This window comes from Phyllostomus hastatus, unplaced genomic scaffold (genome assembly GCF_019186645.2).
Source record: "Phyllostomus hastatus isolate PE091 unplaced genomic scaffold, TTU_PhHast_1.1 phas_contig_254, whole genome shotgun sequence".
Taxonomy (NCBI): Eukaryota; Metazoa; Chordata; class Mammalia; order Chiroptera; family Phyllostomidae; genus Phyllostomus; species Phyllostomus hastatus.
The window spans coordinates 20,414,243-20,486,331 of record NW_025333810.1 but is presented as its reverse complement, the minus strand read 5'-3'; the positions used below and the strand labels follow the sequence as shown (position 1 = coordinate 20,486,331).

The window sequence follows — 72,089 nt, the reverse complement described above, 5'->3', positions numbered from 1 at the left end:
CCCACAGTTTGTGGCTCATGGGTCCTTTCCTCCTCCAAACCCAGCAATGGGCAATTGAGTCATTCTCATGTCAAGTCAATCCCACTTATTTTCTGCCTCCCTCTTCCACTTTTGAAGATCATTGTAGATGATATTGGCCCACCCAGAGACTCCATCTTAAGGTCAGCAACCCTGAGGCAGCAACCTTGATGAGTAGCAACCTTAATTTCATCTGTAATCTCAACTTCCCTTTACAATGTTACCTAAACATATTTGTAAATTTCAGGGATTAGACCATGGACATCTGTGGGGGCCATTATTTTGCCTATCACAAGGAATATAGATAAGGAAAATAAGCAAATAAAATATAATTGAATGACAGATAACAATAAAAGCAATGGAGAAAAGTAAAGCAGGAGAATGCAGCAGGTATGCCAGATGTATGTATTTTATACAGGTTGATCAGAGAGGGTCTCATGATTAGAGGACATCTTAGTAAAGATTTCTAAGAGGTAAAGGAACTAGCCATACAGTGATCTTTGGGGAAGATTACCAGGAAAAAGGAATACTAAATGTCAAGACCCACAGGTAGGAACATGCAAGGAGTGGCAGAGAACCAGGAAGGAAAACTGTGCAGTGAGGTAGGGAGGGAATGAGAGCAGATGACACGGTCAGGGAGGTCATAGTGAGCATCACCTCTGACTTTGTAAGGAGGGGTTTGTTTCTTCAGTATTTTTAGAAACATTTAAAAATATTTTTATTTTTTAAAGATTTTATTCATTTATTTTTAAAGAGGGGGAGGGAGGTAGAAAGAGAGGGAGAAAAACATGAATGTGTGGTTGTCTCTTGAGCACCCCCCCATGGGGACCTGACCTGCAACCCAAGCATGTGCCCTGACTGGGAATTGAACTGGTGACCCTTTGGTCTGCAGGCCAGCACTGAACCCACTGAGCCACACCAGCCAAGTAAAAATAATTTAGATGTATAGAAGAATTGCAGAGACAATCCAGAAAGTACCCATACTTTTCACCCAGCTTCCCCTAATGTTACATGTTATATACCCAAAGAAACATTTATCAAATCTAAGTAATTAACACTGGTACAGAACTGTTTAGCAAACTGTGGACTTTCTTCATATTTCACCAGTTTTCCCACTCATGTCCTTTGTGTCTCAGGATCCCATGCAGGATTCCATGTCGGACTCAGTCATCATATTTCCTTTGTCTCCTCCAATCTGTGACAGTTTCCTATCCTTGTCTTGCTTTTCACAACCTTGACACTTTTAAAGACTACTGGTCAGGTATTTGAAAAGTGTCCCTTAATTGGGGTTTGTCTGATGTTTCATCGTGATTTAGGCTGGAGTTATGGGTTTTCAGGCAGAAGTCCACAGTGGTGAAGTGCCCTTCTCCTCCCACCACATCGCAGGGTACATTATATCACTGGTTTGCTCCTGGTGATGCTAACTTGATCACAAACACTGCGTTTCTCCACTGTGAAGTTACTGGTTCCTCCTTTCCATGCTGTCTTCAATAGAAATGAACCCACAATCAGGGGAGGAGAAGTAAGTTCCACCTCCCGGTTGAGGAATATTGAAGAATTTGTGGATCTATGTTAAAGCCACCACAGAAATTAATGAGTGTTTGGGAGGAGATACTGTGAAGCTATGAAAATATCCCGCTTCTCCTGAGAGTTCTGTCCACACAAGATGAGCACCCACCCCTGGATCTTGGCAGCAGCAAGCGGTATTCCCATGGCGGTTCCCTATTTCCTGCTGTGTTTCATATTTGAATTGTTCTGTAAGGCAGGTTTGTCCCTTCTTCTCTATTTACTTGCTCATTTATTTATCTGAGTATGGACCCATGGCTAAATATTTTGTTCTTGGGATTGCAATTCAATTCTGCCATGTTTTGTTTCTCCAGTCATTCTGGCCTTAGACATGGGGAGCAGACTGCTGCATGGTGGTTTCTGCACCATTTGGCATGCCCCGTGTTTCATAATTTTTTTTACTTTATTCTATTCTATTTTAGCATACCCTCATTTCCTGGTATGATGAAGTGCTCCAGGCTCATCCCGTATTTTTCCTGTCCCAGCCCTAGAATTGCCCATTTCTCTCAGGATCCCTGGTTCCTTTCACGGTATTAAGACACCACGATTTGGGTGCAGAGGTGTCATTGGAGAGATTCAGGTGGGGAGAGATATACTCTGACTTACAGTTTTTAAAGGATCAATTGTATGGCTGGGTTGAAAACAGCTATATGGGGCGATTGTTGTGATAGTTCAGACTCCTTGACAGTCATTCCAGAAACATGTAGAGTGAAGTATTCCAATCACTGTGAAGCAAGCTGGGTGCCCTTTGGCAAACCCCCACACAAACCACAGTTATCCTTCACTCCTCAAACTTGTACTGGGCCCTGCTGTGTCCAGGTGCTGTGACTCCTGCTGCTGACACAGATGTGCAAGTGAGGTTTCCTTCTCCCTGGGGCATCCGCAGTCTGGTACAACAATTGCAGCATAATGTGATAAGCAGGGGAGTCAAGTTTTGTAAAAGGTGAATTGTTAGTATAAAAGAACAAGTAACCTTTTATGGTGGACAGTCAGGGAAAGGAGAACACAAGGTTAAGAGGATAGTTGTGGAGTCAGATTTCCCAGGTTGGAATCTGGGTTCTACCATTTACTAGCGGATGTCTCCAAATAAATTAAGAGCCTCAGTGCCTTACATGGGGGGTCTGACAGCATCTACTTGTGGAAGAGACTATGCTGCATGCAGTGTTGTCTTCCTCCTGCACTTCCTGGTTTTCCTGCAGCTAGGAGGGGCCATGTGTCCGATTGTGGCCAATAGAATGTGAGGAAGTGATGGGATGCACCCCAGAAGCCTGGCCCCCAAACATCCCTGCAATCCTTGCAGTCCTTCATGCTCTCTCTCTGTTCTCTGCAAAAACTCCACATGTTGAGGCAGTCATGAAGGGGGCTTGTAACCCTGCACTCACTGCTGGAAGGTGAGCTGGCCAGCTGGGAACACGTGCTCCAGGTTCTGTGTAAGATCAATGAACAGTCTTGCAGCGATTCTGGGACTGTTTATTGCAATAATTGGCCTGTTCTTGGTAGCACATCACCCCAAAGGTTGTTGGGACACTGCAGTGAGAGTAAAAGCATGTGACATAGTCTCAGTAACCAATAGCCACGATTACTATTATTATTGTCATGATAGACAGGGCACACTATAGAGCTGGGGGCTTGAGGCAATTTGCTAGGTGGGTGGAAGGTGAGCGGAGTCTAGAGTTGTGAGCAGAGGGTAAAATACGACAAGTAAAGCCCTGGCTGAGTGGTTCAGTTGGTTGGAGTATCGTCGCATAAACCAAAATGTTTCGAGGATCTATCCCTGGTCAGGACACTTACCTCCATTGTGGGTTCAATAGCCAATCAGGGAATTTATGGAAGGAAACTGATCAATGTTTTTCTCTCACATCAATGTTTCTCTCTTTCTCTCTTTTCCTCTCTCCCTCTATCCCTTCCTCCTCTCTCTAAGATCAAAAAACATATCCTCTGGTGAGAATTTAAAAAAAAATAAAAATGACATCTAGACAAGTAAAGAAAGAAAAAGAGAGACGGTGAGACACAATATAAAAAGGGGACAAGGGACAAGAAACGGACGTGGGACAAAGGTGAGCCGTTGTCTGGACTGTGGACGGAGCAGCTGCCCTCAAAACGTCTGCTCGCCACCCAGTGCGGCCTCCGCAGTGCTGGCAGCGTGGCCGAGCCACCACGCCTGCTGACAGCTGCTCGGAGCCGCACTGCTGTTTCTCCCGCAGCCGTTCCAGATCCAGATGGAGAAACTAAAGGCCTGGCTTTTTCATTTGTTTGAGCCCCATGACATGATCCTTCCTGGACACTTGTTTTTACTCTCTGAAATGTGTTTCTTTTACCACCTTCCAGTCACAGGAACAGGGTAAGCAAAGGTGGGATCTGAAAGGAAGCAGAAAGCTCCACAGAGGAGAGGCCAACCAAACAAAGGACAGAGGCATTCTTTGTCTCTCTGGGCTGTGTGGAAACAAAGGGCGAATGTGTAGAACCAGGCTGGAGAGGCTGCAGAGGACGCTTTTCTTTAATGCCCCCTCTGCGCAACAGAGACATTTGTTTCTCCAGGAGCAGGGGCTTGACCTGGGGCCGTGGAACACTCTTTCTCTGTGCAATGCCAGCCGGCCTGGAAACTGAGGCAGCCCTGACCTCTTTAGCACTCTCACCTGACTGACTGGGGGGCCTCCAAACAGAGGAGATTCCTGACGCTTAAAGGGGCACTACCTATTTATCTCTTTGCTGCACTTACTCGAGTGTACTTAGCCCAAAAGCCACTGTCCTGGGGCCCCTGTAAGTGTTCTTGAGCTTCGGGGATGGGTGGTTTAAGTTCTAGGTTTTGCTTATGTGATAAAAAGGAACAACATACATGACTGGAAAATCGACACCTGCTGACCTGACTAAATCAACCTAATTTATTATACAAGTCTCATCCGACAGAAAACCACATGTTGGAAAAAGTATAGCAGTCAATGTTCCCCAGCCAAAGGGCCACCCATTCCTGAAAAACAGGACATAACTAAAACAAAGAAAGCCAGATCCAGAGAAATAAAGTCTGAATGCTTGTGAAACCTTTACAGGGAGATGTTTAGATTCCTATCCCCCAAATTCTTCTTCTGCCCCAGTCTGCCCTGCCACTTCCTTGTCTGGATGCTTTTCCAGAGCCATTCATCTAACAACAAGCATTTGGGGGCGATGCTTCGTGCTGAAGGGCCCACTTTGACCAGGCCCCAGCTACGGCACCACATTCTAAAAGAGCTGCAAGTGTATAAATTCAAGCACATTGGCCACCTTGCCTTTTTCCTGGAGAGAAAGTCATATCTATTTATGTGTATCTGTAAATCAAAACCGACTTGTCTATGCCATACTCACAGAAATTCCAAAACAAAACCCAGGCTGGCTTGGCTTGGATGAGAGCTAAGCACACAAAGAGATCTATTCACGCCTCTAGACTTGAAGAGAATCATATGGTCCAACCAAGGTCAACAAGATGATCTCAGTCTGATTTCAAAGGTTATTTTCTAAAGTTATAGCTAACAACTGCTGCTAAAAATATTTTTTAACCTTTAAAACAAACACCCAGAGATAAGAAACAAGCATTGAGGACAAGTCCCATCTGATTGGTGCTGATATCTCTTTAAGGTATGCATTTGGTGTCATATAGAAAATTGACTGTAAAGTAATTTTTTAAAAAGCCACTTATACCACAGGATTTTGCTCATACCATGCACTGTGGAAAACTCCCTGAAATGTCTTCAAATACCCATAATATTTAAATCCACATATTCCTTCCATATCTCTTGGAGTGGGGAGAATTTTGTTTCTTTTTTCTTTAGCTTCTTCTTTCTTTTCTTTTCTCTCTTTCCCTATTTTTTCTCTCTCCTATGTGCCTTTGTGGTTTTTTTCATCCCTTTTTTATAAAAGAAAGGGAGGTAGAAAGATGCTAACATTTACTGAGTACCTACTTTGATGACAAGTATTTTCCATGAGTTATTATGAACTGTAAGGATTCCCTCCTTTGCCTTGATCTGAAAAATCCTGTCAGGCTTCCAGCAAACTCATTTTTTTATCAAGTGCCGTGTTTTAAGATGTCAAAGTCCTCTGCATGGCTTAAGAGGTTCAATGGTATCTAAAAAACTGCCCCAGCCCTGGCCAGTGTGGTTCGGTTGGGTTGGCGTCATTTGGCAAAGCAAAAGGACATCAGTTCAATTCTCTGTTAGGGTACAAGCCTGGGTCGTGGGTTTGGTCCCCAGTCAGGGCACGCAGGAGAGGCAACCAATGGTTAGCACTGATGTTTCTCTGCCTCTCTTTCTCCCTTTCCCTCTCTCTAAAAAATAAATAAATAACATCTCTAAAAAATAAAAAAGCAGCCCCAACTCAGCAACGTGCATACCATACATTTTGTTTGTGATACAAAATGCACACACACACACACACACACACACACATATATATACCCCCCCACACATATACCCACACATACACACATAGTCCTGAGGAAAAGCAGTGGTCTGCATTCTTTCCCAGAGATTTCGTTCACTCTTCTCCATGTTTCTCATACCAGCCAATTCCTTTCTCTATTGCTTCATCATATTTCCTCCCAAGAAAGAATGAAAAGATTAGGCTGCAAGTATGCTTTGCCCAAATAAATTTTAAAGCAAGGAAAGTTTTACTTTTTACCAAAATGGCTTGTAAGATGCATTTGGGAAAATTAATTTTTTTCCTCGGTGAGTTCAGTGTTCACCAGGTGTTCTCCCTTGACCTTCTAATGACATAATGACTCACATGTATTTGCTCACAAAAATAAAAGAGGGGCTATCTTATCCTTATCTTATGATTAGGAAACCAGGGCACAAGAAGGTTAAGTGAAGTGCAGACCAACCGGTTGAAAATCCACCTTTTCCCAGCCACGCTTCTGCTTGTGCGGAGGGGGCTCTGGAGGGTTGGCCCACCCCCTCGCACACTGCCGCCCTTGTGCGTGCCCACGTGCTGCAGGAGCCTGTTCACAGGTGGGAATCATGGCAGCAATAAGCTCCCTGCTCTTACGGAAACTGCCCTCGCCGGTTTCATGCATATCCACTCATTTCAGGGGTGAGGAGGCTGAGGGAGAGGTTGCATAACTGAGGTATAAGTGGTCTGCACAAACTCTATCCTTGATCAAGAAAGCATCTTCTCTTTTCCAGGTAAGGTCAGGAGTCTCTAAGAGGAAGATACAGCACGTAAAATTTCCTATGTGTGCTTGGCCATGGGGCCTCTTTTTTTGGCTAGAAGCACAGGGTCATTGCTCTGCCAGACTCCTGGGAGATGCTCGTTTGGGCGATATGATGTGAACACAGTTTTTTCAGGGTGTGCATATGAGTTAGTTACCAGGCTTTTTTACCCCCTAGGAAGAAGCAGCAGCTCTGGGGATGTGGTCTGGCAGAGGATGCCTGAAGACTGCCGGCAGGCTTGAGAGGGTCCGGGCAGGTGATGCACTTGGGTGAGTGATGTAACCTCTCCCAGCCTCAGGTTTCTAATCTACAAAATGGGTATGATACCATCTGCCTTGCAGTGTTGTGGGGTCAGAGAGGAGACTAGTGTTTGGTATGGGGGTGTTTGTCAGTGGCAGCTGTTATTTGTTACTTGTTACCTCTTAAAAGGAGCAGTCTCACCTTAGGCATGTTTTTAAAATCAGTGTAGCTCATTCCTTCCTCTCTAAAACAGCAATAATGTTCATCCCCCTGAGACCACTGAGATGATGTAAAACCTCGCCCACTGCCAAGCAGTCAATGGCTTTTCAACATGTGATGTAAACACGTCCCCCAGCAGCCCTGCCCTCACCCTCGGAATGCCCCCTTCTACCCGTTTGCCCAGGTCCCGGAGAAAACGCATAGATTCCAAGGACAAGAAAGTCTCACACTGTTGAAACCTTCTTTTATTTTCTACTTGAGCTAATTCCTTTCTCCTGTGTTTGCTAAGGTTATTCACCTAGCCTCACACAGCCTGGTGAGGAGCCAGTGGTTGAATTTCCATTTTTAGAGCATAGAGCACAAAGCACACTGTGATTGAAGATCCTTCCTGACATTACTCAGACATGCACGACAACTAATGTGCTCGCAGGGCTCATAATGCACTCGCTCCCACAGCCTGAATTTCGTGCCCTCTCACGGGTGCTAATTATAGCTGACCTGACACTGGGGTAGGCAGAGTCCCTGTAATTCTATTCCGTACAGAGTGCCTGTCAGCACTCAACAGAATCAAATAGTTCTGTGGTGAATGGTCACTTTTTTTTTTTCGCCAAAGCACAAGACGATGGGTTAGGAAAAACATCCTAGATGAGAAACAATGAACCCAGTTTTGCTTGTATAAATTCCAGCCAGGTCTTGGCACAGGGAGTCAGCCCCCTGCGGCAAAGCTGATGGAAACTGGACCGCTGGCAGCTTCTCCATGACGTTCTGTTTCTGTGCATTCCCCTGCAGGGTCACAGAAAACAAATGTCTGGGCAGTTTCTCTTTCTAAACCTTCAGCAGAAGGTGTTGTTAACATTAGGTTTTATAGGCACCTATACTGTACAGAGTGGAGTGGTGAATTTTATCTGGGAGTTTTGCTATCCAGGGCAGACATTCAGCCCATACCAGCCATTTTGAGTTGTTGCAGAATCTGGCGTAAAACCATGTGCAAAATTCACAGGAGGTTTTACACATCGGGCACACATGGTAAGTAAGAGCCAGATAAGTGGAAGCAAAGACAATGTAGTCATGTGATTTGGTGGAGGATGTATGTTCTTTTTAACTCCAACTTACTAGTTTTCTGAATTAAAAGAAAATTCTGTCCCTGGCCTGGTGGCTTAGTTGAAGCATGATGCTATACGCCAAAAGGCTGTGGGTCCAAGCCTCCGTTAGGACACCTACGGAAGGCAACCCATCGATGTTTCTCTCTCACATCTCCCTCTTCCTCTCCTTCTCCTATCTCCTTTCCTCTTTCTCTAAAATCAATAAACATATCCTCAAGTGAGCATTGAAAAAAATCCTGAAAACACTATAAAGTCAGAGGTAGAATGTTCCTTTTTCTCAGGTGCAGGAATGGAGTTACTATGAACAGGATAAGGGGTAAGTTACCTTATTACAAGCCATTTCCATGTGACATTTTGCTATATTTGAAGAATGTTTAAGAATGTTGAATCCTGGACATTTTATGTGCAACTGGTGCCCTCTAGTGACAGGGGAAGTCTCTAGCCATGTATTGTTTCATTTTAAAGCTAAAGAATCCCACTCTTTCTCATTTATCCTACTCCAGGTTTACAAGGAAGGAAGAGAAAAAGGAGAAGCTGGAAGGGAAGAAGGGGCTTTGGGGTGCCTTTTTAGTTCACAACACAAGTCCCAAAAGTCATACTTGGGTTTATAAAATATGAGTCTTAAATGCCTACGAGTTTCACGGTTCCCCCAGAGATAGGGACACTTATCTGCCAGGTATTTCTGGGTACCTCCCTAGTGTGGGAAATGAGTTTTTTCCACTTCCAGTAATTTAGATATGGTCAAAAAATGGCACATTTCCTCTTGGCTCTGAGAGACACTAGAATAATAAGGCAGAATTCAAATGTTTCACAATTTCTAGCCAGAATAGATAGAACATGGCCTTCTTGTGAGCTGAAATTCCTTTACCCTAGCAGAGGACCAGAAATCTCCACCTGAGAATCTTATATGTGTATCCACTGTCCAAAACCTTTCTTCTCATGAAAACAGCTCCTGGGCCTGAAGGACCATCTCTGCTGATGGTGCCATCTAGTCTGCAGGACAGAGACCACAGTCATTCTGAGCTGACATCATCACTTAGCTTTGGGACATCTTCCATTCATCTGTCCTGGTCACTGCTGCCTTCACTAATCAGGCCTTGATCATTTCCAATTGAGAATGGTTTCATCTTCCAAGTTGGCTTCTCTCTCCCCTGCTAATCCATCTTGACACTGCTACTAGCTGTTTTTCTAAACACACACACACACACACACACACACACACACACACAACTTTATGATCTGGTGGTCTCATGGAAAACTCCAATAACATAAAATGACCCCAACCTACTTCTTCAGTCTCTTCTCCTATTTCACACACACTCATCTTCCTGGGCCCAAACATGCTTTGTGCTCTATGTGGGACATCACAGAGCCCCAGCCATCCTTCATGACCTGCAAATGTCATCTCCTCCAGGAAGTTTCCCAACAACCTAACTGCTCCCACCCACGAACCCACAGCATGGGTGTCATCAGCAGTGTGAGTTCTAGGAGTCTTGCTACCACTTGCTTATACATTTGTCTCCACCGTGACCTCCACCAGAGCAAAACTCTAGGCTTGTTCTTTAAACTTTTGTTCTTTATTAATGCAATACCATAAAATACTACATACAAAAATACTGTGCACAAAATTTGCTAAAAACGGAGCACTGTAACTGAAGATGTTTTTTAATTTTTTAGTTAGTGTTGACCTATAACATTAGTTTCTGGTGTACAACATAATGATTTGATAGTTGTATTTATTGTGAAATAATCCCCACAACAATTCTAGTTAACATTCATTACTATACATAGTTATTTTTTTTCTTGTGATGAGAACTTTTAAGATCACCCTTCTAGCTACTTTCACATGCCTACAATACAGCATGGTGAACTGCTCACTGTGCTGTATGTACATTACATCTCTGCGACTTACTGATTCGTAACCAAAAGTTTGTGCCTTTGCTCACCTTGCTCATTTCATACACCTTGTGTCCTGCCTCTGGCAACCACCAGTCTGTTCTCTGAATCTCTGAGCTTGGCTTCTAAGGAGTTTTTTTCTTTTTTCTTTTTTTAAGATTCCATGTATAAGTGAGATCATATGTTACTTGTCTTTCTCTGACTCATTTCACTAAGTGTAATCAGGTTTGTTCTTTTCACATGTCCCAGATTTGCCTGGTACATAGCAACACACATACACAGGAAGGGAAAGGATGAAAAGAGGAAAGAAAGAATTTTATACAGTTTGAAGGACAGCTTCATTTTATCTATATCTCAGCAGTCAAGATAAAAGCAGCATAAAACCCAGCACCTGACAGGGCAGGGTTTGAGTCTTCCTGCCACCTCCTACTAGCTGATTACCCTGAGACAAGGAGTTAACCTTTTCGAGCCTCATTTCTTCACTGTAAAGCAGGGATAAAAGTACGTTCTATGCAAAGTGAAGACTAAGGTAGTGTATGTGAAGTGCCTAGGGGTACCTGGCAGTAAGCACTCTGAATGGAGTTTTGTCTATCCATCTGATATGTGATATACATATGGACGTGACTGAGTGGATTTGCTATTCCTGTAGCAACAGTGCAAACTCAGAAAATCAAGTTAATTGTCTCTCCCATCTCATGCTGAATATATACTTTCCACCCTGATTCCATGAACATATTCCTTTGAATCTGGCTTAGAATGATTATTATTTTTTTAACTAATGGAAGCTTCTTCAAGGGGCAATTATTACTTCATGAAAATATTTATCTACCATTCCTTAGTTTCATACTAAGAAGCAAGGAGAAGTGTGTTTTTTACTACGAGGCAATTTAATCATTTCCCCCCTCTCACCTCCTATATATCCGCCACTGGAGCCAAGTCAGCTGAAAAAATAATAAAATCACATAATCAGATCTCGACTTCATCCTCTTGTCTTAAAAACTCATGCTGCCAAATGTATTTCATAGACCCCAAGCGGGGGGGTCCTGAAGGAGACAGATGAACCCCAGCTCCCTCCGACTTACTGCCCTCCCTCCCACAGCCCTGGGTGCACGGAGCACCGCCCAGGTGGCCAGCTGTCTCGCTGTCTTGAGGCTGAGCACAGGGGGTCCAGGGAGGGGACATTGGTTGCCAAGTCCCTGCTGACAAGAATACTTGCCTACACCCTTTGAAAGCATTTAACACAGGCAGAGAAACAGGGGGAAAAGGCCTGGCTTGCCAACAAACCATTAGGCAAATCTGCAAACGGGGTATTAAGTTTTGCTCTGTAAGTGTTCTTTCCATGACAAGCCTGTTAATTGGTGCTTCAGATTCAAAACTACGTCAGGTTTTATGATGCCTAAGAAACTGAGGAATCCAATTACTTCTGTTTTTAGAAACACTTGGAATTTTATTCTCATTTTCTGGTGAAATAAAGTAGTGATAACAATTAAAATTAGAGGAAAACTTTGAAGCTATTGCATCAAGACCTAATATATCAAAAAGTGTTAGAATCTGCCCTGGGTATACCAACTCTGCAAAGGCTTGAGGAGACTGGTCTTTATACTCTTCGGGGGAAAGAGTGGATGAAACAGCCCAATAGGGAACAATAGGTCATCTAAGTGACAGACAGAAAGGGAACAACAGGTCACCTGAGTGCCAGGCACAGTCAGCTGCCCCTGCCCCTGGCCCCAGGGTGGGCCCGCTCCTGCGAGCCCTGCAAGGACCGTTTCTCAGTTTGTTCCCTAGCCTTGCGGGTCTCTCGGACACAAGCCCTGTTGGCTTTCAGGGCCAGATGTTTGGGGAGCTCTCCTCTCATCACGAGTCTTCAAAGTTGGGGGGTCACATGTGGGATTCAAGTTTTTCATTTCTCAGGGAGAAGCTCGAGGTTGTGAGTTCCCTCCTGGGTGTGGGTCGCTGCACAGGGGACAAGATTGAAGGGCAGATTGAAAGGGAGAAGCCTTTCCTACCAGCTTCAGTGGGAGGTGATTTTTTCCACATTTGTCCATGTGTAGGAGCCACTCAGCTAGTTTCCAGGCTTTTCCTCAGAGGAAATTGCTTCATATGTGGCTGCAACTTTGGTGTGTCTGTGGCAAAAGGTCAGTTCAGGACCTATGTCAACATCTTGAACATAAGTTACAGGGGACACACAATATTGTATTAGTTTCAGGTGCACAATACAGTGATTAGACATCTATATAACTTTTGATCACCCAGATAAGCCCAGCACCCACCTGGTACCACACGTAGTTATTACAGTACTGCTGACTATATTCCCTCTGTCGTATTTTCCACTGCGGTGACTGTTCTATAACAGGAAGTCTGTACTTCTTAATCCCTTCAGCTTTTACCTACCCAGCCTCCAATGCCCCTCCCATCTGGCAACCATCAGTTTGTTCTCTTTATCAATAAGTTTGTTTCTGTTATGCTTTTTTATTTCATTTTTCAGATTCTACATATAAGTGAAATCATATGGCATTTGTCTTTCTCTGACTTAGTTAACATAATACCCTCTAAGTCCATCCATGTTGCCACAGATGGCAAGATTTCATTCTCTTATATGGCTGAGAAATAGTTCATTGTATATATGCAAATGCCACTTCTTTATCCACTCATCTATCGATGAACACTTAGGTGGATTCCAATTCTTGGTTACCATATTGCTGCTGTGAGCATAGGGATGCATGTAACTTGTGGAATTATTGTTTGGGATTGCTTTGGTCAAATACGCAGAAGTGGAATTGCTGGGTCATATGGTTGTTATATTTTTAATTTCTTCATACTGTTTTCCATAGTGGCTGCACCAATTTACAATCTCACCAACAATGCTCAGGGGTTCCCTTTTCTCCACATGCTCACCAGTACTTGTTTGTTGATCTATTCATGATGGTCATTCTGACAGATGGGAGGTGATAGCTCATTGTGGTTTTAATTTGCATTTCCCTGATAATTAGTGATGTTGAGCATCTTTTCACATATCTGTTGGCCATCTGTATGTCCTCTTTGGAGAAGTGTCTATTCAGGTGCTCTCTCTATTTTTTAATCATATTTTGTGGGGTTTTGGGGGGTTTTAAGTTGTACAAATTTCTTAAATATTTTAGATTTTAACTCCTTATTAGATGTATCATTGATTAATATCTCCTCCCATTTGGTGGGTTGTAGTTTTGTTTGGTTGATGGTTTTCTTTGCTATGCAGAAACATTTTAGTTTGTAGCAGTTTATTTATTTCTTTTTTATTTTCTTTGCTCTAGGAGACATAACCATATGTGTGTGTGTGTGTGTGTGTGTGTGTGTGTGTGTGTGTGTAATATATTATATTAGTTATATATATATTAGTAATATATATATTACTAAGAGTGATGTCAAAGAGTTTACTGCTTAGGTTTTCTAGGATTTTTGTAGTTTCAAATTACTTTATTTAAGTCTTTGATTCACTTTGAGTTTATTCTTGTATATGGTGTAAGAAAATGATCTGGTTTTATTCTTTTCATATGTCTGTCCAGTTTTGCTAACACCATTTATTGAAGAGACTCTCTTTACTGATGTGGACCCTGGCTCGTGGGGTCCGCGGCATTGTGGATGAGACTAGAGAAATTCACATGGACTACCAAGTCCTGTGGAGGAAAAGGGACAGTACAGCTTCTCTCTCAAGAGGAGAAAAGGCCTCCGAGTGCTTCGACTACTCTATCAAGGGGGGAGCACCCCAACCCTTGCCTTGACAAGGTTTTATTGCTTTTCTGGGCACATTACATGATGGTCCTTATTTACTATGCACAGATTTGCTTTAGGTGGTTACCTTTTACAGAAAACAAAGGATAGGATGCCACTAATCACATCACAGAATAAGGATATTTGCAAATGCAAAGGGAAAAGTGTTTGAACCAGTTACACTCCATACTGGGGAGGTTTAGCACAGACTTTAGGAAGTTACAGTAAGTACTTGATGCTTCAATTCAGAGTGAGGGAGTTTTAGCAAAAAGCAAGTCTCAAAGCTGCCTAGGTACAATGCAGGCCTGATTCCCCACCAGAGAACCTATCCGTGGGCATGGGTCCTGTGCATCTCCAAGTGGGAACTGGGCCCACACCATGCAGAATGGTCTCCTATATTTCCCCCCTTGTTTTTAGTTAGGACTGCTATAGATCCCACGAATCTTGCTGCCTGCTGGTCTCTCACACAACCCTGGGAAAATATTTTGCAAACGCGTCAAAGTACACAGAGCATTATTATAATCAGTAAGCAACCAGTGGTTCCAAAGACTCACATTCCCAGAATAAGCCCATCAATCATTGTGAGACAGTAATGATCAAATAGATAACATCTGAAGAACTCCAAGGGCCTATTTTGAGTCAGGGTCAAATAGCTAAAGGACCATAAAACTTTAAGGAAACAAACTCATTTCAGGCTTGGACCCTTATCATTTAAGTTGAGGGAATTAGCAAAGTAGGTTTCATAGGATTTTATGCATTCTTTCTTAGGACTGATCACCCCAGGGAACCCACTCTTTGCAGCACAGGGCTTCACCCACCTCCGGCATTGTTTCAGGCTTAGGTCGAGCAGGGAAGTAAGGCAGCCAAGAGATTAGGAGACTTCTTGCAGACAGAGTGAGGACACAGGCTATATCAAAGCTGAGGGGTGAAGATTCATCACCCCTTTTTCTATAGCCCCCCAAGTCCTTCCCCAAGGGCCTCCTCGTGATCGTGCCTGTCTTAGATCATCCCTCCCTTGAGGAATCTTACCCATCATTGGCTAACCAATCATGCACTGGGGGCCAGGCAGGGTGAAGTAAAGTGGGCAGAAGCAGTGCTCCTGCCAGGGAGATAAGCTTCGTCTCCTCAGTGGCTTAGGGTCCCAAGGTGTCTCACTCAGCCTTAGCCATGGTGAGGTTACAGACCCTGAAACCAGGCAGGGCATTTCCCAACATTTACCACACTCTACATTCTTGCCTCCTTTGTCATAGATTAATTGATCATATATGCATGGTTTATTTTTTCTGCATTCTCTGTTCTGTTCTATGTATTCTGCTTTTATTCCAGTACTTTGCTTATTATACAGTACTTTTGATTGTTATAGTCTTGTAGTATAGTTTGATATCAGGCAGCATGATGCTTCCATATTTATTCTTCTTTCTCAAGATTGCTTTAGCTATTCAGGGTCTTTTGTGGTTTCATATACATTTCAGGGTTATTCATTACAGTTCTGTGAAAAATGCCATTGATATTTTGATAGGGATCACACTGAACCTGTAGCTTGCTTTGGGTATGGGGAATATTTTAATAATATTAATTTTTCCTAACCATGAGCATGGTATAGTCTTCAATTTATCTGTATCTTGTTCTATTTTTTTTCTTTAGTGTCTTATAGTTTTCTCAGTACATTTAACTTCTTAAATTTATTCCTAGGTAATTTATTTTTTTTGATGCAATTGTAGATGAGATTGGTTTCTTAATTTCTCTTTCCGAGCATTCATCATTGCTGTATAAAAATACAACAAATTTCCAAATATTAATTTTGTATCTTGTCATTTTGCTGAATACATTTATTTTAACAGTTTCTTGATAAAATATTTAGGGCTCTCTCTATGTAGGATCATGTCATCAGCAAATAATGACAGTTTTATTTCTTCCTTTTCAATTTGTATACCTTCTATTTCATTTTCCTGTATGATGGATGTGGCTAGGACTTCCAATACTATGTTGAGTAAAATGGTGAAAGTGGACATCTCTACTTTGTTCCTGATCTTAAGAGAAATGCCCCTTGAGTATAATGTTGGCTGTGTGTCATTTTGGCCTTTATTATGTTAAGATACGTTATCTCTTTTCCCACTTTGCTTTTGATTTTTTATTATAAATGGATGCTGGATTTTGTCAAATGCTTTTTCTGCATCTATTCACATGATTATAGAATTTTTATCCTTCATCTTGTTTGTTACATCATTAATCAATTTGTGGATATTAATCAACCTTCCACCCAGGGAATAAATCCAACTTGATCATTATGTAAGATCTTTTTAATGTCTTGCTGAATTCAGTTTGTTAATATTTTGTTGAGAATTTTGGCATCTATGTCCATTAGGGATATTGGCCTATAATTTTCTTTCTTATAGTGTCTTTGCCTGGTTTTGGTATCAGGGTGATGCTGGCCTTGTGAAATTAATTTGGGTAGTTCTCTCTCCTCTTAATTTTTTTGGAATAGTTTGAGAAGGATAGGTATTAATTAATTTTTCTTTGCATATTTGCTAAAATTCCCCTGTAAGCCTATCTGGTCCAGGAATTGTTTGGGGGGAGTTTTTGAATACTGATTTAATTTCTGTTATCTCTTCAGATTTTTTTTTTGTTTTTTCCTGATTCAGCCTTGTAGGATTATATGTTTCTAGGAATATATCTATTTCTTCCAGGTTGTCTAATTTGTTAGCATTTAATTGTTCATAGTATTTCCATATAAACCTTTTTATTTCTGTGCTGTCAGTTATTATTTATTTCACTTCTTATTTATTGGAGTTGTATCTCCTTTTTTCTTGATTAGTCTGGCTAATGATTTATCAACTTTGTTTATCTTTTCAAAGAACCAGCTCTTGGTTCATTGGTCTTTTGTATTACTTTCTAAAGACTCCATTTAATTTCTTTTCACTTTGTTCTTTATTATTTCCCTTCCCTCTACTCAGTGTGGACCTTGTTCTTTTCTTTTTAGTTCCTTTAAGTGTAACATTAGACTGTTTCTTTGAGATTTTTCTGGTTACTTCAGGTAGGCTTATATTGCTATAAATTTTCCTCTTAAAACTGCTTTGGCTGTGTCTTATGGATTTGGGGTTACTGTATTTTTATTTTCATTTTTCTCAAGGTATCTTGGTGCATTCCTTGATCTTATTGTTAACCCATTTATTGTTTAGTAACATGTTATTTAGCTTCCATGTGTTGGTGGGTTTTCAGTTTTCTTCTTGTAAATGTAATCATGATCTTCCAACATTTGCCTTTTAACTTTTGTACTAGCTTTATAGTTGGTTAATACACTACTGTTTTGCCTCTGTGAGTGAATAATTTTTTCTTTTCTGTATTTTCTTATTCATATTATTGATTTTTTTTACTTAATGAAGTCCCCATAGTATTTCTTGTAATACTGGTTTAGTCATGGTGAACTCCTTTAGCTTTTCATTGTCTGGGAACTCTTTATGTCTCCTTAGATTCTAAGTAATAGCCTTTCTGGGTAGAGTAATCTTGGTTGTTAATCTTTGCTTTTCATCATCTTAAATATTTCATACCAATCTCTTCTGGCCTGCAAAGTTTCTGTTGAGAAATCAGCTGATAGTCTTATGGGAAGGCCCTAGTACATAACTAACTGCTTTTCTCTTGTTACTTTTAAGATTCTATCTTTGTCTTTAATCATTAGCAATTTCATTATGATGTGTCTTGGTGTGGGCCTATTTGGGCTTCTCTTGGTTGGGACTCTGTGCTTCCTGAAACTGTATGTCTATTTCCTTTGCCAGATCAGGGAAATTTTTAGTCATTTTTTTTCAATTGGTTTTAAATCCCTTTTTCTCTTTTCCTTCTGGTACCCCTATAAAGTGAATGTTGGCATCTTGATATTGTCCCAGATATCCCTTAAATGATCTTTATATTTAATATCCTTTGTCTTTTTGCTGTTCCAATTGGGTGTTTTTGCTACCTTGGTTTCCAAACTACCAATTCAACCCTCTGCTTCATCTGTGATGTTGATTCCCTACAATGTATTCTTCATATCGATTATTGTGTTCTTCATTTTCAAATAGTTCCTTTTTATGGTTTCTATCTCTTTGTTGAGGTTCTCACTGAATTCATCTGTTCTCTCCCTAAGTTCATTGAGCATACTTGTAACCAGTATTTTGGACTCTGCATCTGGTAGGTTGCTTGTTTTCATTTAGTTTAATACTTTTCCTGGAGTTGTTCTGTTATTTCACTTGGAATATGTTTCTTTGTGTCCTCATTATGGCTGCCTCCCTGTGTTTGTTTCTATGTGTTAGGTAGATCTGCAACATCTCCAAGTCTTGGCAGAGTGGTCTTATGTAGTAGATGTCCTATGAGGCCAGTGGCACAGTGTCCTGTGTACCTGACCCAGGTGCTCCAGGGGTTTCCCTTGTGGGAGTTGTGTGTGTCCTCCTTTTGTAGGTAAGCCTTGATTGGAGTTGGCACATAAGTAGGTGACGTTGACCCTAAGGCTGATTGACTATAAGGGCTGATTATGACTACAGCAGACAAGCTGTTGTGTAGGAGCTACCCCATGGAATGGGAGTCACTTTCATATGGCTCTGGTACCAGCCAAGTCCATCCTTTGAATGTGTTGTTTGCCGAGCTACTTGGGTGGTGCTCTGGTGTGGGCTGAAGACAGCCACCAGGTGTTAGTTATGGAGCCTTTTAGGAGAGGCTGCACAGCAGGCCAAGGTCAGCCAACATTTGTACCAGGCTTGGGGAACACCTAGTTGGAGCTACTAAGTGATCTGTGGTTGGGTGCCACTTGTGCAGGGCTTAGAGGTACTTGGGAGAGGTTATGCTATGAACCAAGGCTGGCTGCCATTAGTGCCAGGCTTGGGACTCTTTGGTGGGCACCATGATGTGAGCTGAGTTTTTCCACTGCTTGTGCTGGGCTTGTGGCTACTTAATTAAAGCTACATTTCAAGCCAACACTGGATGCAGCTTATGCCAAGTTTGGGGCCACCTGATGGGAGTTAAAATGTAAGTTGAGACTGCTTATATAACTGCTTATTCCAGGCTTGGGGCCACTTAGCAAGAGATATATGGCATGAGGAGGCCAGCCACTGCTTGTTTGGGATTTGGGAACCTCTGGGTGACTTCATGAAGTATGAGCCAAGGCAGGCCACATGTGTGGAAAATCTGCTAGAAGTGGCTCAGGCTGGGCACATGAGTTGGGTGAGGTGGGATCTCAGGGAATCACCAGGGTGGGACAAACAGTGTTATCCTGGTTAATAGACAGCAGACATTTGGCACCCACCCTTGCCTGCCAGCTGGTTTGTGGGGAGGGATCAACAAAGGAACAATGATACCTGACAGTGTTTCCTTCTTGGAGAAAGCTGCCCTGACCCCTGACCTGCCAGCCTTAACCCTGGAGCTAGTCAATTTAGTATTTCCCTGTCTTTCCCTGGTGCTTTTCAAGTAGCTGCCTCCCCACTGGAGCCCAGAGCAAGTGAGTATGTGAGTGTGTGTGTCCCTCAAAAGGAATGAATGCCTGGGATGCCAGCATCCTTCTGTCTCACTTGGACACAACCCTCACTGCTTTTCACAGTTAGAAGTTATGGGGATTCTCCCTCTCTCCTGGTGGTAGAGGGGACCCCCACAACCAAGATAGCCCAATTCTTAATTGCCACACGTGGATTGGGATCTGCCCATTTTGCATCTCTGCCCCTCCCACCAGTCTCATCATGGTTTCTTCTTCTCTGGTATCCTTAGTTACAGGACTTCTGTTCAGCTAGTCTTCAGGCAGTTCTCAATGATGGTTGTTCTCTAAGTTAGTTGTGATTTTGATGTGATCACAGGAAGAGACAAGCAGAGCATTTATCTACTCCACCATTTTGACTGGAAGTCTGGAACCCCATTTTTATTATTTTTTAAATTTTTATTTATTGATTTTAGAGAGAGGAAAGAGAAAAACATCGATTTGTTGTTTTACTTATATATGCATTCATTGGTGGAACCAATTTTTAAAATTAAGATAAAATTTTCTTGTTTTATTTATATATTAAGAATGTAACATGATTTTAAATTGTATTAATTTTGTAGTTGAGGTTTCCATTTGTTTTTTTATGTTTCAAAGTTGCATAGGTTTTTAACGACCTGTTCCATCTTTTCCCATAATTTCTGTTATTCTGGTGCATAAATATGCAGAAATCAAAGGTTTTCAGGAATATATATATGAAATTATAATAGAAATGTCTGTGTAGTCAAATCCATCCTTGTAAAATCCCTTCAGAAAGACCCATGGAGGAGACTGACATGTCTCCTGGTAAGTTCAAAGCCATTCATTCTAACACTTTGGGACAGATACTGGTGTTATCTTTAGTAAGTGGCTAGCTTTTATGGGTTACATTTCATGAAAAAGTTCCCATTTTTAAACATCAGAAACATAGTCATTATGAGAAGATATTCATAATAAATAGGCTCACAGGAATTGAATATGTGTCACTTCATATACTTCTCATAATGGTCTTATGCCTTTGATAATCAGTTTTTATTTTACTGATGAAGAAATTAAGGCTCAAAGATATGAAAAGTTTGCTTGAAATTACCCTACTACCAACTGGTGGACACAAGTTTCAATTCAGTTTCTTTTTCTTTTTTATTGTTGTTCAAGTACAGTTGTCTCCCCACTAGAGAGACAACCCACCCCCATCTCCCATCTCAAACCTACCTCCTTTGGCTTTATCCATGTGTCCTTCATACATGTTCCTTGATGACCCTTCCCCTACTACCCCTCTGCTCCCTCCTCTCTGGTAACTGTCAGTTTGTTCTTTGTTTTGATGTCTCTGGTTGTATTTTGCTTCCTTGTTTTATTGATTAGGTTCCACTTATAGGTGAGATCATGTGGTATTTGTCTTTCACCACCTGGCTTATTTCACTTAGCATAATGCTCTCCAGTTCCACCCATGCTGTCAGGAAGGGTAGGAGGTACTTCTTTCTTTCTGCTGCACCAATCCAAAAGAACCTATGCACCCCAATGCCCATAGAAGCATAATTTACAATACCCAAGTTCTGGAAGCAACCTAAGTGCCCATCAAAATGAGTGGATCAAAAACCTGGTATATTTACTCCCTTCAGAGTGTCTAACCCTGAGATCTTCCATTCCTCAATAGTTCATTTTAACTATTAAATTCTCAGTAGTTCAATTCTAAACTTTCAGTAGCTTCTTTTGGAAGTGATTAACTGCCTTTTTAAAGTCAGACTTATATTTGATATTTTCAAAGTCTTTTCAGTGGGAAGAAAAAATCCATTAAACAATCATGCTGCATGGTACAGAAAATTTGGCATATGAGGCTAGACTTCAGTTCTTTTATTCACAAAATACTTAATTTTTAATTCATGTTTATCATTGTACCAGACACTGAGTTATATGGTATGCATAGCAGCCATGCTTCTATTGCTCAGAGGGACTATGTTCTAGTGGTGTGACCTTTATAAAATATGTGAAATGGAAGTATTATCACTTATTTTTGCAAGGATGCAGTAAGAATTTGGAACTTTTCACCTAGAAAGGCCCAGCACATAAAACCATTTGGTTGTCAATAGTTATTATTAAACTGATAAATAATAATACTAATTGAGCAGAACAAGAGGCAGAATAATGAGCAGTCACCACGTTATGTTCATGAAGTTTACTGTGTACTCTGAAGAGTGGCTGCCCCAGAGCAAATGCCACCATCACCATCTACAATCAAAGCCACTACAAGTACCTTTTCCTTCCCAAATGACAGGTAAAACCTGTAGAGGAGTTCAGGCTTAGGAGGTATGTCCTGACTGTATACAAAACCTAATTCCCTTACAGTTCTATTGTTCTGATACATCATATTGTAAATGAAATTACTTAGAACTTAACACATGGCTACAAAGAACATTGTATTTGAAAAGTTATATTAAATCATAAATTCTTTAGTTTCTCGATCTCTGTGCCCAAATACCCAATATAGCTTTCATTTCAATATCTAGGTACATTTCACTTCTAGCAATAGCAACCTAGGTTTTTAGATCCCACATACCCACTGAGAAAAAATGAAAAAGCCAGGCAAAATATTATATGAAAAATATTTGTTCAAAATAAGCAGGAATCTACCAAAGAAGAAAAGTTGTGGGACCGATATCCAGGAGTAAAGGGAGAACATACATTTCCATGTATGTGGAAAGAGGCACAGCCTGGCACCATTTTACGCTCCAGGAATATTGCGAAGTGTAAAAGCAGTGGCTGAGATGGGAGAGTGAATGGAGCTTTGGACAAACTATCGGGACTAGGGAGACAGAAACAAGAATGCAGGGCCTGCTGGTGGTTCTGGGCACAATTGAAGAGTAAGAGTGAACCAGAAGTAGAGCAGCCCAGGCCTCAGAAGGACTGAACACACCTCAGGCGACTTCCGTGTCAGACTGGGTCAAGCTGATGTGCTCCTAACCTAGTTGCTTGCCAGAAGCAAAAATGTATTCTCTGCGATAGAAAATAATGTTGGAGTTTCAAATTCCCTCAATAGTTTTCATATACAATATTTGGTCCTTAGTAAAAAAAAAAAACAAAAAAAACACTATTACAAGAAGACACGTTTTTGCCAGAAATCAGGAAAAAAGAACTGGTAATAGAAACTCACCCACAGGAGCTTCAAAAATAGAGCTATCAAATATGATCATTAAAATAACCAAAATCAGCATTTTCAAAGAATTAAGACAAAATGGAGAACTTTAGCAAAGAGTGGAAACTATCAAAATAATTAAATGGAAGTTCTAAAACTGAAAAATAGAATATCAAGTCAATAGATGAGTTTAGTAGCTGAGTAGGCACAGGTGAGGAGAGAATTAGTGAAGGAGCAGATAGTTGAAAGAAAATATCTAAGGTTCAGAGTCAATGGAACAGACATAGAGAAGAGATGTAAGGGACACAGTAACAATGTCAGTACACTTATAATTACAGCCCTACAAAAAAGGGGACACTGAATTTGGCAGCAACATATTCTACATATATCACACCACTACTGCTGATATCCAAAAGCAAAAAGAAAATATTGAAAACAGCCAAAGGAATTGCACAGCAAAGGAAATCATCAAAAAAATAAAAACACAACCATTGAATAGGAGAACATATTCACTGATGTATCTGATAAAGGGTTAAAATGCAAAATTTATAAGAAGTTATAAAACTGAACACCAAAACGCAAACAAAAAAAAACCCCTCCAAACAATTTAATTAAAAAATGGGCACAGGACCTGAATAGACACTTCTCCGAACAGGATATACAGATGGCCGACATATGAAAAGATGCTCAATGTCACTAATCATCAAAGAAATGCAAACTAAAAGCACAATGAGCTATCACCTCATACCTGTCAGAATGGATATAATCAATAAATCAGCAAACAACAAGTGCTGGCCAAGAAGGAGACAAAGGGGGAACCCTTGTGCACTCTTGGTGGGAATGCAGACTGGTGCAGCCACTGTGGAAAGCAGTAAGGAGTTACTTCAAAAAATTAAAAATGGAACTGCCTTATGATCCAGTGATTCCACTTCTGGGAATTTATCCAAAGAAACCTGAGACATTAATTTGAAAAAAATATAAGCACCCCTATGTTCACTGCAGCATTATTTATGATGGCTGAGATTTGAAAGCAGCCCAAGTGTCCATCAGTAGGTGAGTGGATAAAACAGCTATGGGACATTTACACAATGGAACACTTACTATTCAGCTGTAAAAAAAGAAAATTCTACCCTTTGTGACAGTGTGGATGGACCTAGAGAACCTTATGCTAAATGAAATAAGCCAGTCAAAGAAAGACAAATAGCATATGATTCACTCATATGTGGAATCTAATGAACAAACTGAACAAGCAAAACAAAGATTCACAGAGAGCAGGCTGACAGCTCTGGGGTGGAGGATGCAGGGGTTGGGCAAAAAAGAACTAGGGCTCATGGGAAGAGACAACAGAGTGGTGATTGCGGGGGTGTAGAGGTGGAAGAGAGTATAAGGGGGATAAATGGTAATGGAAAAAATACAATAAAAAAACTGTAAAAAAGCACCCAGAGGGAAAAGTATTTCATTTGCCTTCAAAGAAACAATAATGCCAATTGGCTTATCAATATAAACAATAGAAGCCAGAGGATGTTGGTATGTTATCTTAAAAGCACTGAAAGAAAATAAATGACAAACTAGAATTCTATATCCATAGACAGTATCCTTCAAAAATAAGTGTGCAATAAAGATATTTAAAAATAACAAAAAGAATGTCACCAGGAAATTCCCAAAAAGCACATTATAAAAGGGTCTTCTTCAAGGTAAAGAATAATAATCACAGAAGGAAGCTCATAAACGCAGAAAGGAATAGAGAACAATAGGACAGGGTAAGTCGTAGGTAAATGGAAATGAATATTGACACTATAAATAAACCAATAATGTACACTGAGATTTTAAATATATGTAGAATTTTAGAAAGGAAAGGAAAACACACATGGCAGAAGGATGCCAATCTAGTTAACGTGGTCCAAACTCAACAAATGTAGGGTGGTCTTTTTTAAACTCTTTACAAAGTGTCAGGAAAACAGGATGGATGGGGGAGGCGAGATGTGATTTTAATACTTCTGTACACCATACGCGCGCGCGCACACACACACACACACACACACACACACACTGATTCCAGGGTTGTCAACATCAGATGTGAAAATTAAACTGTTAACAAATTTAGACTTCAACATAGAATGTGTTTAAGAACTCGGGTAAAGAAAATACTTTTTTATTTTTTAAAAAAGGATACAAATTGTACTAACCATAAAGGAAGAATGTGTCAACCATGTGTTGTGTTACAATTAAAACTTTTCTCCATTGAAAGATACCATTAAGGAAATGAAAAGACAAGTGGGAGATATCTGCAACATGGACTGCTTTTAGAGCATATAAAGAACTTCTAACAATCTGTTAAGAAATAGAGAAAGATCAATGGAAAAGTAGGCAGGAGACTTGGTACCTCTCAAAGGAGGACATCCAAATGGCAAATACAAGAAAAGCTGCTCAATTGTATCTTTCATGTCAGAGAAAAGCAAATTACAACCACAATAAAACTAAAAAGACTTAACATGTGTTGGCAAGGCTGTATAGAACAAGTAAAATATATGTAGGGTCCAGCACAAGTAATGCCCCTTTTTTTATTACAAAATCTTTTATTACAGAATCATAAGCATGTAATTCTGTAACAACAATATCACACTCAGGCACACTATAGACATTTTAGGCGAAATGTTCAAACTAAAACTATAGATTATTACACCCATATTATTATGCTACCAACCACATTCAAGTAGGCGTTTCTTCTGCCGGATCCTGGACATTGACGGTGGGAAGGTATTGTAAATAGGTATGATCACTTGGAACACACTTTGGCAATACCTACTCCAGTTGAACGGTTGCCTACATTACGACCCAGCAATTCCACTCATACGCATATTTCCAACTGAAATGCCCTTAACTATGTGTACCAACATAGTTGTAGTTGTACGAGATGTCCACAGCTGCGTTATTCATTATAAGAAAAAAATCTCACTGGGAACAGCCCAGCAGTTCAGCAACAGAAGAAGAAGGTGCATGAATCATGGTACATGCAGACAACTGCAAGGTAAATGAACAAATACAACTATAAGCTACAACACAAATGATTTATACAAGTATAATGTTGAAAGAAAGGAGTAACTAAAGTACATATTTTATGTTTTTACTTACATAAAATTTAACAACAGGCAAAACTCTCTATGGTGTTAGAATTCAAGATAGCGGTTACCATTGGGAAAAAGGTAAAGGACTATGATTTCAAGGAGGCCTAAGAGCTTATTTGCAGGGCTAGTCTGTTTGTTGGTCAGAGCAGCAGTTATGATAGAAGTATGTCTAGGTTGGGACAACTCACCAATTCATGTGTTATTGTTGTACTTTTCCGTAGTACATGTCAGTAACAATTTTTTAAATGTGATGTGGCAAAATAAACAGATATCCTATTTTCATAGTACACTGAAGAGTTTCTTCACTTTATTTTTTTCCTTTTTAAAGATGATTTTAATTTTTCACAATTAAGAAAATTGTTTTGCAACAGTAAGTAGAGAAATCTTAAAGATTTCTACAGAGTTCAGAAAAACCCGAGGAAAACTATTGATAATGATTAACTGGGCATCGTGGAGTACAGTTACCCCTTACTCAGTGGTTTTTGCTTTCCATGGTTTCAGTTACCAGACACTGACTGCGGTCTGAAAATATTCCAGAAGTAAACAATTTCTAAGTTTTGAATTGCACCTTTTTCTGAGTAGCATGATGAAATCTCATGTCACTTCCCTTTTTCCAGCATTTCCACGCTATACACAATCCCCGACCCACTAGTCACTTAGTGACCATCCCAGTTATCAAATCATTTTACTGTCCCCAAAACACGAGTAGTGATGCTGGCGATGTGGACATGCCAAATACAAGCATTAATACCTCCCTTAAGTGAAGAAGTATGTATATATGTGTAGGAAAAAACACAGTATATGCAGACTTTGGTACTGTCTGTGGTTTCAGGCATCCTGGGGGTTTGGATGTATCCCCCTGCAGATAAGGATGGACTTCTGTATCCCAAACAGATCAAGGTTCAGTGCTGTGTATCTTAAAGAAAGATGTGTTTATTTTCTGTATTGCTTTCACAAAAATTTTCCCTGTGACAGTTGATTTTTGAAGCATCTTTCTAATATTTAAATTTTTGCCTTATGGACTTTCTCTGTTTTGATGTGTAAACTTTATTTACATTTGCCTTTTCTTTATCATACTTGTGGTTTTTCACTTTTTTCCAATCTTTTCATTATTAAAACCTAAAAATAACTTTGTGAGTTTGTTTCACTATAAGCTCATAAGAATACTGTGGTTATCCCAATTATTAGTTAACTGTCAGAGGCTACCTTTTCCTGATAAATATTACCATAATATCTAAAATTATCTTTGTAAGAAAATCAAGTATGTAAGTCTAAGACTATGATCTTTTAGTTTCTGGTTGTTGAAACTCAAAGAATAAAAAAAATTCTCCTTGCATTTTAACAAATCATTTTGAGTAGCATGTAATTTTTTAGTTATAATTCACAGTATATGGAAGAGTAAAAATTTTTTTAGTTTTCCCAAAATTCTACTAACATTGTGCTGTATTTTAGTGGAAGAGTTTCATTTATTCTTTTTTTAAATAACAAGGGTAAGAAGGGGAAGGGCTGTCAAGGAACATGTATAAAGGATCCATGGACAAAGCCAAAAGTGGGGAAGGACTGAGGGTGGGAGGTGGGAGTGGGTGGGGCAGGGAAAAGTGATGGTGGAAAAATGGAGACAACTGTATGTGAATAACAATAGTAAATAAATATCACTTTATGCATTTCCCCAATATTTTCTCTTTATGAAGGTTACTTTATATCTTCAATTTATTTAATCTACTCTTCACATCCCTCCCTTGCTGTCTTCTAGTGTGTCCTCCTAACTCTGTGTCTTGGATTCTAATTTACACATGTGGGGACACAGGGAGCAATCACTATTCCTAAACTAAATTTAACACAACCTTTTTGAGTTATGATCCATTGTAATGGCAAGTGCCTTTCATTTATTAAATTTCCAAAGCCTACAAAAATTTCCAAATTGTCTTGTTTCTATAAAAATGCCATAATGGAATGCCTTGAGAAGTCCTGGTAAATATTCACTGAATCAATGTACCAGTAACGTGAGCACCACTGTGCCGGACTCGGAGGAGCATGCAAAAGGAACCCAAGGCATGGCTCCTGTCTCCCAAGTGGCTGTCATCTACACGTCCGACACCGAACTCATAAACGTGTGTATAGGTACTTACGTTACTGCCTGCAAGTATAATTCCAACTTCTACTAATTGAGAAACATCTTAGGCAGTCAGTCAAGAAACAGTAAATATTATGCACCCTATACTGGGCCTAAATGTGTGCCTATGGAATCCGCTCTAAAGCTAAGGGCTACCTGGGGGTCATGTAACATACATCCGGAGGCTATTTTCTGCAATCCTACTCCTGTCCTTGGGTAGTTAAAAAACTGCCGGCAGAATTGGTGTCAAATGTCATATTAGTGCAGTAGAGTGAGGAGCACCAGGTGAAACAGGCCATTTCTCTCAGCACCACGTGTGTGCACCTGGCCTTGAGTCACACGGAACTGTTTCTGGCAGACCAGGGTGCATTTTCCCAGGCAGCCAGGCTTGGAAATTAGATACGTGCAAGCACGTTGCTGTGAAACCATTTGGAGTTTGTGTTTTTAGCATTAATGATACTTGCCTCTTCCAATTTCCTAAATATTACTCAAATCTTTCATATGTTTTAATTTAAAACATAAGATAAGGGAAAATGACACAATTATGGTAAATAAGTATTTCTACATTGTAAAATTTTAAATTTGCTCTTTGTTTTCTGACAGCATTCAAACTGAGAATTTTCTTTGAGGTGCAGTTATCAGAAAAGAACTTCTACATTGTATCCTGTGGGACACATTAACAAGGACAGTTAGCATGAAAATGTTTTCAATGAGGAGGCAGTAGTTTTAAGCCATGTTAACAGAATCTTAGTGCAACAGGTAGTCTAGTAGTTTTAGTCCATAGGTCTACCAACAAAATCAAATAAACGTCTTTATTAGAAGCATTCAGTCCATCCTGCTTTTAAGTAGTAGTACAAATTTTAAATTAACAAAATACTTTTAAATTTTTCTATAAGGATGCCTACAGGATTGAATTGATTCTAAATATGAAAGTAAATAACCTTTCTGGTATATACTACTTTAGACCAAAACTTTTAAATATACCCAAATTCTTCTGATGAATAAGGTTGTTTTCAGTAATAGTAACATCAAAATTAATGCCAACCACCTACCTAAGTATAAATGTTATCAATCACATATTTAAATGTTAGTGATTCACCGGTTTGAGTTATTTTTAAAAAATTTAATACTGGATTCACATTTAAATATTTGTACTGTCACTCAGTTCCCTTGTTAGCAACAGAAGATACTTACTGAGGGGAACTAACCAGAATCATGGCTGGAGGCCGGCCCATGGCCCATATGGGCACTGAACGCAGCAGTATGGCACTTTGACCACTGGCTCACATTAATCACTTCAGGGCGTTTCTTAGTAGCCTGCTCTCCTGTATGTTAGCAACCACCTTGTGAAAGGTCTATGTTAACAGCCACAAACAATTGTTCCATGTTAATTAACTAATGATAGAAACTCTTTATTAAACACCTGCTATTCCCAACATTTTATTTAAGGAGATAAAATATCCCCCCACTCAGTTTTATTGAGATAAAAATGGACATTTGACATCATATAAATTTAAGGTGCACAGCATGATTTGACTTAAATGTATCATGAAATGTTACCACAATAAGTTAACATCCATCATCTCAATATAGATACTAAAAAAAATACATTTTTTCCTTGTGATGGAACCTCTCAGTAGAACTTACTTTCATAACAACTTTCATGTATATCATAGGGCAGTGTTAATTCTAGTCATCATGTGGTAGACACTTTCTTAGTACTTTATCTTACAGCTGAAAGCTTGTACCTTTGACCACCTCCATCCAATTCCCTCTCCCTGCCTCCTTCCACACCCCACCTCTGGTGACAAGTCTGATCCCTTTTCTATGAATTTGGTGTGTTTATTTTTAGATTTCACATATAAATGAGATCATAGTATTTGTCTTTCTCTCTAACTTCACTTATCACAATGCCCTCAAAGTCCATGTACATTACTGCAAATGTCAGGACTTGCTCCTTTTTATGAGCTGAATAGTATCCCACTGTGTGTATTTACATATATACAACTTTTTTAGTTATTTACTTATTGCTGGATACTTAGATTGTTAGGTCGTTTCTATGTCTTGGCCATGCTGAATAATGCTGCTGTTAACATGAGGGTGCAGATGTCTTCTCCACATAGTGTTTCATTTCCTTTGGGTATATTCTCAGAAGTGGGATTGATGGATCGTATGATAGTTCTCTTTTTAATTGTTTGAGGAACCTCCATACTGTTTCCAGGTGGCTTTACCAATTCACAGTCCCACCAAGAACATACCAGGGTTCCCTTTTCTCTGCAACCACGCCTAGCATTTGTTATGACCTACATGTTTGACACTCGTCATTCCAACGGGTGAGGTGGTCTCTCATCATGGTTTTGATGTGCATTTCACTAGTGATTCCTGCTGTTGAGCATCTTCTTGTGTATTCTTGGCAGAATGTCTAATCAGGTCCTTTGCTCATCTTTAATAGGATGACCTTTTTGGCTATTGAGTAGTATGAATTCTTCATACATTTTGGATATTTACCATTATCAGGTATATGGTTTGTAACTATTTTTTTTCCCAATCAACAGGTTGTCTTTTCATTTTGTTCATTCTTTTGCTATTCAGCTTTTTAGTTTTATACAGTTACCCCTTTTTTTATTTTATTGTTTGTGCTTTCAGTGTCATGTCCAAAAAAATCATTGCCAAGGCCCATGTCAAGGAGTCTTTTTCTTATATTTTCTTCTAGGGGTTTTACAATTTTAGGTTTACATTTAAGTTTTACTTTGATAAATTAATTTTTGTGAGTGGTGTATGATAGGGGTCTACTTTCATTCATTTACATGTGAATATCCAATTTTCTCAGCACCATTTATTAAAGACACTGTCTTTTCTCCATGAAGTATTCTTGGCTCCCTTGTCAAATATTAATTGACTGTACATACCTGGGTCTATTTCTGGGCTTTTGATTTTGTTTCACTGGTCTGTGTGTCCATTTTTATGTCCAGACCACACTGATTTCATTACTATAGCTCTATGATAAAGCTTGAAATCAGAAAATGTGATGCCCCCTGCTTTGTTCTTCCTTTTCAGGATTGTTTTGGATATTTGGGGACTTTTGTGATTCCATACAAATTTTAGGATTGTTTTTTCTACTTGGAATCTTAGTAAGCATTGCATTGAATGTATAGATAGCTTTTGGTAGTATTGATATTTAGACTACATTTATTCTTCCAATTCATGAACATAGGATATCTTACCATTTATTTATGTGTTCTTCAATTTCTTTCATCAGTGTTGTAGCTTTTAGAAAAGACATCTTTAATCTCCTTGGTTAAATTTATTCCTAAGTATTTCATTGTGATTTCTAAGTATTTCATTGTGTTTGATGCTATTGTAAATGAGACTGTTTTCTTTAGTTCTTTTTTCCAGACAATTTGTTGTTAGTGTACAAAACCACTACCGATTTTTGTTTGTTAATTTTGTATCTTGCAGCTGTACTGAATTGTTTGATTAGCTCTAACAGTTTTCTTGGGGGAACCTTTAGAAGTATGTACATATAATCATGTCATTGCAAATAAAGACAATTTCACTTCTTCCTTTTTAATTCTAATGTTTTGGTCTGTTTTTTGTTTGGTTTTGGTTTTTTGCTTGATTGCTCTAAGGCTTCCAGTAATATGTTGAATAACAGTGGTAAGAGTGTGCGCCTTTGTCTTATTTCTGATCTTAGAGAAAAATCTTTTAACTTTTTACTGTTGAATATGATGTTAGTTGTGGGCTTGTCATATATGACCTTTACTATGTTAGGTCACATTCCTTCCATAGCTGTTTTGTTCAGAGTTTTTAACATCATGAATTGATGCTGAATTTTCTCAAATGCTTTTTCTGTGTGTATAGAGAAAATCAAGATTTTTTCTTTCATATTGTGATTTATCACATTGATTTATATAGGTTAACCATTTTTGCATTTCAGTGAGAAATCCCATTTAATTAAAGAAGAATGACTTTTTTCTTTAAGAAGAATCCTTAAAACACTAATTCAAAAGAACCGATGCACCCCAATGTTTGCATGTATTTTATTGAGAATATTTGTGTCTATATTTATCAGGGAAATTGGCATTTCTGGTGGTGTACTTTTCTGGATTTTGGTATCAGGATAATGCTGTTCTTATAGAATTAGTTTGGGAGTGTTTGGGCCTCTTTGAATTTTGGAAAAGTTTGGGAAAATTGGTATTAATTCTTCTTTAAATATTTGGTAGAATTCACCAGTGAAGGCATCTGATGCTGGGCTTTTCTTCACTGGGAGATTTTTGATTACTAAGTCAATCTCTCTACTATATTGGTCTGCCTGTATTTTCTATTTCTTCCTGATTTAGTCTTGGTGGGCTGCATCTAAGAATTTTTCCTTTTCTTCTAGGTTGTCCAGTTTGTTGTTCTATAGTTGTTCACAGTAACTAGTCTCTTAGGATCCTGTGTATATCTGTGGTGTTAGTTGTAATGTCTCCTTTTTTATTTATAATTTTGTTGACTTGGGTCATGTCTCTTCTGCTCTTGGTTAGTCTAGCTCAGTGATCTGCAACTGGTGTGCAAGTGGCACACTGATGTGCTGCAAGAATTTTAAAACATATTAATACCTGACTAGTCAGGCGCTGACTCATTTTTCATTAGGTTGTCAAATAAAAAATGCAACAGCCAATACAATAGCCATTTGGTATGAATTGATCAAAATTATACCTATTTTTAATCAGATCAGCAAAAAGATAGAATATACATTTTAGTGTGCTGTAGAATTTTAGCAATTAGTTTATGTGTACCACAAGAAGACAAAGGTTGACAATCACTGGTCTAGCTAAAGTTGTGCCAATTTTCTCTTTTCAAAGAGCCAACTTTTAGTTTGATTAACCTTTATTGTTTTCTGTTTTGTTATTTTTTTATTGATTCTAGAAAGAGGGAAAAGGAGGAGAAACATGGATGTGAGAAACATCAGTCAGTTGCCTCTTGCAATGCCCTCACTTGAGCCTGAACCTGCAACCAGGCATGTGCCCTGACCAGGAAATGAACTGGCAACCTTTCATTTTCCAGGATGATGCCCAACCAACTGAGCCACACTAGCCAGGGCTGTTTTGCTGTTTTCTATTTCATTTATTTCTGATGTAATCTTTATTACTTCCTTCATCTATTAACTTTAGCCTGAGTAGTTCTTTTTTTTACTTCTTTAAGGCATAAAGTTGGGTTGTTCAAGGTCTGTTTTTTTAACATACACATTAATTACTATGAACTTACCTCTTAGAACTACTTTTGCAGTATCTCGTAAGTTTGGGGATGTGTGTTTCCATTTTTGTTTGTTCCAAGATACATCTTTATTTTCCCCTTTAATTTCCTCTAGCGTTGCTCAGTTCCACTGATTCCTTACTGATACTGTGTGGATGAGCTACCCATTGCTAGTGAAGTACTAAAGTATGCAATTATTATTATATTGATGTTTATTTCTCCTTTCAGCTCTATTACTTTTGCTTTATATTAGGTGCATACTTATATTTGTGATACTTTTCTAATGAATTGACTCTATTACATAGTGTTCTTTTTTATCTCTTATTACAGTTTTTGTTTGAAGTCTATTTTATGTGCTGTAAGCACAGCTATCCTTGCTTTTTTTTGTTACCAATTGCCTGAAATATCATTTTTCATTCCTTTACTTTGTGTGTTTAAGGTTATAGCCTCTTGTAGGCAACATATTATTGGATCTTATTTTAATTTTTTATCCATTCAGCCACTTCATGTCTTAATTGGAGAATTTAAATTTAAAGTAATGATTGATAGGTAAGGGCTTACTATCACCATTTTGTTTATTCTTTTTTGACTGTTTTGTAGATCCATTACTCCTTGTTTCTTATCCTGCTGTCTTTTTAATTTACTTCTTAATGATTTTATTTTTAGAGAGAGGTGAGAGGAGGGAGAGAAGCATAGAAACACTGATGTGCAAGAGACATCGATTGTTGCTTCTCACACACCCCCAGATGGGGACCTGGCCTGCAATCCAGCCATATGCCCTGACTGGGAATCAAGACAGTAACCTTTTGGTTTGCAGGATGGCACTCAATCCACTGAGCCACACCCACCCAGGCCCTGCTGCCTTTTTCATGGTTTGATGTATTTTGGTATCAGTATGCTTTGACTTCTTTATTATGTTCTTTTGTGTACGCACTACATGTCTTTCCCTATTGGTTACCATGAAGCTTACATAAAATATCTCGAAGTTATTAACACCCAATTTTAAACTGATAACAACTTCAACAGCATTTCTAAACTTAAAATTATACTTATTTCACTCACATTCTGTTATTCATGTCACAATATACATATTTTAAATATTTTATAACTAATAAAAGATTATTATAGTTATGGTTATTTTTACATTTTAAGTTTTTTCCTCAAATTGTAATAATTTTTATTTTTCAATCACTCTGTATGGTATTATATTCATTTCAGATGTACAACCTAATGATGAGACATTTATATAACTTACAAAGTGATCACTGTGATAAATCTGTACCCCCCTGGCATCATCCATAGTTATTACAATATTATTGACTATTTCCTATGCTATTAATTTATACCCCCGTGACAATTCTGCTACTACCAATTTGTACTTCTTACTCCTTTCACCTTTTTTACCCATCCAATACACCTCCCAACTGCAACCCTGAGTGTCTTCTCTGTATCTGTAAGTCTGTTTGGTCTGCTTGTCATTTATTTTGTTTTGTAGACTCCACATATAACTGAAATCAAATGGCATTTGTCTTTCTCTGTCTGACTTATTTCACTTGGCATAATCAATGTTGTTGCAGATGGCAATATTTCATTCTTTTGTGACTGAGTCATATTTCATTGTGTATTTGTACCACTTATTTATCTATTTGTCTATTCATGGACACTTAGGTGGCCTCCATATCTGGCTATTGTAAATAATGCTGCAATGAACATATGTATGAATGTCTTTTATTTTATCTTCACCCAAGGATATTTTTTATTTTAGATGGAGAGGGAGGGAAGGGGGGAAAAAGGGGGAACAGAAACATCAATGTGAGAGAGAAACATCAATCAGTTGCCTTTTGTATGCACCCCAACCAGATCGAACCCATGACCCTAGGTATGTGCTCTGACCTGGGATGGAACCTTCATCCTTTTGGTGTGCAGGACAACACTTCAAACAACTGAGCCATCCAGCCAACGTGAATGCGTATGCCTATTTGATGTAGTGTTCTGGGTTTCTTCAGATAACTATGCAGAAGTGGAACTACTGGGCCCTCTGTTATCTCTTGGTATAGCCTTTGTTTTAAAGTTTATTTTATCTGGTATAAGTGTTACTACCCTAGCTTTTTTTTTCATTTCTATTTCCATAAAATAACTTTTTCCATTCCTTTACTTTCAGTCTGAAGTGAGTCTCTTGTATATAGCATATGTAAGGGTCTTGTTATCCATGTAGCCAAAATATGCTTTTGACTGGAACATTTAATCCATTTGCATTTAAAGCAATTTTTGATATACATATATTTATTTGCCATTTTATTATTCATATTTTTTATCTTCTTCAAGAAGACCCTTTAACATTTCTTTTAATATTGGTTTGGTACTGATATTCTTTTATCCTTTTCTTATCTGGGAAGCTCTTTATCTGCCTTTTGATTCTAAATTATAGCTTTGCTGGGTAATCTTGGTTGTAGGTCTCTGCTTTTCATCACTTCGAATATTTCTTGCCAGTCCTTTCTGGCCTGCAAAGTTTCTGTTGGGAAATCAACTGACAAGTCTTATGGGAGCTCCCTTGTAGGTAACTGCTTTTCTCTTAATGCTGTTAAGGTTCTCTCTTTATCTTTAATCTTTGGCATTTTAATTATAATGTTTCTTGATATGAGCCTCTTTGAGTTCACCTTGTTTGGGACTCTATACTTCCTGGACTTGTGTGTCTATTTACATCACTGGGTTAGGAAGTTCTCCATCATTATTTTTTCAAATATGTTTTCAATTCTTTGTCTCGCTCTTCCCCTGCCTCCTCTATGATGCAAATGTTGATACATTTGAAGTTGTCCCACAAGCTCTTTAAACTGTCCTCATTTTGAGTGGGGGATTCTTTTTGCTGTTCTGATTGGGTGTTTTCTGCTTCCTTATCTTCCAAAATGATGGTTTTATCCTTTGCTTCATCAACCCTACTATTGATTCCTTGGAATGTACTCTTCATTTTGGTTATTCTATTCATTTCTTACTGGTTCTTTTTCATGTTTTCAATCTTCATTTTTATGTTTCCTATCTCTTTGTGGAAGTTGTAAGTTCATCTACTTTTCCTCTAAGTTCATTAAGCATCCTTATAACCAGTTTTGTTTTGTTTTTAACTCTGCATCTGGTAAATTCCTTGTCCCCATTTCATTTAGTTCCTTTTCTGGACTTTTGTTCTGTTCTTTCATTTGGGACATACATCTGTGGCTCATTTTGGCTGCCCCCCTGTGTTTGTTTCTATATGTTAGGCAGAGCTGATATGTCACCCAGTCTTGGTAGCGGGTCCTAAAGTGGTGGGCATTCTGTAGGGCCTAGTGGTATAGCCTCCCCAGTCAACTGAGGTGAGAACTCCAGATATGCCTCCCCACATAAGCTGTGTTCACCCTCTTGTTGTAGTTGATCCTTTGTTGTTGGTGGTACATCAATGGGAGGGATTTACATCCAAGACAATCAGCTGAGAAGACTGGTGATGACTACAGTGGAAGAGCTACTATGCAGGGGATGACCCCATGGTGCAGGACTCACTTCAAAAGGGCTCTCATACCTGATCAGTCTGCCCACTGAGTGTGATGCTCATGAAAGTGGTACTCTGGTGTGGTGTGAAGCTGTCCACCAGGGGCTCTGGGGCCTCCAGGGAAATGCAGAGGTCACCCAGGATGAACTACACTGCAATCTTCTGATGGCTGCTACTTGTACTGGGCTTGGAGGTTCCCAGGAGAAGGCAAGCTGTGAACCAAGACTGTCTGCCACTAATGCCAGGCCTGGGGCCTCTTAGCAAGAGATATGGGAAGCACTGAGGCCAGATGTTGCTTGTTTAGGTTTTGTGGACCTTTGAGAGATTTTTGGAAAGGTAATTTATACTGAAAATCCACTGGAAATGGCTTTAGTGGGCCCACAAGTTGGGTGGCAGGAGGTCTTGGAATCACCAGGGTGGGGTGAACAGTGTTAGCCAGGTTCATGGAGACTCAGATACAGTGCTCGTCTGCCAGCTCTAGGAGGGGAAGGCTCAGCAAGGAACTATAGCCTTTCCCGGCACCTCTGCCTGGGAGAAATCTGCCCTGCAGCTCTTGCCCTGTTGCCAGACAATTCAGTTCTCCCTGTTTGTTCCTGGCACCTTTTGAGCTGCTGCCCTAGCAGTGAACTCGGAGTGAGTCTGAGTGTGTCTGTGCACAGGCCTTGGAAAAGGAATACCTGAGACTCCAAAAGCCCTGACTCACTCAGTCAAAATCCCTGCTGATTTTCACAGCCAGAAGTTATGGGGACTTCTCTTCCCAGCACTGGAACCCTGGGCTGGCCCCTCATGCCTCAGTGGGTACTTCTGTGGCTGAGCTATTCCTCCCAATTTGTAACCACTGCATGTGGGTGTTGGTCCAGCCCATCATGTGTCTCTGCCCTTTCTACAAGTCTCAATGTGACAACTTCTTTATATCCTTAGTTATAGGACTTCTATTCAGCTAGACTTCAGGTGCTTCTGAATGATGGTTGTTCTGTAGTTTAGTTGTAAGTCTGATGTGGTTGCGGGAGGATGCCACCACCACACTTATCTACTCTACCATCTTGACTGAGAGCTCCTGTTTTAAATGTTTTAACTGGAGTTGTAAATGCATTATGTAAGGGCACCATTGCCAGTTACAGATTCTAATTTTGACTATGTATTTACTATTATCAGGGAATTTTACACTACTTTGTTTTTATGGTATTATTTAGCATCTTTTTACTTCCACTCAAAAGAATTCCCTTTAGCATTTCTCACAAGTCAGGTCTAGTGGTGATGAACTCCCTCAGCTTTTCTTTGTTCAAGAAAGTCTACCTTTATTTCTTAACCAAGAATTCTATAGCCAGCAAAGCTGCTCTTGAGGGTTTTTTTCTTTCTTTCAATATTTTGAAAGAAAAAAGCCCATTCCATCTGGGCCTGAAATATTTCCAGACTTTATTCTTTTTTCTCTCTTTTTGCTCCTCTGACTGGTAATTTCAAATGTCCTCTCTTTTAAGTGAGATTGTTTCTTCTGCATTATCAAGTCGCTTTTGAAGCTCTCTTTAACTTTTTGCTTCATTGTATTTTTCAGCTCTAGAAATTTTTTTCTTTATTGATAGTTTCTACTTATTACTTAGTTGAACTTGTTTTGTTCATACATTTTCCTAATTCATTTAGTTGTCTGTGTTTTTGTAGTTCACTAAGCATTTAAGAGTATTATTCTAAATTTTTGTCTGACAGTTCATAGATTTCCATTTCTTTTGGGTTAATTGAAGCTTTATTAGTTTCCTCTGGTACTACCATATTACCTGATTTTTCATGATTCTTCATTCCTTACTTTGGTATTTGTGCATCTGAGTAACTTCCTCTTCCAGGATTCATAAATTTTCTTTGACACAGATGGTTCTTCACCTGTAAGCTCAGTTGGGTATTTCCAGATGTGTCTACTAGTAACATCCTTAGGGTGGTAGGGTTTAGGGTCTATTTATGAAGTGAGCTGACTCTGAGCTCTAAGCTAGGGGTACAGAGGAGGGGGTGATGCCATTGTCCTAAAACTCTTGGATAACACTACTGACTTAGTTCTTTGCCCAAGTGAGGTGGTAGGATGGGTTCTACAAGTTGTCTGGGTTCTCTGGTCAGGTGTACTAGGTGTTTGGAATAAGATACCATATTCAGCAGTAGATGGGGCTAAAAATTAGCTTCCCTGCCCTGGTGAGCAGTAGGATGGGGCCCAAGACATGCGCAGCTTGTTGACTGAGGGCTTGAATCAGGTAAGGGTGTACATTAAATTCCCTGGCCAGACAAGGCCACCAGTTTTGCTATGCTGTCTGTTCAAGCTCTACTGTAAGGAGGGCTGTTGGATAGGTTTCACAGTTTCCCATACGCTCTGCTTAAGTTCCCTGGATGGGCAGGCTGAAAGCAGTATTCAGCAATGAATAGAGTTACAAACTAGTTTCCCCATCCAGACAGTGAGAGAACCAGCTCCAAAACTGGTAAGGCTCTTTATGGTCTGGACTCAAGTTCCCTCACTAAACAGGGCCCCTGGCTTTGGTCTGCAGACTGTAAGCTTTTGTCTGCTGAACTCTGCTCAAATGTTGATGGGCTACTTAGCTTTCCAGGTGTCCAGCCAGGCTTTCTGGTTGGACAGGCATGGGGGCTTCACTCCATGGTGTGTGGGGATATTCTCAGCTCCCCTGAGGGAAGGGCCAGCTTCAAGCAGCCTCCCAGGTTTTCCCAATCAGACTTTCTTGCGGAAAGTGGTTGAGAACTACACAGGCTTTCTGGTGGGAAGTGGGCCAGGCTATGAATTAGCTCCCCTGCCTGGGAGAAAGGGAGTAACTCTCCATACCCAGCACTGGCTTTGTTCTGTGCACAATCAGTTGCACATTTTATATTCTCTGAGCATTGCCAGGCTACACAGTTTCCAGGTACTCTTGTCTGCTCTTCCGTTTAGATGGAACCAGGAGCTATATTTAGCAGTGGCTGGACTATGACTCTGCTTCCCTGCCTGGATGGGAGCAGACCAGCCTCCAGGTTGGTAAGGCTATTCATTTGGGGATCCAATTTAGGCATACCTGCACCCTGCCCTGTTCCCTGGTCAGACTGTACCACTAACCTGGTTTTGAAGATACGTAAAGCCACTGGTTTGGATTACTACTTGGGTGCTGCAGGTAGGAGCTTGGTATACCAAGATCTGGGTGCTACAAGCCACTTCTCTGTCACAGATTCCCAGTGGTTAAGCTCTGCAGATTTCTCTGCAATCTCTGTGAAGCAAGACTGAAATGGGGGCTCCTAAATGACCCACAACACTGGGGGAGCTGGATGTCTACCCTGGGCTCTTCCCATTGAAGGAAACTGTAGGCCCAGGTTGTATTTCTTGGCATAGCGCTATGCTAGCCTGGGGGAGGGGCAACATGGTCAACATATTGCCCCTCTTCTTACCCTTGTAATTCGGTTTTGTCTGGGTCTCTGGTGCAGCAAGGTGCTTCAGCCTCACCCCCATGTTCTCAGATTCTCTCAGTAGTATCTTGTAACTGAATAGTTATGAGCTCTTCTTGTGAGGGGGACAAAGTCAGGAACGACTTATGTCACCAGGATGGTGACATCACTCTCTCTAAAATTTCTTAAGATATGCAGGGTGAGTCAGAAGTCGTATTACAGCAGTGGTTGTCAAAGTGTGGTTCCTGAAGCAGCCTCAAATATTTTAAAGGTATGAGGTCAGTACCTTGCTTGAAGACTAGTTTAACAATTAGAACATTTCTGGCTTTAATCCTAAAAACGACTCTCAAAGGTAAACTTATCTTATGGTTTCTCAAATTTGGGAGCAAATATCACAAATATATTCTCATATTAGCAGCAAAGCCCAAACAGCACTTTCAAAAACAAAAAAATAAGAATAGTTTTCTTTAAACATAATATTGTAAAATTAAAATCACACTAGAGCAGTCCTTATGCTATCACATGAATTCAGTTGAGTTCGACAGGCATTTACAAGATTAATCATAACCCATAACTTCCTAAAGTAAATACTTAGGATGTTTTGGAAGAGAATGGTTTAGATTAAGTCACACAATGTTGGACCTCTATCTCTGAAATTCAGTTGTTGTGATGACAGCAGATAAACAGCTTAATATGTTTAGTTACCTAACCTATTCTAATGCCTAAATACTAACAAATGTATTTATTATATAAATATTCCTCTCTTCTTTAAATTTTTGATAATTTATAAGATTTCCTTCATCTGTGAATTTTAAAAATCTCCATTTCAGCCTTGTCAATTTTCTTTCCAAAATTTTTCTCCTCTAGTTAATTCAGCAAAAAAAGTATAAATTTTACAGGGCCCTTCCTGGGCCCTCAGCTGGTGTTCTTCTAGTCTACTGACAATATTATTGTCTTTTGGCAAATAAAACCCCCCCAATCAATTTTTCATTATCTTTTACAAGTACCACTTCTCATGCCAAATCAAAACAGAAATCTCTCCTCTTGGGATTACAGGCTCAGAATAGCAAATATAGTTTGCAACTAAACTGTCTCCCCCTGAAGATATCTGTGGAGATCAGGGGTATATTAAATTCAGCAACCAAGAGGTCTCCTCATGAACATAGGTTTTAATTAACTTCTTCCCTATTGACTATCTCCAGTGCATTAATATCTTCTCCCCTAAATATTCTGAGTCCTTTGACCTTAAAGTTAACAACTGTGGTATATTTGAATGTTATAGTTCCCACTTGAAAGATGGTGCTTGAATTTTTTTTTAATTAAAAAAATTTATTTTTAGAGAAGGGAAGGGAGGGAGGAAGAGGGGGAGAGAAACATCATTGTGTGGTTGCTTCTCACATGCCCCCTGCTGGGGACCTGGTCCGCAACCCAGGCACGTGCCCTAGACTGGGAATTGAACTGGCGACCCTTTGGTTCACAGGCTGGCACTCAATCCACTGAGCCACACCAGCCAGAGCAGTGTTTGAAGTTTTGAAGTGGCTGTTCTTTAAGAATTCTTGGTAGCCAATTGCCAATTTAGACATCAAAGGGAATACAAGTCCTTTTTGTAAAATATTAATATGCATAAGCATTTATAAAATCACTATGCACCTCTGAGAAATAAGTAGAGGTATTATTTATTTATGACATATTTACATACTTACAAAGTTGGTTTTACCCAATATATCATCTTGCATAGTACCTTAAAAATGAACACCATATTCAGGGAGTAAAAATCTACGTTTCTTAATAATTTATGCATAACCCAACACCTTTTAGAACATAGAAAGTCTGGCTTCACAGAATACAGATTCCTGTTAAGAATTTTTTTTCTAGCTGTAAATCCAACAACATATTAAAGTAATTTGGTTGACCCTGAGTATATTACTAATTTGCATAATTTTAATAGAGGTACATAATCGACATTCATCTGTACACTTATCTACTTAGACTTGCTATCATACTACCATTTTATCTATATTCATTCACCTCAATTTCTTACCTCATTGATCCTTGAGAGAGAGAGAGGAATGAAGAATGGGGAAGTAAAAACAGTAAGAGACTCGGAAGAGAAAACTAGTACTGCCGAAAGCTTTACCAACTTCAGAGATCTGTGGCACAGTGTAGGCCCAGGGTTACTGGACAGACGTAGTCACAGGAAAACCTTGCACTGAGCAATCTGGGTACCTCTGTCAACTGATGTTGGTGTTAAATCACTCTTCTTGCATTTCTTCCTGCTCTCTTTCTCACTACTTAATTGAAACAAAGACATGTACAAGCTTATAAAATTCAGTAAGTAGTTCCCTGGAGCTCTTTCCTAAGAAGCTTGAGGGAGAATAAAGCAAATAGCCTCCAGTCCAACTCTAAGAGATGCTAGTGTGGGAGCTGTAAAAGAATGAGCAGAAAAAAAAGAACCAGCTGGATTATGGGTAAAGGGAACCATGGTCTCAGATCGATGGGTCAGCATCTTAGGCCAAAAGACCAACATTAGCAGACCGCCTGGTTAACGTTGCTGTGGCATGTGAGAGATAAGGAATTACTTTTAGGATCTGTGAAATTTCCCAATAACAGAAGTGGAGGAGAAAAAACATTGTAACAAGTATACTTTCCTTTATCCATAACTGTAATTAGTGAGTCATCAGGCCATGACATGAAAAAATACTGTTAGAAAAGAGTAGTTTTTGAAAATAAAGGATAAACACAAATGATAAAGAAAGGCTTCCCTTACTTATGGAAAACGGAAAAAACACAGATGACCTGTTCCATAAACTTCAAATGAAGAGGGAGAAAAAAGCATTCTGTCCCTATAATGCCACAACAACTGGTTTTATCTTTTTCTCATTACTTTTAATGACACACAAGTCTGAATTTCACTGAATAATTATTGTAGTGCTTGAAAACTAATATATACTATAGTTGGAAAATTAATACTTATTCATCTCATCCCCGGGTAATAAAATAAAAACAGAGGAAAAACAAAACAAAGCAAACCTTACATGTAATGACAGTGCAGGATAAGAGCTTCAACACCCTTAGTAAGATTGTGCTAATTCTTTTAAATTGAAGGAACTGCATAGAAGAGTAAATAAAAATTAAATTACATTTTTATATGAAGATAAACTATCCTTGAAAAGTTATTTGAATTTGCATATATAGAGTTCAAAAGTGTTAAGACTATTTAATTTTGATTTATATAAATCCAAAAATGGTAAATATATTTGGGAAAAAAAGAAGCTTTCATTAAGTATCAACATAATGGACTAAATAAACCAAGTTGAATATAGAAGAGTTTCTTTGAAACTTCCATAAAAAGTAAAGGCAGAAGGCCCACAAAGTTAGAAAAGCAGTGTTTAAGGAAAACTTAGTAAGAAGTAATGTTAATTAAAATAAGAGACATATAATCCCATGAACAACAAAGTAATTTCCTTCCCTCTCAAAATTTTTTCTATTACAGTGGGAAAATATGAGTAGGAACAGAAATAATGGCTGTTGTTAGTTTAATAATCCAAATGCTTCCAATTTAAAAAATATTCAAATCATTTGTCATTTAGTTGTCAAATGATTTGACACAGCAATCAAAAAATAAAATGTATTACCCTAATGTTCAGAGTATAAATCTGTAATACCCCAAACTTATTTAAAAAAAAAAGAAAAATGTAGAATTATTTGGACTATGTGTGTTTATGATAACTAAAAAGGAAGTGATCAAATCTGTTATTTTTGCCCATGTTAAAAATACGCATAAAAAATGTGCACCATCTCCCTGGGAGTAGGAATTTTAGTGTAAATTGTTGAGCACACTGCTCAGCATCAGACCTGAGATCATGGGCACACAGAAAAACCCTCAAAGACTGAGAAGAGATTAATCTTGAATTAAAAGAAACAATGCTTTTAAAGAATATTCAATAAACATGTCCTTTAATTAACTGTTTTCTTAAAAAAAATCAAGTACATATCTTTAAATTAAATGTCTTAACACATGAATTTGCACCTTATAAATTTGGTATATCAAATTGGCCTACAAAAATATTTATACCGTGTATTTCTTTTGACAACTATACTCCATGAAACTATGATCATAAAAAGGATCTGTCTCATCTACTAACATAAACCCATGCCTTTCTAAAGGGAAAGTAAAACTGTAGCCTACAGTAAAATAACCAAAACTGCTGGATTATTGAAGGTATCCAATTTAAGAAAGTAAAATCTCTTCTTTACCACCAAGGTCAAAGTGAGGACATCTCAGCATCCTAGGTAAGTCTTCTCTCACACGGTCCTGGGTGGTAGGCGCTGTTTATACATGCCTGCTACTGCTTTGGCTGCACTGTAGATCATCTGTCGACGTGACATACCAGTGAAAGCCACGTGCCAATCAGTCCGGCTGACATTTACTAAACTCTTTTCCAGGACTTCTCCCACTGTCACCAAAAGGCCTGACCACTTTAGATGGTAGTCCTGGGGAGTCAGACTTTGAGCCTATGGAAAAGTGATATTACTATTATTTATAATATATTCAAAATATCATTGAAAATAGCTGTAAGTGACATTTCAAAGTCTCTCAGATCCCTTTTACTGTAACGACAAAGCCTGAGAAACAGAGATAATGCTGCCAACTGTATTAAGTTACAAGGATATGAAAGAATCAACACAATATTGCACACATTTAATTTGTTTAAAATGCCCACATTAAGCTCATTTTGTTGTTTAAATATAATCTGAGTCTTAAATCTATAATCTGGAGTCTTAAATGACTCCATCTAACAGAGCTTGGTGTCAGAACGCTTAAGTTCGCTTCTACATTCAGTGTCACTTCAGGTTCATAGGAGTAGGCTATAACGGAAACATTGTATCTTTTTACAGTCATGACACTTCTACCAGAAAGAGGGAAACTACACGCTAGGCTTCAACCCATTTGGAAAAGGTCAATTAATTTCTAGAGGAGTATCCCCAGAAACTTCATTTTCATGTGAGTAAGTTAATATCTATGAAATAATATCCAGTCCAGGATAGCATCACCCATCATTCATACCTGACCCAACCTCTATCTGCTCCCACTCAAACCTATTTCACCTACACAGGGTTAAGAGTTAAACCCACTGCTTGGTATCTAAGAATGATGTATTTTTGCTGTTTCAGGATATTAGGTCTAGTCCAAAGGGGTATATCTACATGTAGAAATGGGTTTTCTACATAGTGATTCCCAAATACATTCTGTATCATGATCACCTCAGATACTTTTTAATTTTAGAAAATTAGAGATTTTTTATGCCCTAGCTAAAATCACTGAATTGGAACTCTACAGCAGGTTCCAAGAGAAAGTGTACAATACTTATAGTTTCTGAGTAAATTTGTGCAAACAGCCTAGCAACTGGGGGGCCTGCTCTAAGTCCTCTCTTCCACAGTGCACACCACACTATCAGTATTTCACTGATACTGATAAGTATCAGTGAAAAGATACTGAGAAGAGAGGCAGTGGATGAATCACTAAGATCTTCAGAGACTTTATCACAACTGTGCTTCTCAAATGTGATATGCACATAAAGCACCCAATGATCTTGTGAAGCAGCAGACCCTGATGTAGGACCTCTGGGTTAGGGCCCAAGAATCTGCATTTTTAACAAGTTCCCAGGTGATACTTATGATGCTAAGTCTAGACTCACATTTTTGAGAAACAGGGTATCTGACACTATCAGAAAAAATTCTGCATAGATCAGTTTTAAATTGGGGGTGGGGGTTAATGTTTGTTTAATATGCAAAAATTGTATAAAAATTTGCCTAGCTTTTCATTAATATTACATGCTGATTTTAATCCCCTAATGGGCTGATTTCTATTCCCTTAAATAAAAAACTTCAACAAGGAAGCACAGAATTAAACTCTCAAGATGCATAAAAAAGAAACAGGGAGAACTGAACAGCAAGGATAAAAGCAAGGCATCTCAATATGCACACTTTGGTATCTTAATTTTGACCCCCCTAACAACAAAAACAATGACAACAGGGAAGAAAAGGCAAAGTAAAAAGCAATCGACATTCTGACACTCTTTGAATACACTCTTCAGTGTTAACCAATTAACAGTTTGTTGTGTATGTTTACAGGCCTTTTTCTATTCACTTACATACATTTTAAAGTACATATGTGTGTGTATGTATACATACTAGATGCAGTTTGTTTTTACTTACCAATATGTCCTAAGTTTTAATATTAGTATATATAGTTTTTACTTTTTCACTATATGCAAGGGGGGACCCAAAAAGCCCAGAATTTATTTATAAAAAATTGTGTATTTAATCTTACATGTTTAAACTTCAGTCACCTTCAAAGTACTCTCCATTTGATGCAATACACATATGAAGATATTTTTTCCACTGTTCAACAGTTTTTGAACTCAGATTTTGATGCCTTTTACTGCTTCTGCTGTTTTTTGTTCCACCTCTTGCACATTGGAAAAACATTTCCCTTGAGGACTTTTTTCATTCAGTGACACAAAAAGAAGTTGCTCAGGGTGAGATCAGGTGAACAGGGAGAGTGGAGCAAGGGAGTTATGCCATTTTTGGTCAAAAACTGCTCAACACTCAGCACAGTGTGGGCAGGTGCACTTGGAAATCACCCATCGTGAAATGGGCAAATGCGTTGAGTCTTCAAAAAAAAATTCGGAGGCCAAATGCAGCCTCTCACACCACCACCAGCTGGCAAACTGATACAGATGGGTTCCTAGAACACTCACTCAGCTGGAGAAGCTTGTACTACAAGGGGCCCACCCTCCATTAGATAATTCCAGGGTTTTTTGGGGTCCCCCCATACAGTTTTTCAGCTTTGTTCTTTGAGCATTATATTTATTTTTTTCTAATTCTTATTCCTAAAAATAAAATAAAATTGCCCTTTTGTAATGGTCAGACATCTAGCACAGGGGTCAGCAGACTTTTTCTGAAAAGGGCTATACAGTAAATATTTGAGGCTCTGTGGGGCAGACATTCTCTACTCTATCCGATTCTACTCGATAATACAAAAAGAGAAAAAAATATACAGATAAATGGGCAGAAGTGTGTTACAATAAAATTTCTTCACAAAAACAGGCAGGCATGCCATTTGGCTATGGGCCATTTTTTTGCTGACCCCTGATACTTGAGCAGTGGTAAAGAGTGGCAGTGACAGAAGCATCCCAACAAAGTTTCTACTGGTTTATCAATAGAAAGCCTTTTGCCACAATAGTGTATAAAATGGTCAGGGGGTGGAGAAGTGAAGTTTCCTGGGCTCCTTGATACAGGAGTGCCCTTAGTTGTGGTACCAAAGTCCAACGGTAAACCCTGATGAGTGCTAACTAAACTGAAGGAATGTAAATGGAATGGTTGATACAACTACAAAGGTGGAACACTGAAGGTGGAATATGTAAAGAAGGTGTGTCTCCTTTACCTGGATGTTTGCTAGAGAATACTTCCCCTACCTAGTACTATAAAACCAAACCCTGTTGATAAAGTCCTAATGGAGACTACAGTTAGAAACATGACAGTCAATGGAATTACTGTCTGGGGACCAGTAAGGCTGCCTCGGCCCACATGGTATAGGATGGAAGCTAGCATGCTGTAGAGACAAAAATCTCTTTGCCACAACCCCATGTGAAATGGAGGCTGGGGCTTATAGCAAAACCTGTGAATGCCCAGCAATGACTCCTGGGACTCTGGATGAGAGAATTTCCACTTGAGAGGCATTTACTACCTTGTTATCAGATATTAATTATTGACTGAAACTACTCTTGTAACTGAAGGACATAAGCAGACCTTGAAACCTAAAATATACCCATAATATCTAGGGATGACATTGAAGAAATGCTCCAGTGGGGATGGCAATGACCAAAAGAGTATGGAACGGTTTACACAGGATCATGCTGCCTAGGGAATGCAAGTTGGAGACACAAGCAGAGAGTCTCTTTACTTGTAGGACCAATTCTGGAGCCACCTGAGGAGCTCCTGGAATTGACTGCTGCATGAACAGTGCCCTATGAAACAGCTCTCAACTGAAAGAGCACCTTGGTTTATGAATGGCAGTTCCAAGGTGAATGGACAACATCCCATTTGGAAGGCCACCAATCCGACTTAAGGAAACAAATCAGCTGGGTGGGCTGAAGTACATGCTGTTTTCCTAGCAGTGATGAAAGAATCCAACAGTGGTAAAATCCACATTTCGGTTTTTACTGATTTATACGCAGTGACCGCTGGCTTGGCTGTATAATAAGGCAGGAGGGGAACAGGAACCTAGCCTATCAAAAGGATGTCAGTATGGACTTAGGGAAACACACTTACTAGACTCATATTGCTGCCTGCAATCCAGACCAGCACAGTGGCCAAACCTACCATCCTTCCAAAGGTAGAAAAGTCTGGGTATAAATGGAGAGAAGGGAAAATAGCTATGGGTAAAAGAATGAATAAATGGTTTATGCAATGAGGGAAATCTACTATTACACTAACAACTCAAAAAACTCAGTGCAAGAGATGACACTATCTTAAGAGATTATACAGGCATACCTTATTTTACTTTACTTCATTTTTTCCTTCACAGATACTGTTTTGCAAATTGAAGGTTAGTGGCAAGCCTGCTTGGTCAAGCAAGTCTATCAGCACCATTTTCCTAACAGGTTCAGATAACGGTTAACATTTTTAAATTAAGGTATGGGCATTGTTTTTTTAATAGATATAATGCTACTACTGCATACTTAGTAGACTTCACTATTGGGTAAATGTAACTTTTATATGTACTGGGAAACAAGCAAATAATTTGTGACTTGATGGAGATACTGCTTTATTGTGGTGGTCTGGGATCAAACCTGCAGTATCCATGAGGTATTCCTGTTCCAGAGGCCTGAAAGGGTGAAGCCACATATTACTGACACCACTTCTATTTCTGGAACCTGAACAGATTAAATAGAAGCCTAACAGATTAAATAGCAAACCTAAGTGGTCTCAGCCTGGGAGACATTTTCATGTAATATGGTGGACTAGACAATTACTAACAACTGAATGGGATTCTAGTAATGTGCCAGTATCTTCTGACCTTTATAACTGTTTCACTATAAACCACAGGTGGCAAACACAAGACCCATGGGCTGAATTTGGCCCTGCACCTTGTTTTATCTGGCCCAGTACCTTGTTTCTACCCGGTGGCAGCACCGAGCTCCTTGTCCCCAGTTAAGGAGTAGTTACATTTATACAGCCCTAAAATTACATTTGGCCCTTTGAAGACAACTGTGAGGCTGACGTGGGCCCCAGTGAAAATGAGTCTGACACCCCTCCAAAGGATCTGTGTTTGAAGACACATCCTGGTCTGCCTGGTGGATTCTAATATTGCAATTTATAATAAGAAATACATATTGGGTCTTCATCCCTATTTCTGGCAGGGATGCCAGAATAAAACTGTTGTAATTCCCTAAGTGATAAAAGCTATAAAGATGTCTCATGTTAGTAAGATGACTTTTGGAAAGCTTCACTAAGGTGATTAAGGTTGAATCATATGAAACTGCCAATATGTAACTGTTTTTGACTTAAAAGACAGCAATTTCAAATGGTTCAACCTAATACTTATTCCTGAATCACTTGTGGCAATTTATAATTTTCTAGGACATCAACCATTTTGTTTGAATTTTCTAATTTATTGGTATAACAGTATATATAATATTTGTTTATAATATTATAATCACCTTCATACTGAAGTGAGTTTAATGTGAACATCTATAAAAATGCTTGGCTGTACTTCTAAAAAGAAATTATGGTAAAAACTGTGGTATAAGTAAACAGTTCAATAAAACTTCAAAATTTCAAGCATGAATTCTTAGTTCCCATCTAAAGTGAAAAGCTGTAAGATCGCCACAAAGTGCTTTCAGGAATTCTAAGAACACATCAAATGTGTATGTGAGTGAATATGTGTATTTGCTTGGGAGAGAATCCAACAGCTTGATCAGAGCCTCAAATTCCCAAATAACTTTAAGAGAAAGTTCTGAGATGACATTTGGCAATGTACATGAGTACAGATGTGACAGAAATTTTATGAACGGAGAAGTACATTCCACTTTGTTCAAAAAAGAATTCAAGATACAGAAATATAAAATGAATCAACATCATTATACATTTATGCTTATAGTCTAGTAACTATGTGGACAGGTAAAGATATGTACCTTTCACTAAGGTTTCTACTTACTACCGAAGATGAACAAAATAAAAGTCAAGATAAGGGAATGAAGTAATAAGGGAAATATAATTTGAGATAAAGGGTTTGAAACTGAAGGAAAGGTGGGAAAAAAACCAGCAGAAGAGGTAGTCTTTTCCATCATGGTGTAAGGAACACAATCATAAAAACAAAAAAAAATGAGGAAAATAGTGATTAACCATGTAATAATGTATTGCCTTTCCAAAAACAGTTGGAAAACAGAAGTAGAGAGGTACTAAAACAGAAGAAGTTGGAAAGAAAAAGAAAAATGCCAAAAGGCTATTTCCAGTGGAAAAAAAATCTAATCACACTTATTTCAAAGATAGTATCAAAAGTTTCCCTAGAGCATAATGAAGAAAAAAAGGAGAAAACTAACCTGTTGCACAAATTCCAAAGGCACAGGTGTCGCTTGTGTAAATGTTTCTAGATGAATGCCGTGAACAGGATCTTCAACTATCACACAACCGATATCAAACCATCTAGAACACAATACGCATTTCAAGTTATGTGCTAAATAAAAGTTTTAATGTACAGACAAAATGAAAAACAACAAGCAATATCATCCAGATAAAAATATTAGCAGATTACAAAAAGAAAATATTTCAAAAAAGGAATTATTTTTCCATTCATTTTTAACAGAATCCACAAAAACAATATATAAAATTCCTCTCCTGGCTTAATTCCAATAGGAGAAAAAGAATGGGGAACAACACACCAAAAATACAGAAAGTTCCTTTTCTCACTGAGATGGAGAAAGAATGAGACTAGAGGACTCAAGTAATGCCCTGAACGTGTGTTCACTGCAATGCCAGCGACTACACTGTAGAGAACTCCAAGGTGCCCCTGGTTCTCTAAAATACCAGGCTGGCCAAAGAGTTCATTTAGGTTTTTTCATATGAGGCTCTAGCAGTGCTTAGTTGTCCCTAACTTCATTTGAAACAGTTTTGTTAGATGGTATTGTGATAGCTGTCACATCAGTGTGCATTAAAGAAAGAAAAACCTTATCAAAATTGGTGTATTTTGTACAGCCATTTTAATATTGAAGATGGAAAAAGATATACATTTCAGTGTATTATGCTTAATTATTTCAAGAAAAGTAAAATTCAACTGAAATGCAAAAAAAAAAAGATTTGTATAACGTATGGAGAAGGTGCTGTGACTGATCGAATGTGTCAAAAGTGATCTGTTGAGTTCCTTGGTACTGGCTGACATTTTGGTCAAACAATTCTTTGCCGTGGGGTTGTCCTATGCACTGGAAGATGTTTAGCAGCACCCTGGCCTCTACCCACTAGAAACCAACAGGGGGAGACAGCTCACATACTCAAAATATCCAGATCAATAAAGTTATTGGTGAAAATGAAAACTATGTCTTTTATTTCATGGAAAAACATAATAGACTTTCTGGCCAACCCAATACTGTCGTGCTCCTGAACCTGTCAACCTGGATATCATGTTCTCCTCAAGTCTAAAACTGCGATACCTGTCATGCCCACCAAAACTCTTCTGTTTCTTTCACTACTAGTGCGTTGGCTGAGGAAACTTTCGGTTCTCTTCCTTCTTACTTTCAACTTCACCTCACTTCCTACCCAGGGAGAAGGAAGAGAAGCAACCTTCACTAATGAAGTTCAAATAATGCAACAACATACAAATAGTTTGTCATTTGTAGTATTTTTAAAATGTCACCTGAGGAAATAGTCTATTACCATCTCTATCAGTATAGAGCCAACTAGAAAAATTATCAGTAAATTAAAAAATAAGCTCAGAGGAAATAAATCCTTCTTACTACATTTTCTGAACTGTTCACAATGAACCAGTCTCTGAAACTAGCTTCATGAAATCAAAAAACTTTTTCCATTTAAAAGATACTTGTAAATTGACTTAAGTGAAGTCAACTGTACCGCCACCAGCATTTTAACAAGAATCACAAAACTACCAGATGCCCTATCACCATTAATCATCAGGAAAATGTGAACCCAAAGCACATGACATACCACCTCACACCTGTTAGGATGGCTATTATCTAAAAGGCAAGAAATAACAACTGTTGGCAGGAAGAATGTGGAGAAAAGGGGCATTCCTTATGCACTGTTGGTAGGGATATAAATTGGTACAGACACTATGGAAAATAGTATGACAGTGCCTCAAAAAATTAAAACTAGAAATACCCTATCCAGCAACTCTACTTTTGGGCATTTACAAAACACTAACTAAAAGATAGCTGCACCCCCATGCAGCACTCTTTATAAGGGCCAAGACATGGAAGCAACCTAAGTGTCTACTGATGGATGAAGAACATTTTGTGCCTGGAATATTATTCAGCCATAAAAAAGGAGGAAATCTTGCCATTTATGATGATGTGTATGGACCCTGAAGGCATAATACTGAGGAAACTAAGACAGAGCAACACAAACATTGTATGATCTGACTTATATATGGAATCTAAAGAAATTTAAAAATGGAACTCAAGACACACATAGAACAGCCTGGTGATGGTTGGAGGTACATGAAGGGGGTGAAGGGGATCGAAAGGTATGAGCTTCCAGTTGTAACATAAGTGGTGGGAATGTAATGCACAGCACGGTGACTGTAGTTAATAATACTGTATACCAGAAAGTTGCTAAGAAAGATCTTAAGAGTTCTCATTACAAGAAAAATCTATAACTGAAAACAAAAGCGAGCCTCTTACTTGTCAGGTAGCAATTCTGCAATAAAGTTTTCCACTGACACAGCAATCTGTTTCTCATGGATCACTCCAGTTCGACGCAAGGTATCTATCCGCTCCTGGGCTCCCTGAATAGTAACAGTGCAAGTTAGAAACTGTTTCAAGTTATTCATTATTAAGTATACCAATTTATGGTTACACAGGCAATACATGCATATACTTACACAAATACATATATACTCATTATAAACATTCAAGCAATGCAGAAGACAAAAAGTGACAAAGTCCCAACGTGTTCCTCTCAGTATTAACAGTTTAGAGTGTACTTTCCAAATTATTGCATTATACATTATTGTTTTGGCTGATACTATGAAATGGATTATTTTTATTTTCTATGTTCTAAATAGCTGTTGCTAATATAAGGAAACTAGGTGTTTTTTAATTGTACATATTAACTATACCTATATTTATTAAATATAAACTATTTAACAATGGTCATAACTATGATTGGCTTTTCAATAAAATTATTTAGTACTGTTTTTCAGTTGTTTTTTTCCTTCGTGATTTTGCTATTTTAAAATGGCTCCCAAGTACAGGGCTGAAGTGCTGCCTAGTGTTGTTAAGCACAGAAGACCATGATGTATGTTATGGAGAGAGCATAAATGTCAGATAAGCCTCATTTGGGCATGAGTTATAGTGTTGTTAGCTGTGAGAATTTAATGTTAATGAATCAGATATATATACATTAAAGTGGATTTAAATAGAAGTAGACATAAAACAAAGTTATGCACTGACTAGCTGGCAAAAATGCTGTGACTAACTGGGGGGGTGGAAATGGGAGGGAGGAGGGGAGGGCTGGGGGGTGGGCTGGGATGGGAGTAAAAGACAGAAAACTGTACTTGAACAACAATTAAATTAAAAAGAATTTTTAAAAAATGCTGTGACTAGAGGCTCACTGGAACCTAACCATGAAAAAATCCTTAACTTTAAAGCATTTAACTTTAATATAATAGTAGCATTAATAAAAAAACTTACAGGATTCGAGAGTTATTATAGCTTTAGTAATTGATCTGAATGTTAACACTGGGTCAAGAATATTTCTTTTAGGACTAACTACTTACTTTATTTTTGTGTTGTCTGCATGTGTTTCTTCCCCTCCCCCAACAGTCAAACCCACTGTAGGTTTCTTTAAATTAAAACTCCACTATATCTTCATGATATTAGTTATCTAATTAAAACGAAGGTGACCATCTCATTATGTAAAACCAGTTGGCTCTATACAGACCACAGAATTACTGCCAGAATTATGAAGAAATTAACTGCCAGTTTCTGTGCCCCGAAGGTCTTCAATTACTCACTTTCAACCCAGCTGCATAGCCCACTGGTTGTGGGGCAATGTTCGGCTGAACGGCTTCCCCCATGACCACAGCTAAGCCGAAGACCTCCTGGAAGGCGTCCCGCACAGCAGCAACTTTGACTTCTTTATTTGAGGTCACAACAATATCCAGTTCACCTCCAGACTCTACAAAGACCAGAAGAAAATTTCAAAATTCCAAGTTAATGAAATTCTCATAATCACTACCATAAACTAACATTTTATTTGCATAATTATGACTAAGCTCACAGAATGATTAAGATAAAGGCATCTTATTCCAGTAAGAGCTTAGTCAAGAAGTATGCAATTTTCTTTAGTTTTAAAAATAAGAATTTAAGCCCTGGCTGGCGTAGCTCAGTGGATTGAGTGAGGGCTGCAAACCAAAGCATCGCAGGTTTGATTCCCAGTCAGGGCACATGCCTGGGTTGCAGGCCATGGCCCCCAGCAACTGCACATTGATGTTTCTCTCTCTCTTTCTCCCTCCCTTCCCTCTCTAAAAAATAAATAAATAAAATCTTAAAAAAATTAAGAATTTAATGCATTATCTGAGGGAGTCTATTTGCAAGCAGAAGATGGCACACACCTTCTAACATTTCTGATTACTACATATCTGCCTCAAATATGGCACCACAATGTTCTGTATCCTATGAAATACTGTTCCAGAGTATGGTAGTAGCTCTCCCTGCAAACAGTGTGCTGTGGTCAAACAAGCTTGGGAGATGGTGCCCACCATATTTCTGTCTTGGAAATTTACAATGCAAATTAGCATAAAGATTCTGAGAAATCCAACAATTAAAAATCATGACTTTAACCCAGTACTTTCCATATTTCTTCTGTTTACAGAACACATTTTTAGCCTCTAATAACAGCTCCTAATATTGATATAAAAAATTGGCCACTCTGAAAACAGTTTTTCTATAATAGTATTCTATTAATTCAGACCAAGTTTCATTTTCTGATTAGTATAAATTTTAGATAGACAAATTTCTTGCATTTTTAAGGTTGTAAATCAAAATGGTGTTTCTGCTGCTAATTAATAAAGACAGGTATCTGTCATACACAAAATGCTAACACCATAGTGATGCCAGTCCTTCAGCAATCATAGGAATTAAGTGTTCTCACTTGTGAAATACAATTTACACATTTGGGATACTCTGACTCTATTTACAGAGAATGGACATGACTGACTGATACGATGATTTGTCAAAGAATAGCACAGAAGTTCTGTGCTACTCGAGGACTACCGTGAAATGTGCTTTTTATCTAGGAGATAGTTTAAAATGTGGGAGTTAAACTTTTTATATTTTACATCCCCATCACTGAAAGAAAAGGGCATATATCACAAATAAGTGGGTATTTATAAATGACATATCCCATTAGTGTCCTAACACAAATATGCAAGCATATATTAAAAAATGAAATACCAACTTTCATAAAACTTGAAATTTAAAAAGACTAAGAGCAATATGAAATTAAAATATTTTAAACATTTTAATATTTCAATTAATTGCTTAAAAACTGGTATAAAACAGTAATTTGATCAAATATGCTTAATTATTTTTAGAAACTTGACCTAATATTGTTTGTATTATAAAACATGTTGCCCCAAAGCAATGCTTTGTTTTTCCCTAATATCTTGTGGAACAATTGTAAATATTTCCCAAGTATCTGGGTTTTCTATTATGGATACCTTTTATTCCTGATTGACATAGTGTTCCACAGATCCCATCTTTACCAGAATTTCAGAAGTTACTAAAACTAATTAGCTCACATAGAAGAGGAAAAGTACACTGTTCTCGTTTTTTCCTTCCATGTGGGCCATCTTCCTTGACCCTTGCTGAGTACTAACTACTCCACTAAAATTTTGCTTAGTGCTGCCTTTCACAACAAAAGGAGCATTAAAAGAATACAGAAAGTTAAACTGTGTTAAAACCCATTTCTAATAGCTCATGTGCCATTTTGATACATTTAAAAGTAGTAAGTCATTTCTAGAATATTTGATTAAAAATACCATGTTTCCCTTTGAGTTTTATAAGAATGATCTTGCTGCCTGTCAAGAATATGTCAGCTTTTCCATACTCATTATTACCCTTTAAAGCTGACTGACTAGGATTTATGTTGCGATATTATCTAATGATAAAAACCTCACTTTGACCTGGATGGCATAGCTCAGTGGACTGAGTGAGGGCTGCAAACCAAAGTGTCATAGGTTCGATTCCCAGTCAGGGCACATGCCTGGGTTGCAGGCCACGACCCCCAGCAACTACACATTGATGTTTCTCTCTCTCTCTTTCTCCCTCCCTTCCCTTTCTAAAAATAAATAAATAAAATCTTTTAAAAAAAATCAAAACTCTATTTCAGGAAAACAAAAAACACCTCACTTTGTATCTCTCCTCCCCTACCCCCTCTCCTTGGTATTTCTCCCACTTCTTGATGTCATGCAGACTATGAGCTGCATGACATGAGAAACAGTCTTGGATTTGAGTCCTAACTGCCATTTTCTAGCATTGTTATCTTGGGGAAGTCACTGAGATTGTTTCATAGAAAAATTCCTATCCCTTCACAGGGCTTGCTCTAAGAATAAATAATTGCTTTCACAGTCTAATATAGTACCCATTAAAATAGTAAGAGCTCCCAAAATACTTCCTGTCATTCAAAATAGGAGCTGTGGAAAATATACATAATGCATCATTGTCAAACTTGATTATTATGAATATATATAAAATTGATATACTAATAGGGCCTGATTTCTAAATCCTTTAGCAGTTACAAACACCAAGAATAATTCAGCTGATTTAATTCCTGATTCAATTTTCTACTTCAAAGGAAGCAAAGTGGTTAGGTGTAAAAAAAAGGAACATGAGTTCAATCTAGTCCCACCAACCTGTGTGACGCAGGATAACTGAAATCTCTCTGAACCCAAGTTTCTCATCTAAAACTTGAGGAAAACAATACCTACCTTGCAGAGCTCTTGTGAGAATCAGTGCCAGAGCCAAGCATTTAATAAAGGGTACCTGTCATTGTTAGATCTTGTCCCTTGACATTTACTAGATAGTAAAGTGTTATCAAGACTCATTAAGGCTACTGACTTTTTATTGCCACTGAAAATCTGTATTCAGGTACCTGGTACACAGCTTTGGCTTATAAATTATCTTCAACAGAATTACTAATAATTGGTCACTGCTACTGCTACACTATTATATTTTTTCACATACTGGATATATACATTAGAAATTAAAGGGCAAACAGCATGTCTATGTCAACTTTCTGAAGGATTCTTAGTGATGAGGATTCAAAAGTGGTTAAAACAGCTTTTAAAACAAACCTAATCAGATAGTGTTAATCAATAGACTAACTTCCCCTAAAAATATTACAACTAAGTTAAGAATAACCAGACTTATTTAAAACAGATAACTGGAGAAATGTTGAAACCAAATATGAACAAAGCATTACTTCAAACATCAATGACGAATAAAGTAAAAGTCATACAGAGCAACGCTAACCACGTTTACAATTAAAATCGGTAAGGATGTATACTAATAGTTCATATTGTTTTTTACTCCTCCAAAGTTTATTCTGAGTTTTCAAAGTGCATTTAATGGTGACTAAGAAAAAGATGAATTAAAAAATACCAAGACTAAGACTTCATAATCAACCTAATATAAGAATATAAGAGGATTTCCAGTGATCAGTGGAATTACAATTGGTGGCTAACACTGGCACACTTTAAAAAAATATGGCAGATGCTGGTCTATGTTTAGTACATACTGATGTATGGAGCCATGCCAGGGTCCAGCGTTGTAATCACACTTTCTACGGAATGTTTTGTTTTATCAAGCACAGATTTCACCACAGGATTGCCGGCTACACCCTGCATAAAACAAATTAACATATAAATACCCATTCTAAGCAAACAACCTGATAATGAAAGACATTATGTTTTTAGGTTTCCAATGCATCAAGACTGGCACTTTTGTAAAACATAAGAAAAACAAAGTGATGGCAATGTGAAATTCCTATGAAGTTTCAAAATGCTTATCCATCACAGACCCACAACGGTATGCAGAACACACTTTGAGCAGCACTGTTCTGGGAGGTATGCATATTGCATATACACATATATGTGCATGTATATTTATTTATTTCATTTTATGTAATTATTGCATTTCACTTCTATTTATATAAAAGACTAGGCAAAACTCATCCAGCAGGGTACCAAATAAAGACTGTAATGGGATGGCTCCATAGACCCATACTTTGTTCTCTAATAAAAAAATGAGGAGTGAAAACATTTCTCATATCTATCCCCCAAAACAAGTACCTATTACTTTCATGTAAAATATTCCATGTCCTACCAAAGCTTCTTTTTCCTAGTTCCTGATTGTTTTGTTCATATGCAAATTCTCCCTTTTAAGACAGACCTATTCCTCTGGATTTTTTTTTCAATTAGAGTTAATATTCAACATATTAGTTTCCAGTGCACAGCACAGCAATGAGACATTTATATAACTTACAAAGTGATCCCCCAGCTGGCCTTGCACCCACAGGATGTAAAACCACACTATGAGACAGAAGGAGCGGGCCTGTGCTCTACTTCTCCCACGGCTCCACATACCAAAGGAAGAATGACTCCAAGAGGACAAGTGGCTTACAGCCAGGATTCCACCTCTTCCCACCTACCATTAAGCTCAGGTGATTTCAGAAAAAAGATTGTTAATACTGACAATTAGGACTGTCGACCAACCTTTCGGGGTTGAAGAGTTATTCACAGACCTCTGGAGTTGAACTGGGTGTTTCAAATGACATGACACAATAACACACTTTTAACAAGGAAAGGAAGTGACAGTCCCAATATAAAGAAAGCTTTTAAAATGTACAGAGGGATATTAAAAAACAGCTTAGAAAAATGCCATCTCCAAAACATGAAAAATGCAGTAAATCAGTTAACCACCTACTGACCGAAAAATGTTTAATATACAATTAAATTGCTGCCAAACCATCAGCAGAACGTTGGGGGGTGGTCACCTGACAAAGCAATTCCAAAATTCTTCAAGAAATCAATGGAAAAAAATAGTAAAGGAAAATTTTAAAGAAAAGAAAAAATGATCAAACTTGAACAACCAAATGCTGATGTGTTTTTATGAATGTGGAAGCTTGGAACTGACCCAGCTTACCCATCAATGAATACTCCCCTAACCCCACATGAGCAAAGTAGACTATCAATAATTAATATCATAATTACAATACTTAAAGTAGTGTGGTACTATTGCAAGGACAGGTGGAGCAGTGGAATAGAATACAGAGCCCAGAAACTGACATTAACCCACCATTCAGTAACTAAGATAAAGGTGACATATCAAATCACTGGGATATTATGTTGGAACAGTCAATTAGTGGCTGAAAGAAAATTAAAATTGACTTCTATCTCATATAATAAAATATCAGCTACATTAAACTAATAAATGTAAAAATAATAAAAGAATTAGAAGAAATTCATATCAAACAAAACAATCATATATTGTGGAAACAAAAAAATCATATATTGTGGAAAAAGGTTATTTTTATCATGAAAAAATTGAAAGTAGGCTGATAAAAATGAGTCCTGAAAATTTAGAATCTTTTCTTATAACAGAGAAAACTGCAACATATAATAGCATATAATAAAATATTCTTACTACACAGCTCATATAAATCCATTAAGAAAATCATCCCAATTCAACACTGAGCAAACAACATGAGAGACTTCATAAAACTGCATCAGGGTACGTATGGAAAACAACCAATCAATGTTTCTCTTTCACATCAATGTTTTTCTCATTCCCTTTCTCCCTTACTCTCTCTCTAAAATCAAGAAATATATCCTCAACTGAGGATTTAAAAAAAATCTATAAATGGCAAATAAATCATGTGAAAAAATGTTCAAATTCAGTAACAAAAAATGCAAATAAAAATCAGGTATTACTTTTGCGTATCAAATTAGAAAATATTGTACTTCAAGTTTATTAATCAGTGCTAGCAAAGTAAAAAATGCCGTGACAGTGTATTTTGGTATAACCTTCCTAGACAGCTTATATGTATCAGTAATTTTTTAAATGTTCTCTGACATTCGTCAAAACTTAATCCTGATAAAACAGAGATGAACACAAAGATCTGCATATAAGAATGCTCATCATAGTTTTATTGATAAGAATCACAATTAGAAAATGTCAAAGCACATTAGTGAAATAAAATATGGGAAATAAATGCTATGGTATATAGGGCAAAACAGCCAGAAAGGAGAACGTCTCTGAAGATATTTTATAGCTACGAAGATATTCCGGACATATGCTAGGTAAAGACAAAAACACAAAATAGTATGGGTCCAAATGTTACTACCCCAATTTGATTATTATTTAAAAAGAGATACATCTACATATATATGCACATACAAAAAGGTTGAGAGGAACTACAAAAACTAGTAAAAAGAATAGATTTTCTTCCTTACACCCTTTTATTTTCAAAGTTTTCTTTAATAAACATCTATTAGTTTCATAATTTAAAAATTAAGTGTATTTTTTTTCCCTGGCTGATGAAGCTCAGTGGATTGAGGGTGGCCCCATGAACCAAGGGTCATTGGTTCGATTCCCAGTCAGGGCACACGCCTGGGTTGTGGGCCAGGTCCCCAGTAGGGGGCATGTGAGAGGCAACCACACGTTGATGTTTCTTTCTCTCTTTCCCTCTCCCTAAAAATAAATAAAATTAAAAAATTAAGCAAGGTTTTTTAAAGCATATTTTAATTATACTATTACAATTGTCCCATGTTTTTCTCCCCTTCATCCTCTTCTGCCCTACATCTGCCCACTTCCAGCATTCCCCACCTCTCTTAGTTCATGTTCATGGTTCATACATATAAGTTCTTTGGCTTTCCATTTCCTTTACGATTCTCAACCTTTATCTGTCTATTCTGTACATACTAATTATGCTTCTTATTCCCTGTACCTTTTCCCTTATTTTCCCCTCTCCCCCTCTCTACTGATAACGCTCCATGTGATCTCCATTTCTGTGATTCTGTTCCTGTTCTGGTTGTTTCCTTAGTTTGTTTTTGTTTTTGGAGGATTCAGTTGTTGATAGTTATGAGTTCATTATCATTTTACTGTTCATAGTTTTGATCTTCTATTTCTTAGATTTAATCCCTTTACCATTTCATATAATAAGGGCTTGGAGATGATAAACTCCTTTAACTTGACCTTATCTGAGAAGCACTTTATCTGCCCTTCCATTCTAAATTATAGCTTTGCTGGATAGAGTCATCTTGGATGTAGATCCTTGCCTTTCATGACTTGGAATACTTCTTTCTAGCCCCTTCTTGCCTGTAAGGTTTCTTTTGAGAAATTGATTGATAGTCTTATGGGAACTCCTTTGTAGGTAACTCTCTCCCTTTGTCTTGCTGCTTTTAAGATTCTCTCCTTATCTTTAATCTCAGGTAATTTAATTATGATGTGCCTTGGTATGTTCCTCCTTGGGTCCAACTTCTTTGGGACTCTTGGAGTTTCCTGGACTTGCATGTCTACTTCCTTGCCAAATTGGGGAAGTTTTCCTTCATTATTTTTTCCAAGGTTTTCAATTTATTGCTCTTCCTCTTCTCCTTCTGGCAACCCCGTGATTTGGATGTTGGAATGTTTAAAGTTGTCCCAGAGGTTCCTCAGCTTCTCCTCATTTTTTTTTTGAATTTTTGTTTTTTCATTCTGTTCCAGTTGAATGTTTATTTCTTCCTTCTGCTCCACATAGTTGATCTAAGTTCCGGTTTCCTTCCCTTTACCATTGGTTCCCTGTATATTTTTCTTTATTTCACTTTGCATAGCTTTCACTTCCTCCTCTATTTTGCATCTGTACTCAACCATTTTTGTGAGCATCCTAATTACCAGTGTTTTGAACTCTGCATCTGATAGGCTGGCTATCATCTCGTCACTTAGCTCTTTTTCTGGAGTTTTGATCTGTTCTTTCACTTGGGCTATATTTCTTTGTCTTGGTGCACCTGTTATGCTGTAAGCGTCAAAGCCTTAGGTGTTCACTAATGCAGGGCAACCCACTTGGCTCCAATGTGGTGCTGTATTATCAGGGAGGGGTCAGAGAGGGAACAATGCCACTTGCTTGGCTCTCACCCTGCTTTCAGTCACTTCCTTCACTACCCACAAGCAAATTAGGCCCTTCTGGTGCTGATACCCAGGTGGGTGGGTTTGTGCACCTTCTAGGACCCCATGGGTCCCTCCAACAGACTCTCCTGTGAGAATGGGAGTTTCTCCCACTGCCACAACCCCCATAAGTTTTTACAGCCAGAGGTTGTGAGGCTTTAGTTTTCCAAGCTGGGTCCCAGGGTTGTGCAGTCTGTCTCACCCCCCAGTTGTTCCTCCTGGTTTATCCACAGGCAAATGTGGGACTGCCCAGTCTACCAGCTGCTGCCTTGCCACGTGTCCTCTCCACCCCAGCTGTCTGTCTCTGCTCCTCCTAACACTCTAAATGAATGTTTCTCCTTTAACTCCTTGGTTGTCAGACTTCCATACAGTTCAATTTTCTGGCAGTTCTAATTGTTTTGTGTTTTTAAATTGCTTGTTGTCTTTTTAGTTGTGCTGGAAAGCAAAGTGTATCTACCTATACCTCTGTCTTGGCTGAGAGCTAAAAATTAAGCATGGTTTTTAAAGCAAATGCAGCTTACCTTAATAAAACCCCAGAGTCCACCAGCAGATGCTTCATCCTGACCTCTCACAATTCTAGGATCTTCTTGTTCCTCTGGAAATGTAATGGCGGATGTGGTTCCAGCTCCCTGGGCTAGAGATGTCAGACTGGCTTGCTGAGTAATAGGGGCTGGCAAAATACCTAGTTAATGACAAAAATATTTAATTATATAATTTATTCCACAAACTATTTCCTATAAAAAGATACATAAAAGGTGGTTTAAAACAGCTGAAATAATGTAACTCAAAGAATCTCTTATAACTATTTTATAAAATACAAATAAGACAAAACTCCAAAAGAAAATTTTTTTGTTTCATAGGCTTACACCAATTGTCTTGAAAATGGACAAAAAAAAAAAACACTCAGAAAGTACTTTATGTTTTCTCTATTTAGTACCTTGCTGTGACAGCTATAATTCTAATGTCTTTAATGCATAAAAATAATTGATGTGAGCACCCTAGCCCATCATATAAAAGCATATAACAGTAAGTACACATACTCTATATACCCTATTTTAACTTAAAAAAACTTACATATACATAAACATGGGTATAAAACTTGTACTCTGTCAAAAATTTTTATTTGTAAAGGTAGATACACAAAGTTGGACAATAAAAATTACAACAAAGTTGCTTCCTTTTCTCCAATGAGAAACAATAGGCAGAAAATGACTCAGATGAAGCTTTGATAATGGTTTCCAACAACCACTCCAGAGAGGCCAACTGTATAATAGCTACAACTAACCTAGAAAAGGAAATGGCCCAATGCCACCAACTTAAAGCAACACATGAGCTTTTATATGGTTTTGAATTTTTACCTGGCTAAATAAAACCACTCCTTGGGCTATTCAGTCCTGATAATTTTTTTAAGTGAAGCTTTAAAAGAAACTTTAAAATTTCACCTTGATGTTTCTTTATAAATGCACAAAGCATTAGGACAAAATTTGGAATTTTGTTTGACATAATGTTTACAACATATAAAAATCACATACTAGCTTACATCAGCTTTATTTTAATAATTAAAATGGCAAAAACATGAGAACTGAAAACTCAAGAAGTCAAAGAAATGAGTTAAAAATGCTAATGCAGAGAGACTGGAACTTTATATACTGCTGATAAAAAAGCTGCTTTGGAAAATAGTCTGTGGGTTTTTCAAGTAAGCAATTCCATGGCTACACAAGATAAATAAAAATATGTCCACCCAAAAACTTGTATGCAAATGTTCAGAAAAGCATTGTTTATAGTAGCCAAGAACTGGAAATAATTCACTGATGCACTGAATAAACAAAATGTGGTACACCCATTCAATGGAGTATTATCCAGCCACAAAAAGGAATGAAGTACTAATGATGTATGCTACATAAGATTCCATTTACGTGAAATGTCCAAAATAGGCAAATTCATAGAGACAGAAAGGAGACTAGTGTTTGCTTAGGACTGTGAGGACTGAGGAGAAAGTTGAGAGTACTGCTAGTAAGTTAAGCAGTTTCTTTGGGGGTTGCAGGTTTGGTCCCCAGTCAGGGTGCACATGATCAATGTTTCTCTCTCACATCAATATTTTTCTCCCCTTCTTTCTCCCTCCCTTGCTTCTCTCTAATAAGTACATACATACATACTTAAAAAAGAATTTAAAAAGATTCTGAAATTGTGGTGTAAACTCTGTAAATATATCAATAAATAATGAAATGTACACTTCAAATGTGAGAATCATGGTATGTAAATTATACCTTGATAGAGCTGTAACTTAAAAAATATTAGCTATAGCCATTTATTTCAAAGTATCAGTACAAGAGAATTACCTGTTACTGGAGGTGCAGAAAATGACGGCATCAAGGGTGTCTGGGGAGCCCTTCCTGCATGTCCCCTTGTAATGTCATATGCTGAGCCAACAGAAAATCCTGATGTAGGAGGACCCGGAGGGGGCGCAGATGGAGGAGTACTCGGGGCAGAAGTTGAAGTTGGGAAGTGGGATAAAGGAGGATTACTGAAGGCAGCAGCAGTTGGTGGAGGAACGGGAGGTGTTACAGCAGTAACAAGTGGTGGAGAAGGAACTGAGGAAGGAGGCACAAAAGGCAACGATGCTGAAGGCCCCACAGGAGGAACGGATGGCTGAGGGGTGGAGTATGCGAGTGGTGGCAAGGACTGCATAGAAGGTACATTTGGAGAAGAAAAAGAACTGGTTGTAGCTAGAAAAATCAGGGGCAGAAAAAAAAAACACAAAATTAGAAACACTTTTCACCTAAGTTTTCAAAGTATCTCATTACTTTCTTCTTGCAACATTGTTAAAAAAATAACAGACCATATCCCAAGAATTATTTTGAAAATGTATAACTTAACATATATAACAAATGACTTCTAGTTCCATAAGTAAAGGAAGCAGCTATATAAAATTAACTTATGGTATTGTTCATAAGTAGATCTCTGTGTTTTTGTTTGTTCCGATGTTTTAACAAAATAAAGCTGCTATGAGCATAAAAACCTATATACTGAAGGCTCAAAAACTTTTTCAGAAGGGTAATGACCACAAAGTCACAGAACATGAGACAAAACTTTTTAGAACATTTTTGTCATAAGAAAGATGATTTATAGTCAATATGAATAAAAAGAACAAAAGTCTACCTTTATAAAGCAAAACATACATGTTTTCTGTCTTTGGGCTTAAATAAAAAAGGCTGTCTCCCTTCATCTTGGCAAAGATCAGAGAAGTTTTAATATATGCATTCTTTTGTTATTTGAGTGAGAAAAAAATAACAGTCTTTTTACTATACTCAAAATACACTACTAGGGGTGTCCAACCTTTTAGTGTCTCTGGGCTACACTGGAAGAAAAAGAGTTGTCTTGGAGCACACATTAAATACACTGCAACACGTAATCACAAAAAAGTCTCAAAATGTTGTAAGTAAATTTACAATTTCATGTTGGGCAGAATTCACAGCCACCTGGGCTGTATGCGGCCTGTGGGCTGCGGGCTGGACACCCCTGCTAGATGCTAGACAACTCCATTTACCTAAAGGAGCAGGGGTGGAAGACATGGCAGCAGCAGCAGCAGCCAGTCCAGCAGGGTTTGGTGGAGGCGTCCCAGGTGGTGTTGTTTCTATTCCACTCTCTTCCATCATTTTTCTTCAATTATGATAGACTATAAAAATATTAAAATGCAGTATTACACCTTAGTCAAAAGCATATTTTTAAAGCTTGTATAGTTAAAAAATAATTTTATAATCATTAAGAGACATGTCTTTATGTTTGTTTTTTTAAACTTTTTTTTTTTAAGACTTTTTATTTTGTTTAGAGAGAGGGGGAGGGAGAAACAGAGGGAGAGAAACATCAATGTGTGGTTGCCTCTTACACGCCCCCTACTGGGGACCTGGCCCGCACTCAGGCATGTGCCCTGACTGAGAATCAAACCTGTGACTCTCTGGTTCACAGTCCGGTGCTCAATCCACTGAGCCACACCAGTCAGGGTATGTTTATAATGCCACTTATTTCCAGATGAAAGGTCTGTCAAAATTCCTGAAAAAAGAAGTCAGTGAGGCCCTGACTGTGGCTCAGTGGGTTGGGTGTCACTCTGTGAACCAAAAGGTCTCCAGTTGTTTCCAGTCAGAGTACATGCCTGGGCTGCAGGCCAGGTCCCCAGTTGGTGGCGTGTGACAGGCGACAGATCAATGTTTATCACACGCATCAATGTTTCTCTCCTTCTCCCTCCCTTCCCTTCTCTCTAAAAACAAGTAAATAAATCTTGGAAAAAAGTTAGTGAGAATGTCAAATATGCAGAAAACCTGTGATATTTTCATAAACATACTTATTATTGGGAAATAATTTTATGCTAATAGTATAATAAATCATTATGATTTTTATGTTAACTATATAATTAATTGTCCAATATATTTCAAATAGTAAATTACTGATTTCTGCCACATGAATGAATATTAGATTTATATCTAGGTTCCAGTCGCTATTAAAAATAAAAATATTGAAGTATTTTTTAAACGCTTCCTCTCTTCCCATAAAGCATTGTATGTGGACTACTCCTTTAATGTAAACATTAAAAATAATAATAAAATGTGATTAATTTTCTGCTTTCTTCACATTCTAAAGCATCCCAATAATGGGTAAATGATATGTCCCAGCTTTTAGAAATGTTAACAATAGCAAAAATGCCACTAGACACCAGGTGGGGTCTTAACAGATGATTATGATTACAAAATATGGGAAAATTCCCTTAAAAATTACAGATTTTCAAGCCTGTCACCAGAATAAACTCAGAACTTCTAAATACACCAAAGTTGTTTTTTGATGTTTTTATTCATTTAACATTTGGTGAAGCCAACTGTTTGCCAAGTACTGCTGCCACCTCTGGAAACACAATGAAGGCAAAACCAGGATACTTACAGACTAGCCCAGGAGGTAATCAAAGAGCAATGCCAGCGTGCAACAAATGTAGCCAAATGATGTGCTGAGAGCAGGAACAGTTCTGTTTGACAGGAATATGATTTGGACTTGAAGGTTAGGAAAGGGTCCCCTCCCCAAGGATCTGAAGAGTGTATAGAATTTAGTTAGGCAAGGGAAAGGAGATAAGGGGGGGCAAATTTCAAAAACAGTGAATGTACAGGACAGATAAAGGCCCTAATAAGGTAGCAGGAACAAGATACATTCAAGAAAACCCATTTAGCACAGGTCAGAAAAGAAATGAGGACTGGAACACAGCAGGAGCCCAGGCCATGTTGAGCCTTACAGACCAGGTTTTTTAAGGACGGAAAGTCTCCGTGGGGCATTTAAGCTGGGAGTGACATTTCTTGTCTTTTATTTTAACTTTTTGAAGAAATTTTACATTTGCAAGAAGGTTGAAAAAATAGAACAAAGTTCATGACTACCTTTAATCCAGCTTCTCCCAATATTAGCATCTTACAATAAATATAGTACAATGATCAAAGCTAGGAAATTAACATTGGTATAACACTGGTAACTGTAGACCTTATTTGGATTTTACCTGTTTTTATGTTTGTGCACATGTGAGTGTGTGTGTGTGTGTGTGTGTGTTTGTGTGTAGTTCTATGAAGTTGCATTGTATGCATCGACTCATGTAACCACCCTTGCAATCAGGACACAGAACTGTTCTATCACCCCCAAGGAACTCCTGAAGCTGCTCCTCTGCCCCACCCTTCCACCAACTATAAGCCCTGGCAACCAAATGTTTTCTAACATTTTCTCATTTCATGAATGTTACATAAATAGAATCACACACAGCATATAGCTTTTTGAGATTGGCTTTTCTGACTCAGCATAATTACCATATTTTACCATGTATAATGCACACATTTTTGCTCAAAATTTTGAGGGAAAAATAAGGATGTGCATTATACACACATAGTACTAACTCTGTATCTATATAAATGATTTTAATGCTTTTACTCATGCTCATGCGTTCAAAGTGTAACTCTAGAAAACACTAATGATACCTGTATGCAAAATAATACCCTGGAATACAATAATTGGTTTTGTTTCTAAATATTAATAAATCAAAAAATTGAATTAAAAAATTAGAATGAAAGATTTTTTTCCTGAAAGTCTGGGCCAAAAACATGGGTGTGTGTGATACATGGGAACATGTTATATGTGGCAAAATATGGTACCTTCAAATCCATCACGTTGTTGGATGTATCAATAGTTCGTTCTTTTTTAATGCTGAATAGTACTCCATTTTATACTAATTTTATCCACTTATCTGTTAAAAAACATTTAGGCTGAGTCTAGCTTTTGACAATTCATATTTGTGCTGAAAGATTATTTTGATGACAATATGCAGATTGGACCATAGGACAGTCAGAGTAAATGCAGAGACCATTAAGAAGGATATAGAAGTAGTTCAAATAGGAAGTAATAATACCCTAAACTTCTAGGGAGGTGGGGAAGAGGGTGCTTCTGCCCTTCCCTACCCCAAGGGAAAAATTATCAGTAATGCCAAGGGTGAAAAACTGGCCTACACCAGCAATTTACAACTTCTTCCATCTCACAGCACACATAAACTAATTGCTAACATTCTGCAGCACACCAAAAAGTTTATTTTTTGCCCATCTGACAAAAAATAGGTATAATTTTGATTCATTCACACCAGTTGGCTATTTTTGTGTTGGCTGTTGTCACTTTTTTATTTGACAATCTAAGGGAAAAGAGGTCAGTGCTCCTGACTAAATAGTCAGGTACTGAATGTTTTAAAAATTAGTGCAGCACACTAGTTGAAAATTGCTGGCCTAGATTATGGAGGTGATGGTGGAGATGAAGAAGAGTGGATTCAAGAGATGTTCAGGCACCAGGACTCTAGCAGACTGGATGGAGCAATGATGGGGAGATGTCTGACTGGCACAACCGGATAGAGATGGTGGTGTCATTCACTTAGGGAACACTGAAAAGGTCAAGGTATTAGTCTGATATCGTTGGAGTCCAAGTTATACAGTGTTTATATTGGGCATGCTGAATATAAGCCCCTTGAAACATCCAAGGAAAGACAATGACTTGGTTTGCAGCCTAGAAACCACATTAAGTGTGGGTTCCCTCAGTTTACTCAATAGAGTGAGAAGAAAAGATGACCCAACCAATCCCTGAAGAGTAGCCAGGTAGAAGACAAGCTACAGAGAAAAAGAGATGACCAGAAAGATAAGAAAAAAAACAGGAAGACTGTGGTGTCCAAAAGTCAGAGTGTTCCGAGGTAGAAGTAGGCAACCATAACAAAATCTGCAGAGATACCAAAGAGGATGGTATCTGAAAAATTCAGTGGATTTGTTTAACTGGAGATGAACGTAGTGAGAGCTGGAGTGGGGGCAGAAGTCACTCTGAATTGGACTGAGGAGTGAGAGGTGAGGCAAATATGCACAATGCTTTCCCAAAGCCACCTCTGCAGCTTCCCACTTTTCTGTTAGTCATTCATTTCCTACTATAGATGCTACCAAATTCTTACAGTGGCTAGAGGAAATCATATTTAAAGATGACCCTCATTCCCAAGAGTAACAAATGTGTTGGCAAAAGAACTTTGCACAATGAATACAACCCATAATATGGAATAATTTGTTCATTTATTTCAGCCTTTAAAAGCTTTACTACTTGAGAACTGGCTTAATGACATGATTGGGTAATTTTGTATATGTAAATGCACTACCTTCAACTAAAGAAAAGCTACAATGATAAAACAACAGTGAAATGTCAGAGTGGGTAAAAGTTTTAGTGCTCAAGTCTGGACACAAAAAGTAGTATGTATAAATGTTACACAGTATACGTACACAAGAAAAGAAATCGACCGGAGGGGAGAGAAGAGGGAATTTAAGGGGACCGTGGGAAGGGTTCACAGGAACAAACTTAAAGGACACATGGTCATAGACTAAGGGGAGGGTGGTAATGGGAGGGAAGTGGGCAGGGTGGGAGGAGGGACTGGATTGGGAGTAAAAAGGAGAAAACTGTATTTGAACAATGATTAAAATTTTAAAAAGCCATAAAAAAGAAAAGAAATTGAATAACGGAGCTTTAACAACCGTAAAAGCAATTATTGTTGATGTACTAGAGCAGAGTACAAAAGCCCCCTAGAACGGTGTTAGGCACTGACCCGAGAACCTACAGGAAAATAAGCTACTTCCCACTGCCGCTCTGGTCTGTTGACCGAGCCAGAGCGGGAGAGGCCTCCCCCCAGGCTCTGCCACGTCTCCAGGCCAGGCTGGGCTGGGCTAAGGTCAGCGGGCGCTAGCCACTGGTCTCGAACACCAGCCAGCGCCCTCAAGGAGGGGCCAAACAGCCAGCGGTGCCTGGACAAGAGTAAAGTACTGGAACAAGACCCCCGAAACGTACCCACAGCACTAGCAGTGGCTTGCCTTACAAAGGGCACCGGAGCCTGGGCTGCGTCCTCCCACAGCCGCGCAGGGAATGAACGACTGCTTGAGTCTCAGTAAGGACCCTCGACTACCAAGGGGCCTGCCGGCCCGCCCACCTTGCGGGGACTGCGCCCCTTGGCGCCCACACCCCGTACCGGCACTGCGGCCCCCACCCGCTTGCACCCGCGTTGCTCCCAAGCTGACGCTCACCTGTGAACTCAAGAGAATACCCTGTGACAGCTGAAAAGTGGGAGACACGGAGGTACAGGTGTTAAAGACTACGGCTCAGAGGAGACTAGGAAGATGCACACCGAACCTCCCGGTGCACGTCCCCGCCTCCAAGATGGCCACCTGGCGCGCATGCTCCTGCGGCTGCCACGTCGGCGGGTACCGCCCCGCCCAACGCCACGCCCCGTCCCTTCGGGAACCCCGCCCCCAGGCCGCGGGTTAAATCTGAGTACCTGCGCCCGAAGGTCCTGCTGCGCAGCCTTGACGCTGCCTTTCTCCAGAAGCGTTCCCCAGCAGAACTGCCCTCCTTTCCCCTCCACAACCCCAACACGCAAGAATGACACCCTTATTATTAGGAGTAGTAGCTCAGTTATCCTGTGCCTTGGCCACCCTCAGGGATGCAGGTGAGCCAGCCAAGGTCATCTAGTCAGACCCCACCTACCGGAAGGACCTCGCTCCAGAAACTGGGACTTACCCTGCATATTTTCAAAGATTTCCAGATAACATCGGTTGCATCAGGAGAGACCGTGGGGTGGGTACAAAGTAGTAGCTACTGCACCGATTTTTCCCCCAGTAGTACATGTATTACACTTTTAAAAAAAATGAAAAACCGAAGACAAAGAATATCAACTTTCTTCACTTCATTATGTTCCACTCAAAACAGTGCCAGAAACAGTCTGTACTCAGTAATATAGTACATTAAGTGAATCAATGAATAGCATGCAATGGAGAAAAATAAGAAATCTGAAGTTAGAAGACCTGGTTTGGGCCTGGGACTACCCTAATGCCAGCTGTGCAGTAGAGTGATCTCACATAGGCCGCTTAATCTCCATATTCCCATTTATAAGATGATAATATTATCCACCATCTCTTACTCAGGCAGGTAAGAATCAAAATAAGCCATATGAAAGTACTGTTTAAACTGCTGAGTACTAAATGCATGAAAAATCATTTTTGTTGTTCCCAAATCCCTTCAGGAACTCATTCTTAGATTTAGCATTAATTTACATCTTGGACTTGACAGTTTTAAACATTCTAAAATACCTCATGGAAAAGTTAATACTATTTAACTAT

The 72,089-nt window shown here is 38.6% G+C and overlaps 1 protein-coding gene across 3 annotated transcripts; it reads right to left on the bottom strand.

Annotated features, from left to right (window-relative positions):
• Positions 1–41,612: 41,612 nt before the first annotated feature.
• On the bottom strand, positions 41,613–71,136 carry PRRC1 (proline rich coiled-coil 1). Of its 3 annotated transcripts, none has more exons than XM_045838076.1 (10): positions 70,998–71,136; positions 67,324–67,405; positions 65,942–66,070; positions 64,734–65,120; positions 62,916–63,076; positions 57,992–58,094; positions 54,207–54,370; positions 52,873–52,976; positions 50,563–50,665; positions 41,613–44,467 (listed from the first exon to the last, which is right to left on the bottom strand). In XM_045838076.1, the coding sequence occupies exons 3-10, from the start codon at positions 66,048–66,050 to the stop codon at positions 44,258–44,260; spliced, it is 1,341 nt and encodes a 446-aa protein (XP_045694032.1). In that variant the 5' UTR covers positions 66,051–66,070; positions 67,324–67,405; positions 70,998–71,136; the 3' UTR covers positions 41,613–44,257. The 3 variants fall into 3 exon arrangements, with proteins under 3 accessions (XP_045694032.1, XP_045694035.1, XP_045694033.1); XM_045838079.1 differs by lacking the exon at positions 67,324–67,405 and adding an exon at positions 66,340–66,444 and having other exon boundaries at positions 70,998–71,129; XM_045838077.1 differs by lacking the exon at positions 67,324–67,405.
• Between the last annotated feature and the right edge of the window lie 953 nt (positions 71,137–72,089).

Bases quoted from the DNA above. Each gene is read 5' to 3' on its own strand.
- PRRC1 (XM_045838076.1), bottom strand. From the start codon at position 66,050: ATGATGGAAGAGAGTGGAATAGAAACAACACCACCTGGGACGCCTCCA. The intron at 50,666-52,872 runs GTAAGAGGCTCG...ATTGTGTTCTAG, and splicing joins GCAGAATTGCTACCTGACAA to ATGGTTTGATATCGGTTGTG. The intron at 44,468-50,562 runs GTTAGTTTTCTC...ACTTTTCCATAG, and splicing joins CTTTGGAATTTGTGCAACAG to GCTCAAAGTCTGACTCCCCA.